The sequence below is a fragment of the Salmo salar genome, chromosome ssa04 (genome assembly GCF_905237065.1).
Source record: "Salmo salar chromosome ssa04, Ssal_v3.1, whole genome shotgun sequence".
Lineage (NCBI taxonomy): Eukaryota > Metazoa > Chordata > Actinopteri > Salmoniformes > Salmonidae > Salmo > Salmo salar.
The window spans coordinates 14,605,837-14,666,784 of record NC_059445.1 but is presented as its reverse complement, the minus strand read 5'-3'; the positions used below and the strand labels follow the sequence as shown (position 1 = coordinate 14,666,784).

At 43.2% G+C, this 60,948-nt stretch overlaps 1 protein-coding gene across 3 annotated transcripts; it reads right to left on the bottom strand.

The window, feature by feature from the left end:
* Positions 1 to 609: 609 nt before the first annotated feature.
* On the bottom strand, positions 610 to 42,529 carry LOC106610223 (endothelin receptor type B). 3 transcript variants are annotated; one of them, XM_014209434.2, is made up of 9 exons: positions 14,708 to 14,726; positions 14,093 to 14,174; positions 11,833 to 12,433; positions 9,149 to 9,276; positions 5,832 to 6,030; positions 4,451 to 4,603; positions 3,766 to 3,899; positions 3,411 to 3,519; positions 610 to 2,662 (listed from the first exon to the last, which is right to left on the bottom strand). In XM_014209434.2, the coding sequence occupies exons 3-9, from the start codon at positions 12,412 to 12,414 to the stop codon at positions 2,522 to 2,524; spliced, it is 1,446 nt and encodes a 481-aa protein (XP_014064909.1). In that variant the 5' UTR covers positions 12,415 to 12,433; positions 14,093 to 14,174; positions 14,708 to 14,726; the 3' UTR covers positions 610 to 2,521. The 3 variants fall into 3 exon arrangements, with proteins under 3 accessions (XP_014064909.1, XP_045572538.1, XP_045572539.1); XM_045716582.1 differs by lacking the exon at positions 14,708 to 14,726 and adding an exon at positions 14,263 to 14,500; XM_045716583.1 differs by lacking the exons at positions 14,093 to 14,174; positions 14,708 to 14,726 and adding an exon at positions 42,365 to 42,529.
* Between the last annotated feature and the right edge of the window lie 18,419 nt (positions 42,530 to 60,948).

The following is a 60,948-nucleotide window of genomic DNA, read 5'->3' as shown; positions in this document are numbered from 1 at the left end:
TTTGTCTAAAAAACACAATTTTTCTCAATGTATTACACCTGTGTACTTTACTGTATTTATACTTGGGATATAGCTTTTCAACAGTAAAAATTCTGAAATCGCTGGAGGATGTCTTTAAGTTAACAAGACAAGTTATGTTTAACAGCTCCTCTATTTGGGAGCTCTGATAAGTCACTCATATGGGCTGGCTTGATTACATTCCCTCTCTCCAAGCAATTCAGTTCACATCCTCTCAGTTGACATGGTAACCCTGAGGGCGGTGTTGCCAAGCAACAAGCAAGCAGGTCACAGTGCACTTTAAATCACTCCCAGACCAGCTTGTGTTTCCTTCCCACAGACACTAAGAAAATAAAAAAAGAGGCCCCTTATCCTCTCGGAAAGAGAAGAGTATTTCTATGACATGTCAGTATAAACTCCACAGTAAAGCAATGTGCGAGGTCATACGCTTACAAATTCCAAAGTAATTACACGTAATGCATATCAATGTAAAATGTATAACTCCTTCGTAATGCAATGTTTAATGTTCTTATGCTTACAAATGTCGAAGTATTTATGTTATGCATATCAATATAACGTTAATCTCTCCTTAGTAATGCAAGGCAAAAGGTATACACTTAAATGATTTTTATTAGGATAAGCAGCAGCGTTTCTGTATGAAACATGAGAAACAAATGTGTCAAACAATAATACAATTTCCTATAGAGGGGTATGATGCCTCTGAATGAACATTATAGTGGTAAAATATGATGTATTGATATGAGTGGTTAAACTGAAAAGCCTTTATCTTTGACATTGTCTGATATGCTGTAGATAGTGCCACAAACACTCAAACGGAAAAAGTGCAAAGAATCACACACACGCACACACACAGCACATTAATTGTATTCATAATACATGTATTCACATATCAAATGTATAAAGCAGTATAGTCACCTAGGTAGCTGATATGATTTAAACACCAACTGATATATTTATCATCACAAAAAAAAAAAAACTAATAAAAAAATCCTGCCTCAGGCAAAGGACAAATAATAGCCACATTCTGTATATATGATAAAGAACATAGCAAAATATAACACCATATAAAAACTTGATATATACGAGCATGTTTCACAAACAGCTTAGCTGTAAATACCAACATTTCTGTGTCTTGTAACATTCACAGTGAAGTAGGGATAACGTTTTTATCCCTTTCATTTTTGGGTGAGAACATAGAGACCCCCTTTTCAACGAGCCTTGAACTGAGACAAAATCATAACGTTATACTTTATGGTCCCGTGGTGCTTGTTGCATCTGGACATGTTCTTTAAACTAGTTTGGGACTTCAGTAGGGGTCAGAAAACCATTCGTCTTTGGATAACAAGTCAAGAGACTGGGTCTGCTTCCGAAATGGCACCGCATTCCCCCCTATAGTGCACTACTTTTGACCAGGGCGCATAGGACTATGTAGGGAATAGGGGGCCATTTGGGATGCATTCTGGTGGTTACTCTACACTGGAGTAACTCTACACCCTAAGTGATATTCCAATGGACGTTGTACAGAGTCTGTATACTGTATAAGGCTTTACGGGGGAATTCAAGGTGACACAAGGCACCTTTTCGTTAAAATCAGTTTTTCCTTCTTCCCAGCACATGAAACCTAAACACAGTGAATTAACACTTCCTGGTATGTTTTATAAAACAGAATATAAAACTGTACTGGAACACACACGTTTACATGGCAAAATCACTTTCATCCTTATTAAAACAAATTCACCATACAGAACACAGGACATTAGCTTACTCTATGAAAGGGTACTACTGTGTATACAACGACCAGCGTATAGTGCCTATGATGGAAGATGCTATAGAGACACTACAAAAGGACAGTCAACTCAATAGTGAGAGCTCCCCTTCTCTCCACCATCACTTAGTAGCAGTTCATTAGGACTCATGGGGGACCATTCTCTCCTTCTCCTCTCATCCCCTCTGACAGGGAGCGCTCTGGCCTTCCTTCCCGGGGTTTCCGCTGCTTCCTGGTTCGTCCCAGCAGTGCTGACTGTTTTGTGAACAGAGCAACACGCTACTCGCTCCGCTACTGACTGGCCGCTCATTTATACCCTGTGTTCAGCTGCATCCTGTTAGCTACCTCCCGTCCCCTCCCCTCCCTCCATCCCTCTTCCTCCTCTCTCACGGTACTGTAAAGCATTGCTCCCTCCTCGTCTCCCCCTGGCAAAGGGAATGGTATAGTCCAGAGAGACACTGGAAATACTGCAGTGTCCATCATGCCCATTGTACGTTTGTGTCTATATATAAACTCCACTCATTTTCCCCGTCGTCCTACGTCAGGCTCCAGAGCTGCCCAGCAGTGTTCTGTATAAGAAACGTGTGGTGGTGTTTGAAACGTGTGACTCTGTTTGTCACGCCGTAGCGGTTTAGCATGGGGGTCCTATTGAGTTGAGAGTCCGTTGTGTTTAGTGCAGACTGGCTGTAGTTGTAGTGAGACCTCCTCGCCCATAGGGGGCGTCACCTCCTGTGGTGGTCAGTCGCTGTCCTTGCGTAGGCTGCGGTCCGTGTGAAGATTGGCGGGCTCTGGGCTCTTGCACTGGATACTGGTCCCATTCCCGTTTTGTCCCGTGCTGGTCACTGTGGCATCCGAGTGGCACCAACAACACAGGCAGGACTGGAAGGGGATAAGGGGACAAGGTTAGACACTTGAACAATGGTACAAGTTTACAAGATTAGAGGCACTATTCATACTGCTGTGGTCATTCTGTGTTGATAGCGTTTATGCTCTTGCTGCTACGATAGAGAGGTCCAAGGAGGCACTTTTCTACAGCTTACAATAATGAGGGCTTGTGTAATGAGGGCTCAGAATTGTTCTTTGAACAATATACTACATAAAACTACATCTGCTCACAGCGTGAGAAGTAGAACACTTTTTATCCTTCCCAAACTCTAAGCCCCAATTCTGCAGAGAGAGGAAGAGGCACGTTCGGGGTCTGGGAATTGCTGTTATGAGTTAGTCTCAGTCTCTCTCGCTCTCTGAGGACAGCTAGAGCTAGGGCATGGCTTATCTTCAGCTCAGGTCTCTAACAGATGTGTACAGTTATGTGACCTCACTCAGTAATTGAGTTCATAAATCACTGCTTTGCTTTACATTTTCTTTAAATAATGTCATCACCAGCACAGAGCCACAGCCCTTCGGGAGAGGGGAGAGGGAGAGGTTCTCTGTTTGTTTTACTGGCGAGACAAGACAAAGGGTTTGGGGAGGGCTGGGGGGGGGGGTTATTGGAGGTACTGATTATATGGGGGGAAAGAGAGAGCGAAAGAAAAAGAAAGCAAGAGAGAGAGTGAAAAGGATAGAGAGATATACAGCAAGAGAGAAAAAGAGAGTTGGGTGTGTGTGTATGTTTAGGGATCTACTGTACCTTGAAGCAGTTTTTGAACTTCTTGCTGACAAAGTAGAGGATGATGGGGTTTATACAGGAGTTTACTGTGGCTAGGTTGATACTCAGGTAATCCAAGACCAACAGGAAGCTGAAAGAAACGACACCCATGTTTTTTGGCCGAACTTCCATTTGAGTTTCATCTCTTTTCAAACATTTCGAATCGTTAAATTGCAGCAACTCAAATAATGTCAGTTTGTGTTTAGTCTGTTGTGGTTCTAGATCCAGTCGAGTGATTCCCCACGTTTTTCCACTTTTCCATTTTCCAACACACTGTACTGAATCGGTCATTTCTAATAATAAGATGACAGCAGCAAACAAACATGGCTGCACTCACTTGAGCAGGTCACAGCGTCCAATGTCTCTCTGGTTGTAGACCATCTTCTTGAGGATCCTGCTGAGGTGCAGGGGGAACCAGCACAGAGCGAAGATCAGGACCAGGCAGAACACTGCTTTGGCCACTTCCCGTCTCTGGGGATAACAATAAACAACAGATTAGGAAAAGGTTGGACGATGACGATGAAGGGTGATGAAGACAAGATACTGAGAATGGAAAACGTATAAAAAAACGCTGAGTCATCCTGAGTACTGTATGGTAACGTCTCTGGGGATGTAAACAGATAAAATGTTAGGTTGTTAGGGAGACGCTCGGTTGTTAGGGAGACGCTAGGTTGTCAGGAAGATGTAGGGTTATGTAATGTAAACCGGATAGGCCTGAGAGAGGAAAAGGACAAACCTTTAAAGAGAATAAACATGAGTCATTCTGCAGTAGTGTACTGTTAAAGTAGAGGTGTCTCTGCCTATACGCAGCTCAACCTGGCTTAGGGCCTCCAAAACGCTAGAGGCTCTGGTTACAGTACGTAACAACCGAAGAGAAGAAGAGACACCTGATACTAAGTAGTAGTACTATGAATGTAGAAGGCAGTCAGGGTGGGTTATGCAACGTCAGCTTGACAGGCCTGAGAGAGGGAATGGGCTTCTCCTTAAGAGACACTAAACATGAGGCAGTCTGGGCTCAGTACCTGTTTGAGGTGTTCACTGAGGACGATGCGGAGGCTGCCGTTCCTGTGGTTGAGCATCTCACAGGTCATCAGAGTGTAGAACACGGCCGTACACATCAGAGGTACGCAGAAGTAGAACCCAAACAACCACCAGTCCTTGATGTCCTTATAGTACTGCAGGAGAACCACAACAAGGAGAACGTTAGTACACAGGTTCTATGCAGGAGAACCACAATTCTTAACATGCCAATACTCCAGAAGACTGTCCAGCAAGCAAACGTGGAAAGCTGGTTGTATTGATGTTGTAATGAGGTAATTTCAACCAGTTTCACCTGCTAGGTTTGGTAACAAAGCAAGTTGACTTTACCAATACGTCTATGTGATGGCAGTGACATATTCTAATCATCTAAATCCACATATAAGAGGGGGATATTATCGTACAAGTTTTAAGGAGGAGCAGATGCCATTTGAGGAATTCTTTGGCCACAGAATAAATGTTCCTCTATAACCTTTATACGACATTACTAAATTCCTCACTCCAGGAGGGTGAGATACTGTCTGTCATACGTGTTCTATTGAATCTGGATTTAAATGAAATGACCTAAACCTCAGCATGGTTTGGTCATGATATGGGATTTAGTATCTTTTGTGTTGCATGATGTGAACTAGACACGCACATGGCTCAGATTGAAGGAACCATACATCAGTTGAGCTGTAATTGCTGTTGTGGCCTGCGTTCAATTATGTTCTCCAGGCTTGTGAACAAAGAAAGTGATCACCTCAGAGATTTTCTCTCTGAGGGAAAAAAAACGTATGGAGACCTCTGTCAGAGTTCAAATGCTATTTGGGTCCAAATACTATTTGAAATCTTTCAAATACTTTGTGTTCGCTCTAGCCTACCTAGAGTGCCAGATGTTTTGGGACGATTCTATTCGTCCATTAAGCCAGACAAGCTCAGTCAAGCACAGCTAAAGTATTTGAAATGATATTTGAACCCACGTCTGGCCTCTGTATGCTTCCTTTCACCATATTTATAGTTCTTTGGGTGGTTCCACCAAGAATGTCAGAGAAATGAATGTCAGTACGATAAATCCACCACTGTATTTATCACAATTCATTTTCATACCAAGTATTTGGACAGATGGAATTGTTTTTGATAGGTCAGTGCAAGGATACACCACCACATGAAGTCATGGACTGTCAGATTCACTAACTTAACACACGGACTGTAGTCTAACCCTACTTGAATCACTTTTGTCTTTTAAATCATAATGAATAAGAGGGAGGACCTGATCCTAGATCAGCACTCTTACTCTGAGACACTTTGTGGGCCAGATTTGTTTGTATACAGGTAATAGGATTATTCAAAGTGCAGAAGCATCAACAAGAAAATGGGTTGTACCATCATGAACTCAGTCTTGGGATTGAGCATGCATGTCCGTATGGTCTCGTTCCTGTAGTTGAATTCAACCATGTCGAAGCCGATGGCTTCTGGGACAGCCAGGACCATGGACAGCACCCAGATGGACACGATCTCCATGGCCGTCCGTAGAGGAATGCCTACTCCCTGGACCCTGCTCCACGATGCCACTGCACGGTACCTGGGGCATAGAGGGAAACAAAGAACGAAATGGTGAACATGGTGGGGTAAGGTAGGGGTTAGAGCAGGGCCAGGGCTGTGGACTTTTCAGCAACAACTGATGAGTTGGGAGTTGGAACTAATAAACAGCCCAGCGGCGAAACTAGTTGTAATGAAGTCCTTTCAACCAGATTTTAATGGTTGTAATGAAGTCATTTCAACCAGATTTTAATGGTTGTAATGAAGTCCTTTCAACCAGATTTTAAGGGTTGTAATGAAGTCCTTTCAACCAGATTTTAAGGGTTGTAATGAAGTCCTTTCAACCAGCTTTTAATGGTTGTAATGAAGTCCTTTCAACCAGATTTTAAGGGTTGTAATGAAGTCCTTTCAACCAGCTTTTAAGGGTTGTAATGAAGTCATTTCAACCAGCTTTTAATGGTTGTAATGAAGTCATTTCAACCAGCTTTTAATGGTTGTAATGAAGTCATTTCAACCAGCTTTTAATGGTTGTAATGAAGTCCTTTCAACCAGCTTTGAATGGTTGTAATGAAGTCATTTCAACCAGCTTTGAATGGTTGTAATGAAGTCATTTCAACCAGCTTTGAATGGTTGTAATGAAGTCATTTCAACCAGCTTTTAATGGTTGTAATGAAGTCATTTCAACCAGCTTTTAATGGTTGTAATGAAGTCATTTCAACCAGCTTTTTTTAATGGTTGTAATGAAGTCATTTCAACCAGCTTTTTTTAATGGTTGTAATGAAGTCATTTCAACCAGCTTTTAATGGTTGTAATGAAGTCATTTCAACCAGCTTTTAATGGTTGTAATGAAGTCATTTCAACCAGCTTTTTTTAATGGTTGTAATGAAGTCTTTTCAACCAACTTTTAATGGTTGTAATGAAGTCATTTCAACCATCTTTTAATGGTTGTAATGAAGTCCTTTCAACCAGTTTTGCCCGCTAGGAGGTTCAAGTGATTGTGAAAAGTGAACCTATTTTAGAGACACTTCCAGTACTTGAATAATAGACTTACTTCAAACGTTTAAACCTGCATGGGAACATGATTGTAAGAACCATAGAGATATGGTGAGAAAACTACTGGAATACTTGTTCATCTTATTATAGTACCATTATGTCGGGCCAACTCAGCTGTACATTGTAGTATATGTTCTATGAACTGACTGCATGGCAGTAGACCAGACACACACTATACCGCATAGTGAGAAAAATGATCCAAGTTAAGATTTAATGAACAACAGATAATAATCAATTGTTTATCCTCAGAATCTAATATTCATTATTTTGTGAAGCCTCCAAACAAGCGTTGGCAGGAGCTATGGTCTGTTTGTTGACGCTTGTTTCCTGTGCTCCAAATCATGTTTGCTTGTTTGTTTCATTAATAGGAACCGCTTGTCGAAATGTTTTAGTAAAACGGTGCATCAAGATTTTATGGCCTGAACAATATATTTTTCATGACGCACTTGAATACCCTTGTCAAACAACATAGTGTCATTTATATTTTACCCAGCTCTCCCTCTCTCTCTCTCTCTCTCTCTCAAACAGAGAGGACGAGACACAACACGTGCAAACCAGACGAGATATGCTGAGAACAAATGGAGACCATCTGCTATTGAACTCTATCACTAGTGTCTCTCTCTCTCTCTCTATGATGGGAGTCATTCAGCATAGCTGGTATGTTAAACTGGCTCCCATCCCTGTAGACCCAGAACAGGCCTCCTTATGCGCTTATCTCTTATGTCTGCTCACTCACAGACCAATGAAGCCGGACGTCAGCCACTCACTTTCACTCTGCTGATAAACAGGACCGACAGTATTAAGTGTTACAAGAACTGAAGGGAGTGAGACGGGAATTCAAGTCTAGTAGTGTAGCAACAGACACAAAACAATCAGAGTTGAAAATGTGAGAATAAACATTTTAAGATTTGAGAATAAAACGACTTCTGCTCCTTGATGGCAAAGCTATCCCTCCTCAGGGAGAGAAACAACTAAGACCACGAAGCGTCTCAGAGTAGGAGTTCTGATCTAGCATCAGATTTGACTTGGATCACAATGAAAAAGATCGTATGGGCAGATCCTAGATCAGCCCTCCTACTCTGAGAGGCTTTGTGGATATGACCCCAGCTGGCCTAGTCCTTAACAGATGCAGCCAATAGAAAACTAGGAGGAAGAGTAACTATGTTGGTAATGGGAGAGCTCCATTATTACTGACATTACAAACTTCCGGAATAAACTGCCTTTACCGTACTACCTCCACTGAGGAGTTAAACTAACTCCCAACCTGTGGTTTCCTTTAAATCAAATTAGGGAAGTCATTCATCTTTCCTTGTCAATTTGTCTCAGCCACTCCCATACATAGATAGAGTGGGCTATCTCATAAGGGCTTTACTGTTCAACAAACACTTTTGGTTTAAATTCAAACCATGGCAATGTGATTTATCATGGTGTTGGTGAGTTACTGGCAAAAGTTGAGGTTCTGAGGGTTAATTTTGTTAATAGAAAAAAAGTTTAGAGAGGAGTTTTTTTCTTTGATACATACGTATTGTAAAGACGACTACATTTCACAGAAAAAAATGCATTATTAGACTGATTTTCATTTGGAGTTTACCGTAACCTACATATAAAGATTCACAGAACTGAACCGAATTCTACTGTGCAAACATTCCATGAGTCTGGAACCAATCAAAACACATGTTTTTACAAGATAATAGAATCCTATTCCAGGGAGCAGAATATGTCTCTATGGAATAAAATGCATAAAGACCCACTTATAGTGTCTGAGTACTAGGGCAGATTCAGCTACAGCTCATATGTTAACCTTGGTAAGTGTATGCCTGCCAGACAATGCATTTGATAGTAAACGAGTAATGTGTATAATGCTTCAGAAGCATTACCCCTAACTCCCTAGACACTCTCGTAGATCTGAAAGAATTGGATAGGTGTAGGCAATAGGCTATCATGAAGCAGACGGAAAGAAACACCATATTGCTTATTGCTTATATTGTTTATTAATTCTATAAACATTAATATGCAAATACAAATATTTCTTATGCTTTTTGCTTTGATCCTGTTAGATCTGCCGCCATTGGTTGATTTGGAATTCAGCAGTGGTACATGGGACTGACCTGTCGACGCTTAGGGCACAGAGGTTGAGGACGGTGATGCCCACAGAGGCCTTCTGTAGGAATGGCACCAGCTTACACAGACACAGCCCAAAGGAACTGTCATCGAAGGGGAACCTGGTGGCAAGGAGCTGCAGGGACAGAGACAGAGACAGAGACAGAGACAGAGAAAGAGAAAGAAAGAGAGAGAGAGAGAGAGAGAGAGAGAGAGAGTCAGCACATCGTAGAAGACAGTATGTACGCTTCAACTCACAACGGGCTTTGCATCGTCAGGAAATAATCACAAACCTTAGATGGAATTTAGCCAGTTGGCTCTTCCCTGTATTACAAACCCTTTCATAAGATATCACAAATACAGAATGCTCATTATTAGCCAGTATGGTAACTGAGAAGACAGAAAAAGCATGTAAAAAATGTATTGAATTGTGAAAGAACAATACCTGCTGTGAGAAAGAGAATAATAATAATAAAATAATAATAACAATAATAATAACAACAACAACAACAACAACAATAATAATTATAATTATAATGGACTAGCCCTTATATCTCTTTCTTTACTAACTAGTAAGGGATACATTATAAGGGATTGAGGTTAGTGAATCACATGTTTATTTCCTCTTAGCTCAATTCCCATTGTCCTTAGGGTCTGGACTATCTTTAACCACTGTACTGTAGCAGGCCCTTCACAACAGGCAGGTTAGTCGCAGTCACATCAGAGGGATTTCATGGTACGTCCTGACTTCATTCTGAATCTGAGTACAGTCCAACAGCAGGCCCATATGCGCCTCATCATCTTGATACAGTACATCATTGAGTCAAGTCCTACAATAAAACCCTAGCAAGCCAACCCTGGAACTATCTTTGAAAGTGACATCCTTTCTTTAATTGGACTTCCAGGCATCTATAAGCACCACTTCCCACAGCCTCTTACAAGAAGAGCTCCCTTAAGAAAACAAGTCACAGCTCTCCCTGTTGAACAGACTGCTAAAACCACCCTTTGTCATTATGAAGTAGTCTTGGCAGCTGTCGTTGAACAGGAATCAACATGGGCCGAACAAAGAGAGAAAGAGGGGATTAACCCAGAGTCGTTGAGAGGCCGGGCCAAAGGAAGCACTTCACGGGTGGATCCTCGTCCCCCTATTGTTCACTTGGAGCGCTAGGCGGTTCCATCTGATCAAAAAGTCTCGGGAACATGGGAGTTGGAAGGGAAAGGGGGCTACGTCACTGTGGGTGTGTGTGTGTAGCCTGTGTCCGTGTGTGTGTATGTAGTATTGTGTGTGTGTATGTAGTGTATATATGATTACATTTGGAAACTGCGTCAAACAAACCCCAATAGGAAGTGAGCTGGGCCTCCCTAAAGCACATGGCCCTGTAGTGCAGACATATTCACAGGGAGTGTTTGGCCTGAATCCAGAGTTGCACCTACGGCACTACGTTTCCTCACCAGTACAAAGGGACATCCTTCATGTGTGGAACTGAAACGTCTAATACAGGAAAGACTTTTCCCCCTTTGTACATGTAGAGAATCATCTGTCCCGGGACCCTAGCACTTCCATATGTGCTGACACAGTGTGATGAAACTGTATACCAGTAATACTAAACAGGTGGCTTCACCATTTCTCTTCACAATGAACTGAGCATTCCCAATGTACTGTACTACATCCTATTAAGAACCTTGACCTGTTCAACCAATGTATGTGGACCCAATGAAAAACATGCTCATTACTCTCAAGCAATATTACCACAGCAGGTAAGATAACGTCATAAATCATCTGTGAGATCTATCTAGCTAATGTTAAAGTGAACCCACATGGGGGTAAATGGACTAGAGTCTAATGGGTTTAAATGACTCACACTGGACACGTGATTCATCATTTGACCAGACCCATTTATCCTGAGTGTAGCGAGGTTCAAGTGTGATTGGAGATAAGAGGGCTGGAGAGGAGAGCTGGTACTGTGACAAACCACGGGTCAGAGCAGGGCCACTGATATGTGTGACCGCAGTCTGATTGGTCTGATTCCATTGTTTATTTAAGTCTTGGCCTCTCCCTGCTTCCTTCATCACAAAGAGCCACCCAATGAAGATAAAGTAGTACTACTACTGACTGAAATCAACTTGGGAGAGCAACATGATCTTTGGGGAGCCTTCTAAGGAATACTTTATTTATTTGTTCTCCCCTTTCCTTTCTCCACTACTCTCTCGCGCTCTCTCTCGCGCTCTCTCTCTCGCGCTCTCTCTCGCGCTCTCTCTCTCGCGCTCTCTCTCTCGCGCTCTCTCTCTCGCGCTCTCTCTCGCGCTCTCTCTCGCGCTCTCTCTCTCGCGCTCTCTCTCTCGCGCTCTCTCTCGCGCTCTCTCTCTCGCGCTCTCTCTCTCGCGCTCTCTCTCGCGCTCTCTCTCTCTCTCTCGCACGCTCTCTCTCGCTCTCTCTCTTGCGCGCTCTCTCTCGCTCTCTCTCTTGCGTGCTCTCTCTCTCGCACCCGCTCTCGCTCTCTCTCTCTCTCAATTCAATTCAATTCAAGGGGCTTTATTGGCATGGGAAACATATGTTTACATTGCCAAAGCAAATGAAATAATCTCTTGCTCTCTCGCTCTCTCGTTCTCTCTGAGATGCAATTATGCTTCAATACATCCATGAACAATTCACTGTGATGTCCAGTGTACAGGATGGATACGCGTCTCTTACCTTGTAGACGTTGATGGGTATATCTATGGTGATGTAGATGAGGTCTCCCAGCGCCAGGCTGGCGATGAGGGCATTGGGCCCGTTCCTCATGCACTTATTCTGGTAGATAATTCTCAACAGGGTGGCATTGCCCACTATTCCCACCACAAACACTATGATAGAAATCACTGTGTTGATGTATTTGAAATAGCCTTGAATGGAAGTGGCGATGGTGCATGGTGGAGGGGCCCTTATCCTGGTGATGTTTGTGGCCCCAGATCCAGCTCCGACCCTGGGCCATTGTGGCCCCTGGTGGCCCCTGGTGGAGATGGGGATCCTATGCTCCAGGAAGGGGCTGCTGGTGCTGTGGAAGCCCAGGGGTTGGAGGGTGATGTGGGTGTTGTGGAGGACCAGGCCCTGGTCTGGGGGTAGGGAGTCCTTCTCCCCCTCGTCTGTGGTGCTGTTTATCTGACACATTCCAGGGCCAGGCAGGGCGGCCATGACGGCCATTAGCACCAACACATGTACGATTGGGGCGCCCATTATAGAACACATTCCACGCTTTGTCTCAGGAGATGGACAGATAGTGTAGGGGTTCCCCATATACCGCTGGTGGTGAGAGCTGGTGAGCGAGAGAGACAAGGGAGGGGAGAGAGATAGAGAGGGGGGAGAGATAGAGAGGGGGGAGAGCAAGTTAGAGAGAGGGGGGAGCAAGATAGAGAGAGATTGAGAGAGACACAGAAAGAGAGAGATGAAGGGAGACATGGAAAAAAAGTATATGGGTTACTTCAGCCAACAAACTTTGCAAGCAACAAAACAAAACTTTGTCAATTGAATCGACTGTGTAACCACTGTATACTTTTGTCCGAATCTTCTAATTTCCCCCGGCACAAATGAAATGTCAATCCAGGAACGTCTCCTCAGAAATGGAGCCAAAACCAGAATGTGTCAGTCAAAAGTTACACATCACAGTGGGTCCTCTCCCATCCTCTCCAACTGCTAGGGGAAGTAAAACAACTTCCTTCAGACTTCAAACAGGTTTTGCCAAGGGGGCACAGATGGGAAGATGCCACGACTGGTTACAGTCAAACAATATGATGGGTGAGCTTATGAAGCATCTCCTCTCTTCTCTGTCATTTCTGGAAGTAATAATCAGCACAGGTTTTGTGCTAATAGGAGTGTGGGCTACAAGCACATATTACACACACTCACGCAGGCTCTCACACACACACACACACACACACACACACACACACACACACACACACACACACACACACACACACACACACACAACAGAAACACACACACACACACACACACACACACACACACACACACACACACACACACACACACATACACTCACGCAGGCTCACACACACACACACATACACACACACAGGCTCACACATACACACAGGCTCACACACACACACACACACACACACACACACACACACACACACACACACACACACACACACACACACACACACACACACACACACACACACACACACACAGAGAGAGAGCCAGGCAGGGCTTTATATTGTTTTGACAATGCGCCCCTTGCGTGGCTTCTTCAGTGTGGTTTCCTCTGCCCTGCATTCTCCCTTCTGGTTTTAATTTAAAGACTCAGACTAGCGGTTAGAAAACAAAGAGGCATTTTAACATGAAAGAATCAGATCAGGCCCATGTCTAGTCAGTGTTATATTACACTATACAGCTTTTGTCTTGTTTGAGAGTTGAGTGAAGATGTTAAATGAAAAAATCTTAAGTTATATTAAAATATATTATTAAAATATTATTAAAATTATAAAAATTTTATTTTTTAACCAGTTAGAAATTAACCCTACTATCAATATGTATATCAAATACTTACATTTATATATTTACCAGGTTATATTCAAAGTAATATAATAGCGTATTTCAGGTAAAACTTTACAGAGTAGTTAAAAATCCTTTCTATGAATGTACAGTATAGACTAACTGAATTCAGACTCACTGAATTCAGACTCACTGAATTCAGACCGGAGGTCTACATTTGAATACTTTTTCATCACAACAGAACACAGTGCCTCTCCAGCTAGCCATGAAGAGTGTTTCATCCTGTTCAAAGTCCCAGATGTCACCTAGTTAATACACAAAAACCTATTTAGCATCCTGCACTTCATGTAGCATCACCGTTTAGCATCAGGCACCACACTACTGGGACCCTGTGTGACGGCACATAAACTGATATATTGCTAAATAATAAATAGGTTTGGTTTTCACCTACCGCTCTGCTCTCCTAAAATGTCTGCTCCTGCCTCCCCCTGATGGAACCGTCAGGCGAACTTTCTGCTGAAGCCCCTAGACATCTGAATCACATCACATGAGTAATTAACCAACTATCAAAGTCGCAGAGTCGGAGTTAGTGTCCCACTTGGTTTGGTTTGCCCAACGTACGTGGCAGTGGCAGTGTTCTGCCTGTGAGGTGCTGCGCATTAAGCTCTGGGTTTTCCTGTGGAGAGTTGGGAGCGTGTGTGTGTGGGTGTGTGTGTCTGTGTGTGTCTCAGAGCGCAGCAGGACTGGAGGGAGCACTTTGACTGAGAGGGAGTGTAAATCTCCACCTCCCCTCGGTAACAGGCCCCCCATAGGAAACAGCAACAGCAGCCCCTCTTTCTCTCTCACTCTTTCTCTCTCTCTTTTTCGCTCTCTCTCTCTCGCTCTCTCTCCTCTCTCTCTCTCTCTCTCCTTCTCTCTCTCCTTCTCTCTCTCATTCTCTCTCTCCTTCTCTCTCTCCTCTCTCTCTCCTTCTCTCGTCTCTCTCATCTCTACACCGCCTGCCGAAAATCATCTCAGGGGCACAACGCACTCCGATACACACACACACACTCCCACACTCACTCACCGGGTATCTGGGAACCACACAGTCCCCAGTCAGTATGCCCCTCTCTCTCCTCTCCTCAGATCCCAGATCAGATTCTAGCCCTGTACACGGCTCAACTGTTTCTTCCCACTAAAGGAAACCGAGATGAACGTCGTGAGGAGGGAAATGTGAGGAGGGCAGTCGGAACTAAATGTGCATGTCCCAGTCGTCTTGATTTGAACATGTTGAGATGGAACGGGAAGGGTAGTAAAGAGAGCGGAACCAAACTTTCTTTGAAGCATTACTTTCTACAATCACAACTCTGTGGGTGGCCAAAGCAGAGACTAGTTAATCACCACATCTGGATGTGCCACACAAGCTGCAAGTGTATCAATCTCTTGTAGCATGCCTTAAATAGGGTCATATGCATGATTGTTCTACTTAATTAGGTTTGTCAGCTGTCATATTCACCAAACAGTAAATAAACTAGTTTGAAACTAAACAAAGGAATGTTTGATATATTGTCCCATAGACGTGTACGGCACAAAGTACATAATGTCCAGACAGATAGATGTTGCTAGGTAACAAAGAAGAGTGAGGCATGTCAATAATGATGAGGAATGTGAGTGCCTCTCCATCGGTGTCCATTACTCGTTCCATAACTATACACTTAGCAAATGGGCCCTTTATCAATACATTGTCTAAAAGCAGGAAGAGAGGCTATCCAAGCAGGCCAAGGTCGGCCCTTCTCTCTCCCAACGAGTTGACACGGCAACTGTTTAGCTAAATAAAGAACCTGGACAATGGAGTTCCATATCACGAGGAAGATAAGATAATGTGCAAACAGATAAGGTACACACACACACACACACACACACACACACAAACTCACACACACACCGCTTGATTACTTGTGGGCCCCCAGGCCTTGTCGAAGTCAAGGGCCATTCCTAAAAGCTGATTGAACATCCTCCGAGAGGGCAAAGTAGTGTTTCCTGTATCAGCAGCACTCCAATATTCCCTTCCCTCACCCTTGCCCTTCGCTGGTACATTCTCCTGGCCTGAGGGTAGGCTTCTTTCCATTAAGGTCAGGCTGTAGCAATCATCTCATTAAACAACACTTTGGATCACATCGTCATTTTAATGAAAACAGTGTGTCTGACGTTATCAGAGTCTCCTGTGGAAAATATTACCTTGTAAAAGTGGAAATATTTATGATAATCAAGTAATTATGTTTTGCGTGCCATGTCATGCCCTGTACCAGGAAGAGAAAATATAAACTTTTTATATAGTGTAAATACATCATTTAGTATTAATTGTTTCAGATATTTTATGCATTTAATCATTGATTGACTATTAATTGATTAATAATAATGAAAAATATCACATAGATCATAACATCTTGTGCCCTATTTTAGTAATGAACATTTAAAGACTTAACAAAGCCTTTCCTTTATGCTTTTTTAATTAAGCCCCAATAACAGATTCACTGATCCCATCCAATTATAGTACACTTGTAAAGTTACTTTACCTACTTAATATAAATTGTGACTTAATTAGGTGATGCTAATATCTACGGCAATTTAAATTTAAAGGGATTGTGTTTTCTTTAATTGTATCCATAAATATCTCATGGCTTCTGAATTAGTTATTGGTCAACAGTGGCGTTATCTTTTATTCATCGGGACGTGATTCGCTGACGGGTCCCCTGGTTGCTGCAGCCTGGCATCAAGCTTCAACGCCTCCATCATTGTAACTTTTGAGGGGTTTCGCTAGCTGCTAGTTGGAAGTCTTTGTTAATAAAACCATTAATATATAAATGATGGAACCTTTACCTGGGTCCCAGTTGCCACGGCTTTCATGTTGTTGTTGTGTTGTTGTCTGACTGTTCATCAGGTATTAATGGCATTCTGTGTGAACTCGCTAGATGGCAGACTGCCTGGTAATTCATATGCTTGTTCTCTGATGGCATCTGTCGAAGTGTGCTCTCTGCACATTGGTACATACCCTGTGGGAAGCAACCCACCCAGTCCCACACTGAGTGGGATGTAAGCAATTTCTTATCTGGGGCACTTGCTCCAAATGACAAAAAGGGAAAAGAGAGAGAGAAATGGGAAAGAAGTTAGAGGCCAATTTTATTGTGACAATCAGTGACAAACTGTAGTGACTTTTTCTACTTTGACTGAATTTGTTGGTGAATTGGAGAGAGAGATTACTGTGAAAACAGATAGACTTGGAAAAGGGAATGCAGGATAACTCAATGATGGAAGTATTATCACAATTGTGATAGTGTAATTCATGTAAGCATATGAGTTCAATTTATTTCATCACGATATGCCATCGGACCGTTATCCAATTAAGATTGGATTAAGATCAGAATGGCTGAGGTTGAGTCAATAAGGAATGATGGGAAATTACTCATCAAGCCTGCGAAGAAACGTGTACTGTTGTGAAATACATATGTCAGACTTTTGCAGAATCCTGATTTCCTCTGAATCTGACGTCGCTAATTTTGGCTGAAATACGTACTTGGCCTAAGATGAGACTTTAAATTTTGTCTTGAACAGGAAGTTTTGTGTTTTTACTGTCTTTTTAGGGACAGAACAGGGTCAAATGCCATGAGAAGGGTGGCTCCTCGCTGTCTCACAACTAGAAAAAAAAATAGATTATTCATTTCAGTTCCCGGAAAGAGGACAGCACATCCCTAGAACAGTCCCACTCCCCCACCCCACCCCACACCGAAATATGCTGGTTATAAACCATGTCAGCTATGACAACCAGTCCGGCTCCCAGTTTTTTCAGTGCTAGAGTTACTATGGTAGCACTTTTTGTTTTCTTCTCTCAGTGATCCCAATCCTTTCACTTTTAATGTGTTACATGAGTTAGTAAGATACATAGTTGGAGAGTAGCTCCATGTTACGCTCACTTCATATTTGTTTTGGAACCAGACACTGAACAAGTGAAAAAGCCTGAAAGCGTCTCCCAACTACCTACAGCAGTTACAATGCTATAAGCATATCTCAATCAATGCATGGAGAGAAGTAAAGGCATTCCTGGGGACCCTGAGCTCTAATCTGGCCCCGCATGCTTGGCGATAAGAGCTAGAGTCTAGACCCGTAGAGAATGACGTTGAATGGGAGTGTCCGTTCTTTCCTCCTATTGGACAGCCCTTGAAGATGCACTCAAGGCTGTAGACATCCCGGACGTCATCACCACAGCACATCTGCCTGATGACTGTTTCAGAGGGAATTAATTACTAACTCAGGAAGCGAAACAATACACAAAGTATTTGAAATCAGTCAAAATTTGATTATGGAGAAATTCTCAGGAAAATGCACCTCCTCTTCGAAGAACTCTAAACATTTGCGTTGCCTTCTCAGTAAATAAAATATGAATCCTGAGCCAACACTTGCACTTGACCCCCCCACTTATAGCTCTGACTCTGCTGAGGAAAAAGTACTTACTATGTCTGTGACACTGTATGTGGTTGTCCCACCTACTGTAGCTACAGTTGAAGTCGGAAGTTTACATACACCTTAGCCAAATACATTTAAACTCAGTTTCTCACAATTCCTGACATTTAATCCTAGTAAAAATTCCCTGTCTTAGGTCAGTTAGGATCACCACTTTATTTTAAGAATCTGAAATCTCAGAATAATAGAATAATAGTAGAAATAATGATTTATTTCAGGTTTTATTTCTTTCATCACATTCCCAGTGGGTCAGAAGCTTACATACACTCAATTAGTATTGGTAGCATTGCCTTTAAATTGTTTAACTTGGGTCAAGTGTTTCGGGTAGCCTTCCACAAGCTTCCCACAATAAGTTGGGTGAATTTTGGCCCATTCCTCCTGACAGAGCTGGTGTAACTGAGTCAGGTTTGTAAGTCTCCTTGCTTGCACATGCTTTTTCAGTTTTCTATAGGATTGAGGTCAGGGCTTTGTGATGGCCACTCCAATACCTTGACTTTGTTGTCCTTAAGCCATTTTGCCACAACTTTGGAAGTATGCTTGGGGTCATTGTCCATTTGGAAGACCCATTTGTGACCAAGCTTTAACTTCCTGACTGATGTCTTGAGATGTTGCTTCAATATATCCATATAATTGTCTTTCCTTATGATGCCATGTATTTTGTGAAGTACACCAGTCCCCCCCACAACATGATGCTGCCACCCTGTGCTTCACCGTTGGGATGGTGTTCTTCGGCTTGAAAGCCTCCCCCTTTTTCCTCCAAACATAACAATGGTCATTATGGCCAAACAGTTCTATTTTTGTTTCATCAGACCAGAGGACATTTCTCCAAAAAGTACGATCTTTGTCCATGTGCAGTTGTAAACCGTAGTCTGGCTTTTTTATGGCGGTTTTGGAGCTGTGGCTTCTTCCTTGCTGAGCGGCCTTTCAGGTTATGTCGATATCGTACTTGTTTTACTGTGGATATAGATACTTTTACGTTTCCTCCAGCATCTTCACAAGGTCATTTGCTGTTGTCCTGGGATTGATTTGCACTTTTCGCACCAAAGTACGTTCGTCTCTAGGAAACAGAATGCGTCTCCTTCCTGAGCGGTATGACGGCTGCTTGGTCCCATGGTGTTTATACTTGCGTACTATTGTTTGTACAGATGAACGTGGTACCTTCAGGCATTTGGAAATTGCTCCCAAGGATGAAGCAGATTTATGGAGGTCTCCAATTTGTTTTCTGAGGTTTTGGCTGATTTCTTTTGATTTTCCCATGATGTCAAGCAAAGAGGCATTGAGTTTGAAGGTAGGCCTTGAAATACATCCACAGGTACACCTCCAATTGACTCAAATCAATTAGCCTATCAGAAGCTTCTAAAGCCATGACATAATTTTCTGGAATTTTCCAAGCTGTTTAAAGGCACAGTCAACTTAGTGTATGTAAACTTCTGACCCACTGGAATTGTGATACAGTGGAATAATCTGTCTGTGTAAAATTGTTGGAAAAATTACTTGTCATGCACAAAGTAGATGTCCTAACCGACTTGCCAAAACTATAGATTGTTAACAAGACAGTTGTGGAGTGGTTGAAAAACAAGTTTTAATGACTCCAAACTAAGTGTATGTAAACTTCCAACTTCAACTGTATCTTAAGATGAATGCACTAACTGTAAATTGCTCTGGATAAGAGCGTCTGCTAAAAGACTAAAATCTAAATGTATGTGCCGCTGCATTGTCTCTTTGAAGACTGTGTAGAGGAAATGAGAGGGCCCCTACAGACAGACAAGCCAGTGATGCATCAACCCCATGATGAATCCTCTCCCCAGGCATCAGTCTTCACCAACCCCATGATGAATCCTCTCCCCAGGCATCAGTATTCACCAACCACCTCCAGCCAGTGCCAATGGATCTTATCATGACTTATCGTGACAAGGTGCTCACTGACTGACTGTCTTCTCAAAGTAGAAGGTATATCTTCTCCTGCCATATCTTCTCGCTGTCCAGCATCATTTCCCTGCATTAGAGTCCAGCACCTTCCTTGCTATCTCCAGCAGTCTAACACAATACCATCTTTCTCCGTTGCTTATTGTTAGCAATCCCCCCCAAAATATTTGTGTGTATGTGTGTGTTTATATACTGTATTTAATACACAAGGTGCAATTTCGAAATTTGGTTATGCATAAGTTGTTTTTTCTCTTATGTCAGTCACTGATGGTCACTCAATTAGCCCATGTCAGCTCAATTATTTTGTATTGCTATTTTATTTATTGTTTATTTAGTGGCTAGCTATCTACATAAATTACCGGCCAAGGGTCCCCCATTGATTTTGTAAGTCAGTCTCACTCAGATATCACATAAAAAAAATCTAAATATGCAGAACTGCAGCAAACTTGCTTTCAAACGGCAGCATTTTCTCTACACCCCATGGCCAAATGTGTAGAATGGCATGATAAAAGATAAAAAATGAACATGTCTCACTGCTGTCAAGAGGGGGGCCACTAAAAGGTTTTCATCACAATGTGTATGTACGTGGGTACGCAGACCCGCGACAAACTGCGGCCACTCATGATGTGTCCTCCTCCCAGAGTGCTAAGAACCTTGGCATGACCCTGGACAACACCCTGTCGTTCTCCACTAACATCAAGGCGGTGACCCGATCCTGTAGGTTCATGCTCTACAACATTCGCAGAGTACGACCCTGCCTCACACAGGAAGCGGCGCAGGTCCTAATCCAGGCACTTGTCATCTCCCGTCTGGATTACTGCAACTAGCTGTTGGCTGGGCTCCCTGCCTGTGCCATTAAACCACTACAACTCATCCAGAACGCCGCAGCCCGTCTGGTGTTCAACCTTCCCAAGTTCTCTCACGTCACCCCGCTCCTCCTCTCTCTCCACTGGCTTCCAGTTGAAGCTCGCATCCGCTACAAGACCATGGTGCTTGCCTACGGAGCTGTGAGGGGAACGGCAACTCCGTACCTCCGTACCTACACCCAAACAAGGGCACTGCGTTCATCCACCTCTGGCCTGCTCGCCTCCCTACCTCTGAGGAAGCACAGTTCCCGCTCAGCCCAGTCAAAACTGTTCGCTGCTCTGGCACCCCTATGGTGGAACAAGCTCCCTCACGACGCCAGGACAGCGGAGTCAATCACCACCTTCCGGAGACACCTGAAACCCCACCTCTTTAAGGAATACCTAGGATAGGATAAAGTAATCCTTCTAACCCCCCCCCCCCAAAAGATTTAGATGCACTATTGTAAAGTGGTTGTTCCACTGGATATCATAAGGTGAATGCACCAATTTGTAAGTCGCTCTGGATAAGAGCGTCTGCTAAATGACTTTAAATGTAATGACTTCAGATTCTTTGTAGCCCCCACCCCCCATCAAAGTTGCCCATCCCTGCGTTGAATCAACACAACACCGCTAGTCGCTGACTTTCCCAAGAGAAAGCCCTCATACCGTGCTCAATGTTACTGCCGATACAAACACAGATAAATTGAACTAACACAACAGAGAAGGTTTCAGAGAAAGCCTCCATTCAGAAATCCAATCCCATATGACATCAATGGGGAAAAAACAAACAGGATTTGGGGCTGTGATCCAAGATCCAGGAACCGCTCCTTCGGTCAGAAACCTTCACCTCAGGGCAGGTTTAGGTCTTCTGGAAACATCTGGGGATGATTGGGGCATGTCGTGCTAGTTATAAACAGAGCTGAGTTGCACCCGCAAACCACGGCACCGGCCAACGCAGAGAGATCACAAGTATGGCAACTCCAAGAGAAACAGGATGGATGAAGATAGAGGACAAGAGAGATTTCACAGGTAAAAGGAACGCCACATGTTGGGTTTGTTGTTTGAGAGGTTGAATAAAGATCTGCTATCAATTGATGGTAGGGGAAGTCTTTGAATGTATTTTTCCCTTCAATTGCATCCATCTGCTTGGAAAACAAAGCAGCCTTTGTGGAGCGAACTCTGAGAATCTGTCTGTCAGAGACCTGTGTAGTAGATGAAAGGCTAAAGGCCTGCTAGATATGGATGTATAATGATATGTAATAATATGGCTATAGGAAACAGCAGATACACTCTGTACTGATCATAAGAGAACGGTTGGTTGGTGGTTTAGTGGCTTACCTAGCCAAGTACAGGTGCCTCGGAGAAGCCGATACAAAACGCCCCCCTTGTTCTTCTGTGGCTACCGCAGCAACGACATCATGCTAGTAGCTAATGATGGTAATCAGTCAATGGGGCCCACCTGTCCCTCTCTAAACTGATGGCTAGATGGGATACAGTTTATATCAAATTGAAGTCAAAAGAAAAAACTTTTAGCATTTTTGCTAACCCTAACCCTTTCCTAACCTTAACCTAATTATCTTAACCTGCTTTGTTAATCCTTCTAACCTGCTGCGTAAGTTCTCCTAACCTGCTACAAAAAGTCCATTCTGGTCAATTCTGACATAAACTGTATCCTTCCTAGCCTAAAGGTAATCCCGCAAGCTGGTATTTCATCTGAGCCAGTCCTTCTGCTTTGTTTATCAATCCAGAACATTTCATTCCCCTTGTTTTTAATCGTCCAGATTGCAAACAGTGTTGAGTTCCGCTTTGATGTGTAGCACATGGGCCATTAACGCTCATTCATTGGAGCGTGTTATGAAACCCTTTAGAGATGACTTTATCTGCAACTTTTGCATTTTATTTGAGCCCCTTGACATTTATATGAGTTGATTAACGTTCCTCTCTGTTGTAGGCTGTATGGGTGTTGGGGTAAAACATAAGCTTTGGGTCTTGCGGTTGGTTCCCTTGGCTCGGCTACAAACCCTAGTCAGGCTATTGGAGTGAGGCGACAGCTGAAAGCTGAAAGCTGAAAACGCAGGCTAAATGTAGCTAAGCCTCTCCTCGCTCATTCAAAACAAGAATTGTATTATTATTTTATTAATGCATGGCAGCACGGCGTATTGTTGTAAGGAAATTCTTGGCTCCAAGTAAACACAATTATGTATCAGGTTACTGAACTTTGGGATGGGAATTGATGTAGCCTCTGTCATTTATGGCAGTTTGGTGTTGCTTCATGCCAGGCCCAAATGCTTTTTGACTGAAAACATGCACTAAGACAGAAGCGATTGAAGGTCAAATAAATATTTATGTCTTGGAGGCTGAAAAGTAATTTAGGACAACAGTGGTGAGATCCCAATACAGTTAAAACGTTGTAATTATAAAGCCCTTCCTGTCTTCCGAATGAAGTTGAATGGCTGCACATCCAGTCTATTGTTTCTGCGATCTAAACACACCTAAACACATATTCACATGCTGAGAAGGTGGAAACACCTGCCTATACCGACAAAATACTATGGCCATACATAATACGTGCACTGATTTCTGTATTGGGTAAAGTTCAAAGTTGCACAAACATCTATCACATAAATAAATAACGAGAAACGTAAGTAGGCCTAGTACTTATTGATCATTATTTTGTCTGATGAAGTATCTTGACTCAAAAATGCTACAGTACTAAAATCAGTAAAGAGTGGACATTACTCCATCGTAGATGCTACACAAACTATTTGATTCAACTTCAGTCCCCAACTCTACACTGAAAAGTTACCGGAAAGGTCAATAGTTCCTCTGTACTGAAACGTTCCATAAAAGAATGTAATGTAGGGCCAAAGGAACTGAACTGTCTACTTATAAGGCAAGAGCGAGAATGCTTGACTATATTTCACACTGAGAGAAACTCTACCTGACCTGATTGATTAACTGGAGAAGCTGCATAACAAGTCTGTCATCCTGCTCCAGATAACACGATGGTTCAGCTCGCTTCCACGTCTTGCTTTATGAACACGGTAACGGTTGGCTTGCTTTATTTGAATGACTATATCTGTGGCAAAGTCTACTAAGTTTATTTTGCAGATAATAAAGATGTTCAAAATAGAAAGAATAAATCATGTAAGTTTACCAGAAAAACCAGGATACATCATAATCCAAACACGATTTCTGGAAAGCAGGGAATTTATTGAAAGTTCCAGAAATTGTCCAATCCTAATCTAAATACACAAGAAATGACCAACACATTTGAATACAGGCCAGACCACCAAAATAACAATGTTACATTTAGCTATATTATGATAATCATTCACCTCCATGTTGATTCACCTGTCAGAGAGACAGACAGAGATGTCACGTTGTGAAACGGAGGGCGTGCTATAGCACTAGTATGATTTCAGCATACCTCTTGTCTCCTACGCTAATCTCTATGTATGATCTATCACCCTTTCCTGCTACAGCTGTGTTTATCCTGCTCTGTGATTACTGGACCACAGGGAATCCCCTCCAGCCCCCCCTGCCTCCCCTGCCCCAACATATGACCTCTTCCTGGGGTTGGATCCTCCAGCATGCTGGGGTAGTGGGGTAGTAACCTCCAGGGTGTTATCCTTCCCAGAATCGCCACAGCCAGTGTGTGAGAGAGAGGGGGAGGCCAGAGGTGAGAGGTCAGAGGGGAGAGGACGCACATTATCTGTCAGTGATTAGAGGCTGAGAGAGAGATCACGGTGTGTGTTACAGCTAGACGTGTGTGGATGTGATGTGGACAAGCTGTGACTTTATTAAGACACCCCAACTGTGTTCTGAGGTGTACTCTGATGTAACAGTAAAATGAGACAGTTATATGGGGACTGTGATGCCTAGATCATTTTAAGTGCCACATAAATGTGAATTAGAGCATGTTATTAAGAAAAGCTCTGAGGTAAGTGTGAAGTGAGACAGGGTTATGTAATGATTTACATGTAGATGGTTAGTGCAACACATTTGACATTTTATACACGATGCCAGGATGGAATGTCACTTCCTATACTTTATAGATAAATCAAAGTAAACTAAAATAATGTTAGAACATTTTATTGGGGTAATTAACTGAAAAACGCAATAAAAAAAAAGCCTATGAATTTTCTTTAATTCAAATTGGCTTCATGGAAAATATTTATTTCTCGTAACTTATATTCCAGTACATTCTCATTACTTTCTCACAGACTTGCACAGTTCTCCCAATACCGTAACATCTGGCTGATCAGCACTGATTGCCGTGGTTCAAGGGGATATGCATATCTAAGGCCGATTAGCCCCTGGCATTAAACTGACCTTTGACCTTCATAATTGTGGTCCTGAGTAGGCCTGAGGGTCACAGCATGCTTAAGGGCCCACCTGCCTTAACACTGCCTGTACACTTAAGAGGTCAGTACTCTGACCGCCACAACATCAACACGCAACCCAGGGTACTCACACAGCTGTGCTTTAAAGTTTTAGTAGATATAAGCCATGGCAGTTGAAAGTAGTTCATTAATCAAAAATATAACATTTTCCCGATAAGCTCACTAGCTAAATTACTGTTTTGGTATTATCCCACTATATGAAACTGAATTAAAATGATGAAAGGTATGACCCTAATTTTGTGTGGTCATAAAGATGCACTTATGTGTCTATTTAAGTGATAATGCCAGAGAAGCCGGTGTTTGGAGGATATGTTGGCAGGGTGTTGTCAGGCCTGAGACGAAGAAGAGTACATCCTCCAAACACCGGCTTCAAGGGCATCATCACTTTTTTTTACAATGGGTTACCAACATATTTAAATAATGACTGACATATTGTATTTTCATTTAAAAAAATTCTCATACTATTTCATCCTTCCAGGAGATATAGTCCCAACACAAATCTAGGTTTCCTACCCAAGCCGGCTGGTCGTTCGTTCTATCAGTTCGGCTTTGTTCTGTGTCTATGGACGTGACCCAGTCGTTCATTCAAAATGTTCTATTGCCCTACTGGCTGGCAACGTTCTTATCCCTTGCTTGCCAGCTTGCCAACTACGGCTAACTTTACAGTCACGTCAAACAGTGCAGCCAGAATAACAACAATGTAGCTGAATTTGCATTTGTTCAAGCTGTGTTCCAGTGACATTTATTTGGATACATCCATAACAATGAGCTAATAATGCGCGATTTCACCTGGCATAGAAAATGTGCTCTCTCGTCAGGACACTGTTGTTCAGAGGAGCTAGCCAACAACACAGCTAACACAGTCACTTCATCCTGAAGTTGGAAAGACTGCAAACTAGCTGCATTTAATTTCGTTTTACCTGTTTTCTATTGACATTTCTTTGTAAACTCAGCAAAAAAAGAAACGTCCTCTCACTGTCAACTGCGTTTATTTTCAGCAAACTTAACATGTGTAAATATTTGTATGAACATAAAATTCAATAACTGAGAAACTGAACAAGTTCCACAGACATGTGACTAACAGAAATGGAATAATGTGTCCCTGAACAAAGGGGGGGTCAAAATCAAAAACAGTCAGTATCTGGTGTGGCCACCAGCTGCATTAAGTACTGGAGTGCATCTCCTCATGGACTACACCAGATTTGCCAGTTCTTGCTGTGAGATGTTACCCCACTCTTCCACCAAGGCACCTGCAAGTTCCCGGACATTTCTGGGGGGAATGGCCCTAACCTTCACCCTCCGATCCAACAGGTCCCAGACGTGCTCAATGGGATTGAGATCCGGGCTCTTTGCTGGCCATGGCAGAACACTGACATTCCTGTCTTGCAGGAAATCATGCACAGAACGAGTAGTATGGCTGGTGGCATTGTCATGCTGGAGGGTCATGTCAGGATGAGCCTGCAGGAAGGGTACCACATAAGGCAGGAGGATGTCTTCCCTGTAACGCACAGCGTTGAAATTGCCTGCAATGACAACAAGCTCAGTCCGATGATGCTGTGACACACCGCCCCAGACCATGACGGACCCTCCACCTCCAAATCGATCCCACTCCAGAGTACAGGCCTCAGTGTAACGCTCATTCCTTTGACGATAAATGCGGATCTGACCATCACCCCTGGTGAGACAAAACCACGACTTGTCAGTGAAGAGCACTTTTTGCCAGTCCTGTCTGGTCCAGTGACGGTGGGTTTGTGCCCATAGGTGACATTGTCTCTGGTGATGTCTGGTGAGGACCTGCCTTACAACAGGCCTACAAGCCCTCAGTCCAGCCTCTCTCAGCCTATTGAGGACAGTCTGAGCACTGATGGAGGGATTGTGCGTTCCTGGTGTAACTCGGGCAGATGTTGTTGTCATCCCGTACCTGTCCCGCAGGTGTGATGTTCGGAAGTACCGATCCTGTGCAGGTGTTGTGACACGTGGTCTGCCACTGCGAGGACGATCAGCTGTCCGTCCTGTCTCCCTGTAGCGCTGTCTTAGGCGTCTCACAGTACGGACATTGCAATTTATTGCCCTGGCCACATCTGCAGTCCTCATGCCTCCTTGCAGCATGCCTAAGGCACGTTCACGCAGATAAGCAGGGCCCCTGGGCATCTTTCTGTTGGTGTTTTTCAGAGTCAGTAGAAAGGCCTCTTTAGTGTCCTAAGTTTTCATAACTGTGACCTTAATTGCCTACCGTCTGTGAGCTGTTAGTGTCTTAACGACCGTTCCACAGGTGCATGTTCATTAATTGTTTATGCTTCATTGAACAAATCAAATCAAATGTTATTTGTCACATACACATGGTTAGCAGATGTTAATGCGAGTGTAGCGAAATGCTTGTGCTTCTAGTTCCGACCATGCAGTAATATCTAACAAGTAATCTAACCTAACAATTTCACAACAACTATGAATAAGAATATGTACATATAAATATATGGATGAGCGATGGCCTAACGGCATAGGCAAGATGCAGTAGATGGTATAGAGTACAGTATTTACATATGAGATGAGTAATGTAGGGTATGTAAACATTATATAAAGTGCCATTGTTTGAAGTGGCTAGTGATACATTTATTACATCAATTTTTCATTATTAAAGTGGCTAGAGATGAGTCAGTATGTTGGCAGCAGCCACTCAATGTTAGTTATGGCTGTTTAACAGTCTGTTTTTTAGTCTCTCGGTCCCTGCTTTGATGTACCTGTACTGACCTCGCCTTCTGGATGATAGCGGGGTGAACAGGCAGTGGTTCGGGTGGTTGTTGTCCTTGATGATCTTTTTGGCATTCCTGTGACATAGGGTGGTGTAGGTGTCCTGGAGGGCAGGTAGTTTGCCCCCGGTGATGCGTTGTGCAGACCTCACTACCCTCTGGAGAGCCTTATGGTTGGGAGCCTTATGGCATGGGAAACAGTGGTTAAACCCGTTACAATGAAGATCTGTGAAGTTATTTGGATTTTTACGAATTATCTTTGAAAGACAGGGTCCTGAAAAAGGGACATTTCTTTTTTTGCTGAGTTTATACATCCATAAAAATGATGCCGATTCATGATTTCGACTGGCTAAGAATAGCTGCCTGCCTGTCTGTCTCGTTCCGACACCCGACTCCTACACGTTCATTACTATGGGACAGCTGGAGATCAAATTTCAATATGGAAACAATATTAGATAGACAGCAAGGTTTATACAAATCTGGGCACTATTTAAAACCAATCTAAAAGAAATCATAGCTTTAGCCGGTGGTAACTTATGGAATAGACACCGGCTGGAATGCGGTTTTAACCAATCAGCGTCCAGGATTAGACCCACCCGTTATATAAACCCTGGCAGCTGAATCTATTCTGACACACAATGAATTGCATTCTCCATTGTTTAACTTTGTGAAGGATTGGGGAGTTACAGTTAAGTGTTGTGACAGAACAGTACTGCCCATTTGCTGGTCAGATGCCAGTATCTTCTCAACAGTTTGGTGGTTGCCTTTAGGATATGAGTAATCTGCCGTATAGACTGTGCCAGTACCCAGTCTTACCATCGGAGTCCATCAGTGTCTGGGTTGGAGGGAGTAATGCAGACTAAACCCTGTTATATCCAGTGGTTTCCTGTGTTAAGGGATCAAAGGGTAGGAAATGGGCATGGCATGCACAGCCAAGCCTACAACGGGCAGAGCTACACAGCTGACCTGGGTTCAAATATTATTTGAAATCTTTCAAATACTTTAGCTAAGCTCGATTGAGCTTACCTGTTGCAATGGAACCAATTGAAAAGCCCCAAAAGTGCATGCACACCCTGCCCAACTGGCACTCCAGGCAGGCTTAAACAAATGCTGAAACTCTTTGAAAGATTTGAAATAGTATTTGAACCCAGGTCTGCTACACAGTACCACAGTCATGGAGATGTGGGTTGTTGACCCTAGATTTGGTGCTGCTGTTTTAATCGTTGCGTTCTTATTGTTGGGTGTTTCCTTCCAGAAGCCTGCCAATAGGTCTGTTGGGGTCGCCTGGTTGTTTCAGATTGACGGAGAAGTGCACTGAACTTGACCTGTCCCACTCTAGTATTTCAAGACAATTCAAGACTTGAAGAATGTTGAAATGTTGAGGCCAGTTTTTGTTGTTTATGGGAATTTGTGTGACACCGTGGAGGACAACACAGTATGTCATGTGGGGAAGAGAGAGAACTGGTGAAACACGCACGAAAACCCAGACCAAAACCTCAGTTTTCCCCACATCCTGAGAGGAAGTTAAGGACAGTGCCATTTGGCAAGACAAAAGAAAAAGCAAAGAGATGAAGAACAGATATTATAAGATCATAAGACTAGAATTTCCTGGATTTATGAGAACAAAACAGAGCTGCAGTCTCACCACTGTACTCACATGTCAAGCTCAAACTGGCACGAGGAACCCAAGTTCACATGAACTTAAACAGCTTTGTGACCACAATTACATATGGGGGAGTTCTGGGCTGTGATAACGCGGTTAGATGCCATTTTGCAGCACGCTGCATCATGTCATGACTCATGCTCGTGTAAATCTCACAAAGATATGTACGTATGACATTCAACTTGTTCAACCCTGGAGGCGACCCTTCACACATACGCACGCCAACACACACACACACGCACGATCCTGGAGGCTCCTCTCCTCTCCTAGTTTACAATGGGATAGAGCAAGAGCAGGCTCGGCGATTGAGCTTTTTAATTGTGTAAATAGCATTTATGTATATCCACACAGTGTCATGACTCAATAATATACAGTCTGGTTCAGTCAGTGATGACTCAGGCAACCAGATGTCTCCTGGCGGATGGTTTAGATCATCGGACGATGGTTGGTTCACATGGAACAAACTCCAGACATACAGAGAGCGAGAGAGAGAGAGAGAGTGAGAGAGACGGAGACTGGGAGACAGAGCTAGAGAGAGAAAGGCAGAGAAAGGCAGAGAAAGAGAGAGAGCACAGAAACTGTCTTCCTCACAGAACCACGTGCTGAGGAAGTCCTCATCGTTTCCTGTGGTTGTTTACACCAACGTGTCCTGGCGGAACAGAGCACGTCTACTATGCAAGCGAGGACAAATATTATGTTTTAGCTATCCAAACGTGTTTGATCACATGACATTGTGAAAAGAAGATAGAGGCTTACTTTAGTGAAGTTGTGATGTATCGACTAAGGTTTCAGCATCCCAAATGGCACCCTATTCCATATGTTGTACACTACTTCTACTGTCTACGTGACTAAGGAAAAGGGCCATGTTCAAAACCTAGTACACTATATAGGGAATAGGGTGCCATTTGAGATTCACACCAACTCTTTCTACAGGCTACTGTTCCTTGTCAATGTACTACATAGGGAATAGGGTGCCATTTGGGATGCAGCCTAACTATTTCTACAGGGCTACGTGACTGAGTAAATGGTCCCCTAGGGAACTAGTGAACTGTGGCTTGGGAAAGTGAAATATACAGTATATACCAGAGTCTAAAGAGATCCTAAATGACACTCCCTTTACAGCGGAAGTCATCCATTTTTGGATGGATGGTCAGTCCTTGGGTCAGTCTTTGGGTCAGTCCTTGGGTCAGCCCTTGGGTCAGTCCTTGGGTCCATAGCTGTGTTGTTTTTTTAAATCCAGGATTGCTCCTTTAACCACAGATGTTACGGATACAGGTATCCTGTGTGTGTGTTTCTTTTCTCTCCTTCTCCCCTCACAGGTGACAATCATCATTCCCCAATCAGTCATCAATCAGTCACCAATCAGTCCACGAACAGAAGACACCTGCTCCTCTTCCCACACCCAATCACATCCCTTTCCCTTGGTTTAAAACCCCAGTCAGTTGTTTTCTCTGGAGCTCAATCTCTCTGTGTAAATGCAATCTCTCTGTGTAAATGCAATCTCTCTGTGTTCAATCGCTCTCAATCACGCTCTCTTTCTCTATTGATCTCTCTTTTGTATTGCTCCTACATGTCCCATTTGTCCGGTTATCCTGTGAGTTTTGTTGTTTGTTTGGTGGGAAAAGGGGGGTACCAAGACAAGTCGCCCATGTGCATACACTACCCGTAGGTAACCCTTGTCTAAATACCCTAGTTAGAACTGGGCGGACCACCCACTGGATTGTTGGTTAGTTAGCTAGCTGTTCTTGACGTAGGCTAGTCTAGCTTAGGGGTGTTTTAGATTATTGTTTCTTTGCTTGGGTCCAACTCAGCCCCTTTTCTCACACCCCTTTACCGTGTGTTTAAAAATAAACATTTAGTGTTTGACGGTAACTTTCAGTTGTCTGTGGTTTTTGGTTCTCACTGTTCCTTTTCACTATTATACTTTGCATGAGTTATGTTACGGGTCTCATTTCCATCCCCCCTAGACTGCAGGGCCAAAGGGATTCGTAACATAAGAGCATTCTAGCCCCAGCAGTTATGTCAGCTTTCTAAGCACGACATGCTAGATGAAGAGGAAAAAACTGTGTGGGAACTTGTGAAGATATGCAACACAGTTTAGATGAGAGATTAAAATGTATATGTTGCTGGAAATGAAAATATACATGTTATAAAACTTGTCTATTTAGCCATTGAACTACTGTTCCTCACATAACATTTCCCACTGGGGTCATCGGAAAAGAAATACATCATGAGAAGCGTAACAGAAAGTAACTATGTTAATGTGGATTGGTAGGTGGCTTCTAATGTTCAGTATTAAAGCACGAGAGTGGCTGTGAACATGCTATCGTGTAAAAGGAAGAAAAATTGTGACTGAAATATTTCTGCGTAACACACTTCTTTTTAATGTAAATGAATGATTTCGATGGGAGATTTGTGCATCAGTTTGAGGTAAGCATGCATCTCCAGCCAGGACTCACGTTACATCGGTTAAGTGATGTATTTCTATAACCTGGGCAGCCTCTTCTATTACATAGGAATATTAAACCTAATTATATTATATTCATAATGAGTTAACAATATCAACAAATCTATTGACTGACTCCAAGCTTTCATATAATAGAGTTATTCAATACAATGCATAACGTTGTCTGGGAGATGTATGTTTTAATTGGACACGGTCCCTGTCAAATAAACGTCATAAAATAAAAAACGATGGGTCATATGAACCCGTGGCTTAAAGCTGGGATCTTTAATAGTGAAACAGCTGTGTCCATTTGGGATATTACAACAAAGAAGTTACTGCAAACAACAAACACCGTTTTTTCCCCCAGCATAGCCCCTGCATGCGCGATAAAACAGCACAATATGTACAGCTTTTTTTTTTGCTACCAACGCTCCTCAGCTACTACGGAAAATGTAGTGTCGTTACCACCCAACATGCTGTTCGGGTTCACTGAGGTCATTATCCATGGAACAGCATGAGAGAGGGGACGTCCTGCTGTTAGCGACCCTCTGAGGAGAGTAGATTACATGCACCAGTATAGAGGATCACCCCACAGCCATACCTCCACCTGGAAGCATAGCCCCAGTAGCCTTGCTAATGATCCAGCCCCTTGCTGGCTCCATGGTCAAAGGGGGAGTCATTAAAAGTGCTAATAACCTGGGGGATAGTCCTCAACCACCACGACACCAGGATGTTGTTAGTGCCTAAGGCCCTTGTTTGTCAAATCGTGTCAAGGCATTTCTTCTAACAGTTAATACAACCGTGTAGAAAAAAACCCTTGGTACGTGCGCTTCAATTTGCTCATCTACCTTTTTGCTTTCATTGATGGGCGATGTCACAAATCCCAATGTAACAATCTGATTGATGCCAAACAACACCTTTATAATAACGTAGCCTACTGTACAGCGTGCTTATAATTATTCTATGCTAGTGTCAACTCCACCATGTGTTAAGAGTTAAGTGCCTACACTCAGATTAGGATCAGAGTAGCCTACATACCAGTGCTGCATAGAGGATAGTGTTTAGGTTGGACACTGTCCAATCCAGTACAAGTCTCCTGGCTTTACCAGTGGCTGAACTGAACAGACATTTCAACAAACCGCAAAACCACCGTAAATATCGACAAATATGCATGAAAGAGGAAAATATACTGTTCTGTAGATATTTACTGGTCCCTATGGTAGTTTTGATTCAACATGAAACCGTTGATCTGTCTGCGAGGCAGTATAAAGTTCTATATAAAGTGATCAACAGCTACACATAGAGGTCAACTGGATTCATATACCTTGTATTTATAGTCAGAGTGTGGCAGAGGGCACAATGAGAAATGGCTCTATGACAGAATTATGCAATTGCCTTGTCTTGGGCAGTCTGTGTGGACGGCTGCTGGTGTGTGATTTAGTCTGGTACATATTTCCCAATATTGTGCACTACTTTTGATGAGGAACCATAGGGCTCTGGTCAAAAATAATGCACTACAGTGCTATTTTGGACCCACCCTTGTCTTGGGCAGTCTGTCTGGGCGAGTGGACGGCTGCCGGTGTGTGATTTGACAAGTCATTGACTGTTCTCTCTGCTACCGCATGGCAAGCGGTACCGATGCTCCAAATCTGGAACCAACAGGACCCTGAACAGATTCTACTCCCAAGCCATAACACTGCTAAATAGTTAGTCCGTGTAGCTATTGGTTAACTATTTAAGAATCTGCCTTAACCCTTTTTGCACTTTATTCCAGTTATATGTACGTCTACCTCAATTACCTCGTACCCCTGCATATTGACTGGTACTGGTACCCCGTGTATAGAGCAAGGTTATCTCTACTCATTGTGTATCTATTATTACTTTTATTATTACGGGTTTTACTTTTCTATTATTTCCCTATTTTCGTTCTCTCTGTATTGTTGGGCCCGTAAGTAAGCACCTCACTGTTAGTGCACACCTGTTGTTTACGAAGCATATGACAAATAAAATGTGATTTGATTTTAGAGTGACGTTTTACTGAGGAATGATCAGGCCTATTCTACTTCCTGTGTGTGTTGTTGAAAGGGGCTCCACCGTCATCTTTCACCCCGAGAAACGTGTTTCTGCTGGGAACCTCAGAACTCAATATTAGCTCAGGGAATTCAGTACAGAAGGGAGCTCTCTGGGAAATGTACTTCTCCTGGCGGATGACATTTCCTAAGAAGCCCTACATTGTCAAGCTGCACTGTAACATAGTCCGATGATAATGACAAAGTGTTGTTTTAGGACCAGACAGAGAATGGCCACTTACTGCAACTTGATACTCTAATAATATGTTCCATCGACTTCCAAGGTGCATGAACACCATGGTAGCCAGAGTAGGAGGTGGCCTGTAGTGTTTAGGTAAGGAAGAGTAGCCTGCGCCTCAGTCTTATAAAATGAAAGAGTACAAGAGGACTTGTCTCTAGTCTCTATTTTGCGCTTATTCTCCACACCCCTTACGGTGTTTCAGACGGCCCCCTTTCTTTGTCGACCCAATTAATTGACGGAGAGGGTCTCTTCAGAGGCGTCTTGTCACGTTCTCTTTGGAGTCGTGCGCCCGGTAGGACTGTATTCCTCCGTCCCCATAACAATGGTACAATGAGGAGTTCTGTCATCACAAAGACCTCTCAGACCAAATCCTGTTACGGGTCTGATGCAAAGCATAGGAACTACAGCCAGTCAGTGTGTCCTTAAATAATAAATAAAGGGCCTGTTATTCAGGAAACAAGCCTAGACCTCCAGCCTCTTTGAAATGGGAGACCACCTAGAAACCTTTCCATGCTACTCAGCCTTGACTACTCAGGCCTCTGGGGCGAGGCACAGGGCCTAAATTACTGTGTACCCAATGTCCGAACGAGGCCCAAATCCCAATTTCTCTGCTTTGTTTTTCCAAGGGGCTGATTTTTCCGAGGTCCCAGTGAGAACATGCGGTCCCATGAAACACATCCAAGAAAAACAGCAGACCCTGACCTGTGGGGATTGCCCGAGCTAGGTTTCCAAATCCTCAGAGATCTCATGGGATGGACCCGGGAGCCAGGATGATTTAATTACACAAAGACAACATCACGTGTCACCGGGGGTTACGGGCAGTCGCCTTTATGGGGCTAGAGGGCCAGGGGAGAGGGGGTCGATGTTCACAGCTGATGTACCCATACTTTGCTTACCTGGCCCCATGGCCTGGGTTGATTGGCTCGATGTAATCAGCTACATTGACACACAGGACGGTATTGCTTTCATCTGTCTCCTAATTACAGTACTGAAGGGGTGTGTTGCACCAGGGGAGGGAAAGACGGGAATTGCAGGAGGAATGGACTTGGACAAAGAGAGAGTGTGTGTTGTTGTGTGTGTGTCCATGCCTTTGTGTGTGTGTGTGTGTCTTGTGTGGACGCCCTCCCATCCCACTGGTGTGTGTTTACAGGACACGGTGTTGTTTCTCACGAACAGAAGAGTCCAGATGAGATCAGAGCTGGTTTTGATCTGGATAAAATGGTCCAGATGAGATCAGAGCTGGTTTTGATCTGGATAAAAGCTCCTCTCTTTACGAGGCCTGTGTTCCCTCAGCTCTGAGTCCCCATAGCTCAGAGGCAAATGTGGCTTTAGTTCCTATGTATGTGAAGAGTCGATGACAATGTGTCTGAGATCAACCAACAGGCTCACCCTTCCTTATGAGTAAGAGCCTTTGTCGGCTTCATGGGATATGTTTCAAATGTAATCCTTTAGCTATGACATCACATATTTAACCCTCATGCATTTATTGTTGTATTATTCCAATGTTGAGCAATGTTCTGGTTCAGAAGCCGAAAGTATTACCCAAGTAGGAGCTTATGGGAACTTAACATACACCGATTGACAAAACCTTCCTAATATTTTGTCACGGTTGTGTCAAGCTGTCTGGATGTCCTTTAGGTGGTGGACCATTATTGATACACACGGGGAAACTGTAGAGTGTGAAAACCACAGCAGCGTTGCAGTTCTTGACACAAACCGGTGCTCCTACCATTTGGCATTTGGTATTTTATTAGGATTCCCATTAGCTGTTGCGAAAGCAGCAGATACTCTTCCTGGGGTCCTCACAAAACATGAAACATTACATGATACAGAACATTAATATACAAGAACAGCTCAAGGACAAAACTATATCAATCAAAAAATACTTAAAAAGAGGCACACGTAGCCTACATATCAATACCAAAAACATACACACAAACTATCTAGGTCAAATAGGGGAGAGGCGTTGTGCTGGGAGGTGTTGCTTTATCTGTTTTTTTAAACCAGGTTTGCTGTTTATTTGAGCAATATGAGATGGAACGGAGTTCCATGCAATAATGGCTCTATATAATACTGTTCGCTGTCTTGAATTTGGGGACTGTGAGTGTGAAAAGACCCCTGGTGTCATGTCTGGTGGGTAAGTGTGTGTGTCAGAGCTGTGTGTAAGTTGACTACGCAAACAATTTGGGATTTTCAACATATGAATCAATTTTAGAATAATGCTGTAACGTAACAAAACGTGTATAAAATCAAGGGGTCTGAATACTTTCCGAATGCACTATAAATACTATGCATGCCAGTCTCTCTTGGCTTAGAGTTGAGGAGAGACTAACTGCATCACTTCTTTTTATAAGAAACATTAAAATATTTTTATACATTTTTTTGCAAGTTTATTAAAAATAAAAAAACTGAAATCACATTTACATAAGTATTCAGACACTTTACTCAGTACTTTGTTGAAACACCTTTACCAGCGATTACAGTCTTGAGTCTTGGGTATGACGCTACAAGGATCTCTCCATACTTTGCTCCGTTAATCTTTCCCTTGATCCTGACTAGTCTCCCAGTCCCTGCCGCTGAAAAACATCCCCACACCATGATGCTGCCACCACCATGCTTCACCGTAGGGATGGTACCAGGTTTCCTCCAGATGTGACACTTGGCATTCAGGCCAAAGAGTTCCATCTTGGTTTCATCAGACCAGAAAATCTTGTTTCTCATGGTCTGAGAGTCCTTTAGGTGCCTTTTGGCAAACTCCAAGCGGGCTGTCATGTGCCATTTACTGTGGTCTGGCTTCTGTCTAGCCACTCTACCATAAAGGCCTGATTGATGGAGTACTGCAGAGACGGTTGCCCTTCTGGAAGTTTCTCCCATCTCCACAGAGGAACTCTGGAGCTCTGTCAGTGACCATCGGGTTCTTGGTCACCTCCCCGACCAAGGCCCTTCTCCACCGATTGCTCAGTTTGGCTGGGCGGCCAGCTCTAGGAAAAGTCTTGGTGGTTCCAAACTTCTTCCATTTAAGAATGATGGAGGCCACTGTGTTCTTGGGACCTTCAATGCTGCAGAAATGTTTGGTACTCTTCCCGAGATCTGTGTCTCGACACAATCCTGTCTCAGAGCTCTACGGACAATTCCTTCTACATCATGGCTTGTTTTTTTCTATGACCTGCACTGTCAACTGTGGGACCTTATTTAAACAGATGTGTGCCTTTCCAAATCATGTCCAATCAATTAAATTTTACCACAGGTTGTCTCTAATCAAGTTGTAGAAACATCTGAAGGATGATCAATGGAAACAGGATGCACCTGAGCAAATTTCGAGTCTCATAGCAAAGGTTCTGAATATTTATGTAAATAAGGTATTTCTGTTATTTATATTTAATACATTTGCAAACATTTCTAAAAACCTGTTTATGCTTCATCATTATGGGCTATTGTGTGCAGATTTATGATGATTTTTATTTATTTAAACAATTTTAGAATAAAGCTGTAAAACGTAACAATATGTGTCAGACGGTGGGTAACAGGTGCAGTGAATCAGGCGCAGGAGAGCAGAAATGAGTGTACAGCGTATTTCATTCCACGACAGCACCAGTATACAGACAATACTCAAGGTGCGGAGAAATACTGGTCACTCGAAAATAACGGGCGTAAATACATAACCCGGCAAACATAACCAGCCAACAAGTACCACAATGAAGAATCAATAAACACGCACACTAACATGTGGGACACAGAGGGTTAAATAATGAACATGTAATTGGGGAGTAGAAACCAGGTGTGTAGAAAACAAAGACAAAACAAATGGAAAATGAAAAGTGGATCGACGATGGCTAGAAGACCGGTGACGTTGCCCGCCGAACGCTGCCCAAACAAGGAGAGGAACCGACTTTGGCGGAAGTCGTGACAATATGTGGAAAAAGTCAAGGGGTCTGAATACTTTCCGAATGCACTCTATATCAGCCCTTTGATTACAATGAAGAGCAAAACGTGCCACTCTGTTCTGGGCCAGCTGCAGCCTAACTAGGTCTTTCGTTGCAGCACTCGACCACACGACTGGATAATAATCAAGTTAAGACAAAACTAGATCATGCAGGACTTACTTTTTGGAATGTGGTGTCAAAAAAGCAGAGCGTGTCTTTATTACGGACAGACCTCTCCCCATATTTACAACTATTGAATCTATATGTTTTGATCATGATAGTTTACAATCTAAGGTAACGCCAAGTAATTTAGTATCCTCAACTTGTTCAACAGCCACACCATTCATTACCAGATTCAGCTGAGGTCTAGAACTTAGGGAATAATTTGTACCAAATGCAATGCTTTTAGTTTTAGAGATGTTCAGGACCAGTTTATTACTGGCCACCCATTCCAAAACACACTGCAACTCTTTGTTAAGGGTTTCAGTGACTTCATTAGCTGTGGTTGCAGATGTGTATATGGTTGAATCATGGACACACATGCTTTGTTTAATGCCAGTGGCAGGTCATTGGTAAAAATAGAAAAGAGTAGAGGGCCTAGAGGGCTGCCCTGCACTACACCACACTTTACATGTTTGACATTAGAGAAGCTTCCAGTTTGAGTTATATTAGATAGATAGCTCTGAATCCACGACATGGCAGAGGTTAAAAGGTCATAACGCTTTTTTTTTACCCTGCTCAAAGGCACTTAAATCTTTTGTCTTGCCCATTAATCCTCTGAATGACACACATACACAATCCATGTCTCAATTGTCTCAAGGCTTAAAAATCCTTCTTTAACCTGTCTCCTCCCCTTCATCTACAGTGATTTGAAGTGGATTTAACAAGTGACATCAATAAGGGATTATAGCTTTCACCTGGATTCACCATGTCAGTCTGTCAGGAAAAGAGTTCTTAAGGTTTTGTGCACTCAGTGTCATTTAATGTTTGAAAAACTTGTGTCCCGTAAACAAATCATAAACTTAACCCTAAACCTAATCCTAACTCCTAAACTTAACCCTAACCCTAACCCTTAAGCCTAAAATGTATTTCCATTCAAATTATTATTATATTTTCCCTACCCCCTAACTCAAAGCCTAACCTTAACTCCTAACCTTAAACCTAACCCTAATTTCTAAACCTAAACCTAACCCTTGAGTCTAAAATAGCCTTTGTCCTTGTGGGGACCTTGCTAATGTCCTCACGAATTAAAATGTTCCTTATTTTACTATCCTTGTTGGGACCTTGGGGGATTTCCAGTACCCACAAGGATAGTATTATTTTTTTAAAGGATAGTAATACAAGCACACACACACACACACACACACACACACACACACACACACACACACACACACACACACACACACACACACACACACACACACACTGTCCAGACAAGACAGAGGTCATGCTAAAGGTATGTACAGAGAGATATAGAGCTCAGTCAGGGTCAATCCCCACTTTAAAGCCAAAATAACAAACTACGGCAGAAATATGAATAATTTACACCGAGGCTGTTAGTGTGTAAACTGTGTGGTTTAGCATTATCTGTGTGCTAACGCTTCCCTCTAACAGCTCTGTTTACGGGATTTGGACATAAAGTCATAAATAATGGGTCTTTGATGGGTGTGTAATCTATCTTGTTTCGCTACTCCACCCGATAACTGCTCCTATCGCCCCAATTTCCATTATCCTAAACCCTCATGAAGTTCGTACAAATACATTATGAACATCTAAAAGGGCACTTTTACTAAGTATTTGATGTATTCCCTCAATTACATTTGACTTCCATTACTCCTTTCATCAAGCCAAACCTTTCTAACAGGAAACACGGCGTGACCCTTGTAATTGCAAACAAGCAACGGGGGGGATGTCGTTAAAAAAAGAGTTGGCCATTTTACATCAATTTTACAGCCAAATTATTCAGCTATACGCCAAAACATTATCAGAAAGAAAAGTTGTTCAGACGTAGCTAAGTGAATTATAATGTCTAATGCTTGGACGCTAAGATAGTAAACGTACAGATTTATACGACTGCCATGATATACAAAGAGGTCACAAACCAAGACAGATAATGACATAGAAGACTGTTAGACAGCAGTACGGCTGACTACAGTGACTCAAGTGAAAGCGTTGATTTGGATAAGAGCAGCGTTCTGGCGTCCATGTTGAATATCATCCAACACAAACAACTGGAACATTGTTCAGGGATTAATCATCATTAATGAAGTTACAACCAAAACATTCTGACATCCAGATATAAATTAAATATTGGAAAGTGCAATGAGTGCAGTGAGCGATTCTGTCTTTGAGACTATTGGCTAGAACACAGAAGTGAAAATATAGAATGATGCGAATAATGGTTTGGAAGACATGTTGCTTTTCTGTAAGATAATAATAAATGGCTGTCCTGGATGTACAGAATGAAGTGCCAATAATTGACCTTTTCCAAACATTAAGAACACATTCATCATTTTTAAACAGTGCGATAGTAGTTTATGTAATTTCGTCGCAGAAATGTTTTACTTTGATTCCAGTGTTAGGAGTGATTTTCTTCCCAGGGCTTGTTAACAGACAAACTGATACAGCTCGAAAAGGCAGTTTATTATTAAAAACAATTACAACTAATTTCATCTCTTATCGTTTTTTATCTTAATGCCTTTTGTTTTCTTTTTCATTTAATGGTGTATGATCACGGACATGTAACCTGGGCCGGCTTCAAAAGTACCCTTACCATTCTACAGATGGTAACACTTAATCGGTAACAGAATAAAACGCTTGATGACTACGGTTGAAACTGTTCCCAGGGAGGGTGAACTTGGCAGGAAAGAGTTCCCCTGTCGTAGAAACAACATCTAACCATCAAATAGCACAAGGAAGTAAACAGTGCTTTAATAGGGAGTAAGGGAATATAAATATACATCTGAGGAAGCATTAAAGGTTTGAACTGAGTTATAAAGATAATATTGGACATTTCTCTGATGTTCTTTTATGAATCCTTAATCAAATCATTGGCTTCGAGTAACCGTATTTGTATGGATTCATGCAAATATTCAGAGGATATGTTAACTGCTCTCGTTGATGATCGCGTTTCAGCTTTATATTGCTTATTTACCTTGCTTAGTAGGAGGTTCCAGTGTATAGGATTCCAGTGTATAGGAGTTTTCAACAAATCCCAGAACTCTAGGCTTATGAAAACATCATCCTAAAACCCTAAATCCGTAAAATAATCAAACGGTATAGCCAGATATTACAACACACACATACCTCTCTAAAAAGGAGTGAGGGAAGGGTGGAAGGAGGAGACACAACCTGGAATCCATTATCTCTAGATTGTGGAAGCCCTCGCCCCTTGCCCCTCGCCTCCCATCCCAACCCCCTCGGAGGGGTACGTACGTAAGCAGGCTACCGATGAGGTCCCCACTCCATGAGGGCTAGCATAAGCCATTGGCCACAGGGCTTGTATGTCTCATCAAACATACATGGAAAATGATAACATTGCAATATATAGTAATTACTCAATATAACAGGCTATCAATTCAGCCATTGTGAAGATGGCAATGCATCACCCCTTTACGTGTTTCACTTGTGTCTATAATTTATTAATGTATTATTATGAAAGACTGGTGAGCTGAGATTTGAGTTGGAACACATTTTAAGTTGTTATCCATCTCTTCCAGTCTCATCAGATATGAACAGCTATATATGATGACCTCATAATGGAGAGTACAAAATAAGAACACTTCAGGAAATACTACAATCTAGCACAGTTGTCTTTGTGTTGACATCAGTGTTTACAAAAGCAACATGGGAACATGAGTTGTCCTTACTGGCATATCTATTACAATGGAATGAGCACTGAGGAAATGGTCGAACATTTTAGACATTGAAAACTTTTAAAGTAGTATAAATTCCTACCTTCTGTGGTTTCCTTTCTCTTTACCACTCTCACAAACTTTAACCTTACAGTCTTGTTGTGGTATGCAGTAACTGACTGATTGTCAGTTAGCTACTTTATTGTCCAACGGTGAGTGTTGCTACCTCTAAAATTCCCGTTCAGATTTACAAGGATGTCTTGACAGAGTGGCTGGAGACGAGCATGTGAAAAGCTTAACCTTTTGTAAGGTTGAGACGTTTCTTTAGTCTCTGGCTCCTGGCCTAGATGTGCAATGTTCTGAATGCATTTTGGGGGAGCGCAATGAATTCTTGGACTGTTATTAGTCTGAAAATGATAAGGAAACAGATAAAATGTTACTATGACATACTCAAATACTTGATTATATCAAATTATTTTAAACAATGTTTCAAAAGAAAAATGTCGTTTTCTGGGCTAGCCTAGACGTTGTATTTGTATTGTTTTAACATTTTAGGATGAAATTGTACATAACATATTGATGTTAGATCTTAGTTTGTATGTTTTTGGTCTTTATGGTCATTCACCACTTCCACACATCCAACACATTCTCAGGTTTTAGACACTGTATGATGGGCAAATCTCCACTAGATGTCATGGTTGCTTGGTTTTCAAAAATGTACTTTCATATATATCAAGAGAAATCAACCAAAGTTACAGATTTCTGCTTGTTAAAAGAAACAGTAGGTAGAGAAAGATGGGAAGATGACTGCTAGAATGTCCTGACCTAAAGAGTCATTTTAACATCTCTGTTTCTTTTAACATCTCTGTTTGTTTGGGTCAAACTGATGCAATGTGTACAGTGGTGATATATGGTTTTTATAATATGTTGCTTTACATATGCATAGCACGTACCCTTTTTGTAAATCTTCTGTGGATAAGATCTACAGTTAATTAAAATGTTTATCTGTCTTTTATCATTGCATTTGTTATGATGATAATCATAGATATTTTATGATGATGGTTTTATGAGGCTATTGGACTAGAAAATAAAATATTGGAAACAGAACCTCAATAAGCTCAATTATTAAAAACATATTTACAAACACACAAACAATGAACAATCTGGATCCAACAAAGAAAACAAAGAGGTCCAAATAAGTAAAACATTTTAAACATTCCACGGAATAGTTCATATTGTAACGTTCGTCAAAAGGAGTCGACCAAGGTGCAGCGCGGAATATGTTCATCTTGTGATTTATTTACTCAGAACACGATAAAAAGTGATGAACAAAGAAAATACGACCGTCACGTTCTGTAGGCACACAAAGCAATACAAAAATAAGATCCCACAAACACAGGTGGAAAAAAGGCTGCCTAAGTATGGTTCCTAATTAGAGACAACGATAGACAGCTGCCTCTGGTTAGGAACCATACTCGGCCCAACACAAAGAAAGACAAAACATAGAATGCCCACCCCATACCCTGACCTAACCACATAGGGAAACAAACCCTCTCTCTCAGGTCAAGGCGTGACAGTACCCCCCCCCCAAAGGTGCGGACTCCCGGCCGCAAACCTGAACCTATAGGGGAGGGTCCGGGTGGGCATCTATACTTGGCGGTGGCTCTGGTTCGGGGCGTAGCCCCCACACCGCCCGCTGATCCCCCCGCTTCTGTGTCGCCGGAGGAACCAGACCGTGGATCAGGAGGCTTTGAACTGCCGACCGCCACTGAAGACTCCGGGCTGCGGACCGTCGCTGAAGACTCCGGGCTGTGGACCGTCGCTGGAGGCTCCGGACTGGGGAGCGTCGCTGGAGGCTCCGGACTGGGGAGCGTCGCTGGAGGCTCCGGACTGGGGAGCGTCGCTGGAGGCTCCGGACTGGGGAGCGTTGCTGGAGGCTCCGGACTGGGGACCGTCGCTGCAGGCTCCGTGCCATGGATCGTCACTACTGGTTCCGCGCCATGGATCATCCCTGGAGGCTTTGTGCCATGGATCATCACTGGAGGCTCCAGGCCATGGATTATCACTGGAGGCTCCGGGCCATGGATCATCCCTACAGGCTCCGGGCCATGGATCATCACTGGAGGCTTCGTGACATGGATCATCCCTACAGGCTCCGGGCCATGGATCATCACTGGAGGCTTCGTGCCATGGATTGTCACTACAGGCTCCGGGCCATGGATCATCACTGGAGGCTTCGTGCCATGGATTATCACTGGAGGCTTCGGACCATTGATCATCACTGGAGGCTTCCTACGTGGAGCTGGAACCAGTCTCACCGGACTGGGGAGACGCACAGGAGACTGGGTGCACAGAGCAGGCACAGGGCACACTGGGCCGTGGAGGCGCACCGGAGGTCTGGAGCTCAGGGCTGGCACACCCCGTCCTGGCTGGATGGTCACTGTAGCCCAGCACAGGCGGGGCGCTGGTACAGGACGAACTGTGCTGCGCTGGTGAATGGGGGGGGGGGGGGGTACCGTGCGTAGAGCAGGCGCAGGATAACCTGGGCCGTAGAGACGCACTGGAGACCAGATATGCTGAGCCGGCGCACTTCTTCCTGGCTGACGGCCAACTCTAGCACGGCAACGGTGAGGAGCTTGCACCGAGCGCACCGGGCTGTGAGTGCGCACTGGCGACACAGTGCGCATCACCGCATAACACGGTGCTTGCTCGGTCACTCGCTCTCCATGGTAAGCACGGGGAGTTGGCTCAGGTCTTAAAACCGCCTTAGCCAATCTACCCGTGTGCCCCCCAAAAAATGTTTTTGCCGCTGCCTCTCGGCCTCCTGTTGCTTGCCTAGCCGTTCTTCCTAGTATCGCCGTTCCGTCTTCGCTGCCTCTATCTCCTCCGGTGGGCGGCGATACTCTCCCGGCCTTGTCCAAGGTCCTGCCCCATCCAGGATCTCCACCCAGGTCCAGTCATCCTGCCCACACTGCTTGGTCTTTTTGTGGTGGGATCTTCTGTAATGATCGTCAAAAGGAGTCGACCAAGGTGCAGCGTGGAATATGTTCATCTTGTGATTTATTTACTCAGAACACGATAAAAAGTGACGAACAAAGAAAATACGACCGTCATGTTCTGTAGGCACACAAAGCAATACAAAAATAAGATCCCACAAACACAGGTGGAAAAAAGGCTGCCTAAGTATGGTTCCAATCAGAGACAACGATAGACAGCTGCCTCTGGTTAGGAACCATACTCGGCCCAACACAAAGAAATACAAAACATAGAATGCCCACCCCACACCCTGACCTAACCACATAGAGAAACAAACCCTCTCTCTCAGGTCAGGGCGTGACACATATGATGTCTCTGCTTCTAACTGTACTTTCTGGATGCTGTCGCAACACACAATCATCAATCATTTACAGTGGTGTGTCGACCAATATCCTGTATTAACTAAGATAGCAAAATCAACCCATTACATTTTTAGTCACTCTCTGTGCAGTCAGAACAATTGGAGAGTATCACTCACTTTCCACTCTCTCTCCCTCTCCCCCACTTTTCTCTCTCTTTCTCCTAACCCTTCTCTCTATGCCTCCCCCTCTCCAAACCAACCTCTCCACCCCCACTCGCCATCTTTCCAATTCAACACTCAAGTCAGAGAGACAGATGCCTCTCTCTGGAAACTTCTGAGGAGGTATATACGAAGTGGAAGTGATGAAAGCCACAAGAAGCCGGGTCCCACTGCAGCAAGGTCTCGGCTCTTTGCTCTCGCCTGCCGGCGAGTGCAAGCTCCCCTCATTTAGAAGAAGCACAGTACATCCTGGAACCCGGGTTCCTCTTCTTTTTTAATTAAAACCCGTGTGGATTCGCCTCCCTCAGACCCCAGTAGAGAGAGAGAGGGGTTGTAAGTGGGGAAAAACTTCCAAGTTGTTCCACTTGACAGGTATATTTAAGTTCACCCAATTTGACCAGATGGATCATGTATTTTGTATAAGGAGTTATTATATGGCGGTGGTGGATGGGTGGGGGGGGGTGGGGGGGGGACATATATATATCAAACAAATGGAGGGAAGCATAGAGTGGGAAAGAGAAAAAAGGGAGCATGGGGAGAAGGTGGGGATGAGGGAGCAGAGATCAACAAGCACGGAGGAGGAGGAAACGGCGTGGAGATCCTTCTGGGTGATCTTAGATCTTAGAGAGGAGCATCGTCAAGAATTCATCCGCTAAGAGCGGCTGTCTCCGGTCTTTAGCTGGCGTTAGATAAGATGTTTGAAAGACTTAATTGTAAATATTAATAAACATAGCTAATTATGCTTAACTGAAAAATGGATTAGTGTGAACGTCTGTAGATGAATGGCGGCGTCCCATAGAGAGGATACTACTAATAGGTTGTATGGTTCATTTATTGGTTCCTTACTCATCAACAGCATCAAAACATGGGACAAACAAACATGACATAGTCAACTGATCAAAACAGTTGGACATGAAGATGTTTTGAATAATTCTTTATATTGAACGTGTCTTTGGGAGGAAACGGTGTATGTTCACTCGTCATTTGAAAATATGTTCTTCATCCAAAATAAAACTTTTCAAAGAGTTGCGTACTCACTACATGAACACCAATTTGAGACATTGAAAATAATGCATAGGCCTACTACACAATAAACTGAACAAAAATATAAACGCAACATGTAAAGTGTTGGTCCCATGTTTCATGAGCTGAAATAAAAGATCCCAGAAATGTTCCATACACACAAAAAGCTTATTTCTCTAAATTGTTTTTCTCAAATTTGTTTACATTGCTGTTAGTGAGCATTTATTTTACCTTTGCCAATATAATCCATTCATCTGACAGGTGTGCATACTGTATTAAGAAATTGAGTAAACAGCATGAACATTACACAGGTGCACCTTGCACTGGGGACAATAAAAGGCCACTCTAAAATGTGCAGTTTTGTCACACAACACAATGCCACAGACGTCTCAAGTTTTGAGGGAGCGTGCAATTGGCATGCTGACTACAAGAATGTCCATGAGAGCTGTTGCCATGGAATTTAATGTTCATTTCTCTACCAAATGCCACCTCTAACGTTGTTTTAGATAATTTAGCCGTACATCCAACTGGCCTCACAACCGCAGACCACGTGTAACCACGCCAGCTAAGGACCTCCACATCCGGCTTCTTCACCAGCGGGATCATCTGAGACCAGCCACCCGGGCAACTGATGAAACTGTGGGTTTGTACAATTGAAGATTTTCTGCACAAACTGTCAGAAACCATCTCAGGGAAGCTCATCTGAGTGCTCGGTATCCTCACCAGGGTCTTGACCTGACTGCAGTTTGGCGTCGTAACCGACTTCAGTGGGCAAATGCTCACCTTCGATGGCCACTGGCACGCTGGAGAAGTGTGCTCTTCACGGATTAATCCCGGTTTCAACTGTACCGGGCAGATGTATGGGGTCATAACGTTTACATTTTAGTCATTTTAGCAGACACTCTTATCCAGAGATACTTACAGTTAGTGCGCTCATCTTAAGATATCTAGGTGGGACAACCACATATCACAGGCATAGAAAGTACATTTTTCCTTAATAATGTTGCTATCAGTAGAGTCAGAGCTAGAAGGGGGTGGTGGGGGGGGGGTCAAGTGCAAGTGCCTTTTTTGTTTTGGGGGGGGTTGAGGTGAGGAGGAGGATTATTTAAGATACTGTTTGAAGAGGTAGGGTTTCAGATGTCATGTGGGTGAACAGTTTGCTGATGTCAGCGTTGTGAACAGAGTGCCCCATGGTGGCAGTGGGGTTATGGTATGGGCAGGCATAAGCTCCGGACAAAGAACACAATTGCATTTTATCGATGGTAATTTAAATGCACAGAGATACCGTGACGAGATCCTGAGGCCCATTGTTACCCAATGACAGACATGTTACCCAATGAGCATGTTTGTGATGCTCTGGATCAAAGTGTACAACAAAGTTTTCCAGTTCCCGCCAATACAGCAACTTCACACAGCCATGAAAGAGGATTGGGACAACATTCCACAGGCCACAATCAGCAGACTGATCAACTCTATGCGAAGGAGATGTGTCGCGCTGCATGAGGCAAATGGTGGTCACACCAGGTACTGCCTGGTTTTCTGATCCAAGCCCCTACCTTCTGTTTTAAGGTATCTGTGACCAACAGATGCATGTCTGTATTCCCAGTCATGTGAAATCCATTGATTGGGGCTTAATGAATTTATTTCCATTGACTGATTTCCTTATATGAACTGCAACTCAGTAAAATCTTTGAAATTGTGCATGTTGCATTTATATTTTTGTTCAGTGTACATAGTCCAGGTAGGGGAAGGAAGACATTTTGTTTGGACTAGAGCTTTAGCGTTAGCACCCTCTAGTGAATTATTTTGGAATGGACAAGCTGGAGACTTCATTAGGAATGAAAGAGGCTATAAGGATAGATAAGAAAACACCCAGGAACTTGATAACTGAATGCTGATTAGTCACATACTCTTAGTAACTTAATTTCACTGATGATTTTAGCAAGAAATACATATTGTACATGTGACTCCTATTACCGTGAAAGCAGGAGGGTAGAGTATGTAGATATACTGTAACTAAGATAACTCCTTTGCAGCCCAAAGCACATTGAGAGGCCAGAGAACATTGTTATTGGACCTATAGCACATATAAGTCTGTCCATTGCCCAGTAGGATAAATCTGCCTTACTACATGTCGGTTTTATCATCATGCTGGACTTATATAATCGGAACATTACACTCAAACCAATGAGGAAATGATGTTAATCATTGATGACATTCACTCTAAAACAGGTAAAGTTTTCTGGTATGAAACATTGAATTATTGTGAGAAATTTTATCCAAGATAGTTTTGCCTCAAATGATACATCCAAGATATTCATAATCTACAGTGAAAGATCATTTTCTTGGATCTTCCTCTACAGTGCATGTATGCAAAGTGTTTGCAAAGATAGGCAACAGTTATGGAGCGTGCTGTACATGAATGATATAGCATTTCTCCAACCCATGATAAAGCCAGTGAGCAGTCATGATTTAAGAGCATCGGGCAGTTCTCTTTTGCCTCCGTGAATTAATAATCAAAGAAAACGGCAAAGAGAAAAAGTGAAGCTTTCAAAAATCAATGGGGGCCATATTTCATGACCAGCATGCGTCAATCCTGGAGCCCTCACCTGGGCGCCCTTGTATTTGTGTGTGTGTGTGCCCGTGTGCTGTGAGTGTCCATGTGTGCTAACGCTCCACTGCGGCGGATATGCTATTGTACCGGGGCGATCTGATTTCCTGAATCACTCTACCGGTTGGTTGTACATCTAAATCAGCGTTGATCGCTGACAGAAAACAAGGCTAACTGGTGCGAAGGAAGAAGCGCTTTTTTGGGTTAGCGAGCAGCCCACTAAATACCAGTTGTCTCCTCAAATCATCGTGGCCAGGGCTGCATTATTGATGGAGCCTCAAGGGGCCTCTGGCTCCTTAGATGGGGATGGGTCTGTCTCTCTGCCTGCCAGCGAGAGGGAAAGAGAGAGGTTCTGGGAGGAAAGGTGGACTGAATCATGCCAGTCGAACCAGGACTCAAATGGTGTTCTGGCTTAGGTGGCTCTGTGTGTCTGGGAAGTTCTGGAGAGGAGCGAGGTTCTGTGTATGAACCAACCAGGCCTAGCAAGCCAGCTTGGGCCAGAACACAAACAGTAACGCCTGGCCTTAAATTGAAAATGAATGGTAGCATGATGTCCCTCTGGGGAGACAGAGAGGGAGCAGCTGGTCTTCAAGACACTGCTGGTCCAGGCTTCAAAACACACGCACACACACAGAGAGAGAGGGCCACTACATATTGACGCTTTAATAATTGAGGGCCACTTCAGGACTTCTTTAGGGTGACAGCCATGGACCCTCCCTCCCATTTGTTCACTGTCACAGAGACAAGGCACAACGGAATGAATGAATGGTAATATAATATGAGAGAGGAAAACTCGAAGGTGAGAAGAGAGCAGAAGGTAAGGGATGTGAGGAGCTGGTTTTCCTATATCCCGTGGGTGGAGCACATCCATCTCTTAGGAATAATGGCCAGCAATGATCAAATTGTATCTTTTACTAAGGACTTTTTATCTATGAATCTGATTAATATCATTCATATCATATATTAGAATAGCCTTTGCCATTTACAGTTGAAGTCAGAAGTTTACATACACCTTAGCCAAATATATTTAAACTCAGTTTTTCACAATTCCTGACATTTAATCCTAGTAAAAATGCCCTATCTTAGGTCAGTTAGGATCACCACTTTATTTTAAGGATGCGAAATGTCAGAATAATAGTAGAGAGAATGATTTATTTCAGATTTTGTTTCTTTCATCACATTCCCAGTGGGTCAGAAGTTTACATACACTCAATTAGTATTTGGTAGCATTGCCTTTAAATTGTTTAACTTGGGTCAAACGTTTCGGGTAGCCTTCCACAAGCTTCCCACAATATGTTGGGTGAGGGGAGAGTCATTCAGAACTCTGCCTCAGTTGATGCTGCTGTGAACCGCATCACAAGAGACATGTCAATCTGGAGATCTATAAAAAAAAATGGACATAATATTTGCAATTTCAATGTTGTTTGAGTTGCTTTGTGTATCACCAAATTTGCTTGAGATTATTTTACTAAAACACTGCTCACTGCATCCAAGTTTCTTGACATAGGCGTTTCAAAGAGCTGTCAGTCAAGGCGAGTTCATGAATATAAGCTCCCCGCCCACTCAGCATGTCTTTTCAAATTTCCTGGTAGTTAGCCATTAGAGAAAAATAGAAATATTGCTCTCTCATAGGCACCAATACTATAGCAGCTGGGTCTGGTCTACTTAGCTCATTGACTGTAAATGAACTAGAGAAAAAAGAGCCTATGAAATGCCTCACTTTGTCTTCTGCCTCTGACATTACCACCATTCTTCGCCCTATGGGAAACTACCTGAATGATATGAAGTGTGTTGCAAAATGGATGACAGGCGTTGCATCTGAGTGGATAAAATATACATTTCATTTCATTCTTTTGGACCCTTCAGTGGTGCATTTAAGTGCTTAGTGGCAGTCAGTGCTGAAGCAAATTAGGGCCCAGAATCAGTGGTGTAAAGTACTTACTGTAAGTAAAAATACTTTAAAGTACTACCTCAGTAATTTTTTGGGGTATCTGTACTTTACTTTTTATATTTTTGACAACTTTTACTTTAACTCCACTACATTCCTAAAGAAAATAACGTACTTTTTACTCCTTACATTTTCCCTGACACCCGAAAGTACTTTATGCTTAGCAGGACAGGAAAATTGTCTAATTCACAAATTTATAAAGAGAACATTCCTGGTCATCCCTACTGCCTCTGATCTGGCGGACTCACAAAACACAAATGCTTAGTTTGTAATTATGTCTGACTGTTGAAGTGTGCCCTTGGCTATCCGTAAATTGAAAAAACAAGAAAATCATGCCGTCTGGGTTGCTTAATATAAGGAATTTGAAATGATTTATACTTTTTTTAAACTTTTGATATTTAAGTATATTTTAACGATTACATTTACTTTTTATACTTAAGTATATTTAAAAACATAATTTTAGACTTTTACTCAAGTAGTATTTTACTGGGTGACTTTCACTTTTACTTGAGTCATTTTCTTTTAAGGTATCTTTACTTTTACTCAAGTATGACAATTGGGTACTTTTTCCATCACCGCCCAGAATAAGTGAATGGTTTAAGTGTTCAGGGATTTGAGCACATGGCTATTTCTTTTCAATTACAGATGTAGGATCTTAATTTGAGGCAGTTAGCTGCAGCAGGAAAATAATCTGACAGGAACAGGAAATGGGAATTATTATGTGAATTCTAATTCATGGTAATTTTTGTAAGAGTTTGATAAAAAAAAATTGTTAGGGCAAATCAAGTTGGAAATTTCTAAGTGGAAATTACAAACTTTAGAATGCTTTTATGAACTCAAATACACTACAAGTTTGCTTTTCCTGCTTTACAGGAAAATTCTCAGCAACAAAATAGTGACCAAATTAAGATCCTACATCTGTAGTCGTGTTAGAGGTCTATACAACAGCTTGTACAACAGTCTATACAACAGCTCGGCAGAAGGATTTGGGAAGATTGACTATAAAAATCCAACCGTATTTCCCCCCCACCCTTTTACATTTAAAATGAATCTAAGTTTTGTTTGAGAAGAAAGATTTGCACTTTTAGGTTTATCAATCAGAAACATAAGATAGATATTCACCAGAGTAATGACAAATGTTGCAGTCTGAACAATTCTCAATTGAATTGTGAATAAAACAAATAAAACAATGTATAGTGCCAAGAAAAAGTGGTGCGTGTTCTGAACCCTATTATTTATATTGCAGGTAACATCCTGACTACGACTCAGGGATGTGTACTGTAGGCCCACCACAGAATTAGAGATGGAATGACTGCAATGGCAAGTGTTGTCAAACCCTTGTGGTGTTGAGATTGAAATTCTTTAGTTTCTTTAGCCTATTCATATATTATAGTAAACTTTGGTGGATGAAGTTAACAGGAAAATATCTATCAAATGAAAACTAATCTAATTATTCACAAAATAACTTTTTTTGAAAATGATCTCATGATAAATGAAAAGTAGGATCTCAATATTTGTCACGTCCTGACCAGTAAAAGGGGTTATTTGTCATTGTAGTTTGGTCAGGGCGTGGCAGGGGGTGTTTGTTTTGTGTGTTTCGGCGTTTTTGGGTTTAGGTTCTATGTTATCTATTTCTATGTTTATATCTAGTTTTCTATTTCTATGTTAGGTTTTTGGCAATGACCTCCAATTAGAGGCAGCTGGTTGTCATTGTCTCTAATTGGAGGCCATATTTAGTTGTGTTTGTTTCACTTGTGTTTTGGTGGGTGGTTGTTTTCCTGTATAGCCTGTGTTGCCTTACGGAACTGTTTCGTCGTTTTGTTTATTTTGTTTAAGTGTCATCTTTAAATAAATTAAGAAGATGAGCACTATACCCGCTGCCCATTGGTCCAATCCTTACGACGCCTATGACAGAACCACCCACAAAACAAGGACCAAGCAGCGGGGATTGGAGCACTGAGGAGAAGGATAGACGTGGGAGGCAGAATTACGTTTCTGGGAGAGAAAATTAAGGGAGCTACGTGAGGCCGAGAGGCACCCCCAAAACATTTTTTTGGGGGGGGCACACGGGGAGTTTGGCAGAGTCAGAGTGGAGATCTGAGCCAACACGGGGTGCTTATTATGGGGAGCGACAGATCAAGCAAGCACCTTGTTACGCAGAAATGCGCACGGTGTCGCCCATACGCACGCACAGTCCGGTGCGGCCAATAAGGGCTCCACAGCGTTGCCGGGCAAGAGTTGGCCGGCAGCCAGGAAGAAGTGTGCCGGCACAACGGATCTGGTCTCCAGTGCGCCACCATAGCCCGGTAAGGCCGGTGCCTGCTGTGAGCATGCGGTCCGAAGTACGTCTCTCCAGTCCGGTGAGACCAGTTCCAGCGCCCCGAAGGAAGCCTCTAATGATGGTCAATGGTCCGACGTCTCCAGCAATAATCCATGGCACGAAGCCTCCAGTGATGATCCATGGCCCGGAGCCTGTAGGGATGATCCAAGGCATGAAGCCTCCAGTGATGATCCATGGCCCGGAGCTTGTAGGGATGATCCATGGCATGAAGCCTCCAGTGATAACCCATGATGCGGAACCAGTAGTGATGACCCATGGCACGGAGCCTGCAGCAAAGGTCCCCAGTTCGGAACCTACAGAGACGCTCTTCAGCCCGGAGCCTCCAGCGACGCTCCTCAGCCCGGAGCCTCCAGCGACGCTCCTCAGCCCGGAGTCTCCAGCGATGCCGCGCAGCCCAGAGTCTTCTGAAGGGGAGCTACGCCCAGAGCCACCTCCGTAGTGGGAGGATTGGGAAGGGGGGGTGTAGCACAGGGACCGTTGTTGACGGTGGCCACCCTCCCTTCCCTCCCTTTAAGTTTGGGGTTGTTTTTGTTGGATTTTCGTTTTTGAGGTGCATTCGGGGTCTGCACCTTTGGAGGGGCGGGTACTGTCACGTCCTGACCAGTAAAAGGGGTTATTTGTCATTGTAGTTTGGTCAGGGCGTGGCAGGGGGTGTTTGTTTTGTGTGTTTTGGGGTTTAGGTTCTATGTTATCTATTTCTATGTTTATATCTAGTTTTATATTTCTATGTTGGGTTTTTGGCAATGACCTCCAATTAGAGACAGATGGTTGTCGTTGTCTCTAATTGGAGGCCATATTTAGTTGTGTTTGTTTCATTTGTGTTTTGGTGGGTGGTTGTTTTCCTGTGTTGCCTTATGGAACTGTTTCGTCGTTTTGTTTAAGTGTTATCTTTAAATAAATTAAGAAGATGAGCACTATACCCGCTGCGCCTTGGTCCAATCCTTACAACGCCTATGACAATATTTTCCTCAGTTACTTTCACCCTCTCAGAGGAGTTTATTTTATTGATTAATAAGTGTTTTCCTTCTATCCAAATCCAATTAAAATTAGGATATTGTGGGATTTAAAGAAGTATTTTGTGATGACCACGCATATCAATGTGAATTGATGCTCTCACAGTCATCACACTCAAACCCACAACCAAGCACTTATTAGCATACTTACATCTTGAAGAGTACCTGCTTTTACTCTTGTCAAATGATCAAAACTGAAACAGCAAATCTAAAACTGAGGAAGTATTATACTGTACCTATTTAGACTCAATCATCTTGCATGAAAGGTCGCTGGTTTGAATCCCCGAGCCGACTAGGTGAAAAAATCTTTTGATGTGCCCTTGAGCAAGGCCTTAATTGCTCCTGTAAGTCGTTCTGGATAAGAGCGTCTGCTAAATGAGTAAAATGTAACATGTACTATCCCTGTCCTCTATAATAATGAATTGGAAGTATATTACATTATCTTGATGTGTTTTGATTTGTCTTCCCCAGACCTGCGGCAGGTAACATGTTGTGATCTAGACAGCATCAACAAGGTTAAGGCCATCTCCCTCATCCCAACAGTGATAATTAGCAACATAACTATTGATCCGAGAGTATCGATGCATCGCTAATTGTTTGCAGCGGTTTATTTATTTTATTCACTTTCCAGACCAATGTGAATATGTTAACCTTGAGCCCAGGAACGAGGAAGGAGGATGTGGTACACTGGGGGAAAACACACATTAAACTGATTGAACAGCTAGTTTTTTTGTGTGTTTTTCCGCCTCACTCTGAGAGAGGAACGTCATTATGTTATGTTCATGAGTTCTGAGACCACAAACAGAATGCCAATTTGGGCCAAATTAGACTAGATTGAATGATTTTTATTTTACGATGAACTTCGACGGTACAGCCTTGAAAATCTTCAAGGCTGCTGCCTGAGTTGGGTCTCTGTGGAGCTCATTGGGAGAAACCCGGATGCCAACCTTTCCTCATATTGATCAATTACCCAACTACATTATCTATTATATGGATAATAATAAGATTATTTATCATTAAAACAGATCAGGAATTGGATTAAATGCATCAAATATGTAGCCAAATGTAGCTTTAATTTATGTTATCGACGTATCGGCCCTAACATAAACCCAAGGTCATTGCGGCAGGAATATATGATTTTTAGATGAGGTGATTGGAGGGAGAAGAGGCCAAGAAACTAGCTATGTATTCGTATGATTTCTACCTAGGAAAACAAGTTAACGTTTCAAGTTTGGGGAATTGATAAAAATCCATTCTAGACTCCTTGCCTTTCCCCAAAACGGCGGTGAATATGAGATATGAGGATTGCGGAAAACTGTTAACTTAGCAGCATAAGATAACACCATTATCGACTCTATGTCTAACTGAATGTGTAATCGATTAGTGAAGGATTTGCAGGAATCAATTAGGAACAGTGTAATTATTTACATATTGTATCTCTTTCTACTATAAAAGCCCGTTCTGACTCTCTTCTGCTGACTAAATCATTAGCTCAATTATACAATGCATGAGTCTGATTCACATTACAGGGCTGACCCGAAACGTGCTTGCTCATTTGGCCTTTTCACAAGTGCTTTCCTACACTTTGGTGGCGTGGTTTGGTTTGGTAAGGCCCTATAGTGGGAAACAGGCACCAGTGTGTGGGTGTTCCTCCCCACCTAATGCAGTACCAGATATTCTGATGGAGTGTGATAGTGACCACAGGTGCGCCGGAGGTCCAGTGTAAATATCATACATGCAACAGGCCATCTGCCAAGTGTAGGGCTGTTACCGTGGAGACAGCTGGCCTATACCAGGGCATCTGGTGCTTGTCACAACCACCCACTAATCAGATACCTGCTTATGTCTTTGGTCTGCACAGCGACTCGACAAGTTATAGGGCCAAACTGGTGTTTCATACAAAGTGGGAGTCAGTCAAACCGCTGTTCTGGTATCAAGGTGGGATGCAGTAGCGCTAGATATACTGTAGGATCTATGGTGGATTTTAGGATAGAGGCTCTATGGTGGATTTTAGGATAGGGGCTCTATGGTGGATTTTAGGATAGGGGCTCTATGGTGGATTTTAGGATAGGGGCTCTATGGTGGATTTTAGGATAGAGGCTCTATGGTGGATTTTAGGATAGGGGCTCTATGGTGGATTTTAGGATAGGGGCTATATGGTGGATTTTAGGATAGGGGCTATATGGTGGATTTTAGGATAGGGGCTCTATGGTGGATTTTAGGATAGGGGCTATATGGTGGATTTTAGGATAGGGGCTATATGGTGGATTTTAGGATAGGGGCTATATGGTGGATTTTAGGATAGGGGCTATATGGTGGATTTTAGGATAGGGGCTCTATGGTGGATTTTAGGATAGGGGCTCTATGGTGGATTTTAGGATAGGGGCTATATGGTGGATTTTAGGATGGTGGCTCTATGGTGGATTTTAGGATGGTGGATCTATGGTGGATTTTAGGATAGGGGCTCTGTGGTGGATTTTAGGTAGGGGCTCTATGGTGGATTTTAGGATGGTGGATCTATGGTGGATTTTAGGATGGTGGATCTATGGTGGGTTTTAGGATAGGGGCTCTGTGGTGGATTTTAGAATGATTTATCTATGTTGGATTTTAGGATAGGGGCTCTATGGTGGATTTTAGGGTAGGGGCTCTATGGTAGATTTCAGGATGGTGGATCTATGGTAGATTTTAGGATGGTGGATATATGGTGGATTTTAAGATGGTGGATCTATGGTAGATTTTAGGATGGTGGGTCTATGGTAGATTTTAGGATGGTGGATCTATGGTGGATTTTAGGGTGGTGGATCTATGGTGGGTTTTAGGATAGGGGCTCTATGGTGGAATTTAGGATGATGGATTTTAGGATGGTATATCTATGGTGGATTTTAGGATAGTGGATCTATAGTGGATTTTAGGATAGTGGATCTATGGTGGATTTCTCTGTGGGTCAGTCAGTCCGTGTGATTTGGAGTTCAGGCTGATGTAAGTGGACCTGACGTATGCTGGCCTGAGGAGGATTCAGTCTGACCACTGCATTCTGCCCTTTCACCCTTATGAACCACGCCCAAGGCTCAGACCCATTTAAAAAACTGTTCTCTTTCTGGTACAATGAGTGGATTGAGTGGACAGTGTGCACTGAGACACAGACATACCCCAGCCACACACGCATGCACTCTCTCTCACACACACACACGCACACACACACACACACACACACACACACACACACACACACACACACACACACACACACACACACACACACACACACACACACACACACACACACACACACACACACACACACACACACACACACACACACACACACACACACACACACACACACACACACACACAATGGCTGTCAATGTGGCGGTGGTAGGTAAGGTAATTACAGCAGTATTTATTTTGTCCTGCGCTCTCTCCTCCCCTTCCCCCGCCCCACCAGATTGTGAGGCCGAGGTTAGCCTCTAGCAGTGCAGTGCTGAAGGTGTGTTTGTGCTGCTATGCCCTCTGGCTTGGCTGCCAGCTTATTCCCACTGATCTGAGCCAGAAGGCAGACTGCCGAGGAATACCGATCACCTTGCCCAGACCCAATCCTTTGAGCTTGACTCTGGCATCTTTCCCTTCTGTCTGTTTCCTCCTCGGCTCCTCTCTTCCTCTTCTGAAGTTGACAACAAAGACATCCTCGGGGTCCCTCTTGATGTAAGACCCGCTCTTGATCTTTTTCTCCCTATGTTTTTGTACCTTATAGTTGCACTACTTTCATATTCCGCTAGCACAATATTTACACACCAGAAGACAGACGGGGTGAATCTTTCATGCGAGGGCTCAGACCTGGACGAAGAGCTCTGGTTAATCTCCTGGAAGACCCTCTGATCACCTGGTCATGTTGGAGAGAGGGAGGGATGGACAGAGAGATGGAGGGAGAGACGAGGAGGAAAATGACAGAGCCGGGCATTCGTTGGTCAAGGTGAAGAGAGAGAGAGAGAGAGAGAGAGAGAGAGAGAGAGAGAGAGAGATTGAGAGCGAGAGCGAGAGAGAGTTGATCAAATCGCCCCTCTCTCATATCCAACATTGCCCAACCTGATGATCCAATATTAAACCCCCATCTTGTTAGAAACAGAGCCAGGTTGCCCCTTCTAATAAATCCCAAACCCCTCTAACCTTTCATTATCAGCAGTCCAGGTCTTCTACAGTACCAGTACCACAACTACCACTAGCTCAACGTCTACTGAACCAACCAGCACCACCCCCAACACCCCTACCCCCACCTCCCTCTATCCCTCCCTCCTATTCCCCTCCTCCCCTCTTCCACAAGGAGAAGTCTCCAGTGAGCTAATTAGCGTTGGAACGGAGTCCAGAACAGAAAGAGGGAAGGAGGAGAGGGAGAGATTGACGCGGCGCGTTAGCTTTAGCGGTCAGGCTACTGACAGAGGGGTGACGGTGAGCTGGGGCTAACCGCCGGCTCCTCACAACTGACAGGGACAATAAAGGGAGCCTGGAAGTGTGTGTGTGTGTGTGTGTGTGTGTTTGTGTGACAGCTAGACTTCTTCTAGAGGGGAGCCTGGAAGGCTAGGCAGCCCCTTACTCCCTAACAGTCAGTTGCAGCTCCAAGCTTCCTCCAGGATTTTAGACGAATGGAAGAACCAGACAGCGTTGCCGCTACCACCTGAGGCCTTCTGAGTGGAGGAAAGTGGAGATAGTGACCTGACCATCAGTAGAGGAATGGTACAGTTCAGTCATCTAGCAGACACTTTCATCCAGAGCCACTTACAGGAGCAATTAGGGTTAAGTGCCTTGCTCAAGGGCACATCGGCAGATGTTTTACCTGGTCGGCTCGGGGATTCGGGCCAGCGACCTTTCGGTTACTGGCCCAATGCTCTTAACCGGTAGGCTACCTGCCGATAGAGGAGGAAATGTAGAGAAGGGTTTCCCATACAGTTTGAGGCACCTGTTTCACACCGCAAGCCAAAGAAAAGAAAAGGGCTGAGCTTCTCCTGAAATCTTGTTGACGAATGCATCCCCTTGAACTCTGTAATAGAGCAGGTGAAAGCTCTTCATTGCTATTTCCAAAGCGCGCTACCATCGTTACAGAAAAGAGTAACTCCCTTCATGCAAGTATGCATGCATGGAGAGAGCGGTATAGCTGGAGAACCCGGAATGATAAAAAACACACACACACTATTTCTCCAAGGGATCAGGCAGAACTAAAGAATGGTCCACCAAACCTCTGCTCTAGCACAAGCATGAAGGAAAGGTCAGGAGGAAGGGCGGCCATTACTCTTTCATAAACTTCACTTATTTATTTGGTCAAGTAAACCAATCAAAACGGCTGGATGAGAAGTAGCGGCTGGGCCCACAAAGCAAACAGGGATAATTAGCAACACAGGAAGTGACATCTCCTTGTGTACTTGTTCCGCCGCTCCACCCTACCCCACTTCCCAACTCACTTTTTATATGTGGGGAAGGTGGAGAGCTAAATATTTGATGTAGTTGCCCGTGCCTCTGTGAAGCTCAAACACAGAGCGGGCTTTGTAGCACTGGTTACTGTTCGGGTTATTTTTTTGTTGGTGTACGGTTGATCCGAATGGACGGGGCAGACACATTGCAATGGAATGCAGAATTTACTGAAGTCAAAGAACTAGGGAAGATGGCGCCAATGCTTCATTTGCATGTGGTTGCGTCTTGTAGTGTTCAGGCCAATGACTAAAATACAAAGGCCATTAGATTGATTTAGTTTGGTGTAGAGATTGAGTCCACAGTAATTGATGGTGATATGCAGTATCAGCAGTTTGAATTGCCATCTAAAAGCACAATCTGCTACTTATCGAAGTGGATCTCTCAATGTCTCACGATGATCCCCAATCGTAATGACGTCGCTATCTCAGGAGACAAACAGATTCCCACATATCACCCTGTTTACATGGGCCTAATTACAGTGCATTATACACAGTGTTTTAGTCCTGGTATAAACCCGCAGCCGTCTCTCCAGGGATCTGTTGAAGTGTCTCCAGTGTAATCCTCTATCCTCTCTCTATCTCTCTATCCTCTCCTCCTCTCTTTCCCCCAAAAGATTGTAATCACTGTACTGTACATACACATTAGGGTACTAATGGGTTCTAGTTCCAGTGAGACTGAAGAACTAGCTAGCTAATTAGTTAAAATAGCACATTATCCGTCCAAATATTTGAC

Coding starts and splice junctions, on each gene's coding strand:
- LOC106610223 (XM_045716583.1), bottom strand. CDS start 12,414: ATGGGGAACCCCTACACTATCTGTCCATCTCCTGAGACAAAGCGTGGA. Junction 9,277..11,832: donor TACCCATCAACGTCTACAAG/GTAAGAGACGCG, acceptor CTGTCCCTGCAG/CTCCTTGCCACCAGGTTCCC. Junction 6,031..9,148: donor TGTGCCCTAAGCGTCGACAG/GTCAGTCCCATG, acceptor TCTATGCCCCAG/GTACCGTGCAGTGGCATCGT.